The 72,089-nt window shown below is 36.0% G+C and overlaps 1 protein-coding gene across 2 annotated transcripts; it reads left to right on the top strand.

Annotated features, from left to right (window-relative positions):
* The first annotated feature begins 18,102 nt into the window (after positions 1–18,102).
* On the top strand, positions 18,103–67,572 carry LOC148943532 (26S proteasome non-ATPase regulatory subunit 5-like). 2 transcript variants are annotated; one of them, XM_089101005.1, is made up of 8 exons: positions 18,103–18,329; positions 32,958–33,102; positions 37,986–38,234; positions 45,435–45,687; positions 46,749–46,937; positions 53,768–53,877; positions 57,305–57,494; positions 67,312–67,572. In XM_089101005.1, exons 1-8 carry the CDS (start codon positions 18,160–18,162, stop codon positions 67,518–67,520), a joined length of 1,515 nt encoding a protein of 504 aa, XP_088957131.1. In that variant the 5' UTR covers positions 18,103–18,159; the 3' UTR covers positions 67,521–67,572. The 2 variants fall into 2 exon arrangements, with proteins under 2 accessions (XP_088957131.1, XP_088957132.1); XM_089101006.1 differs by lacking the exons at positions 53,768–53,877; positions 57,305–57,494.
* The last annotated feature ends 4,517 nt before the right edge of the window (positions 67,573–72,089 follow it).

Here is a 72,089-nt window from a genome sequence, read left to right as displayed (position 1 = left end):
TAATCAAAAGCTTTCCGAACATCCAAAAATATAGCTGCCCGGATGAGACCAGAATTTATTGCCGAATGAATGACATTCAAGAGAGCTTTACAAGCATGCCCTGTAGAGTGATTCGCTCGCAATCTGAACTGGAATTCTTAGAAAAATTCTTTTGTCTCCAAAAAACAAAGAAGCCTAGATGGCATAGCCTTCTAAAAAATTTTGCTGAAAATAGATAGGTAAGAAATTGGCCTATAACTAGCAGGATCACTCTGAGAGCCACCTTTATACAACACTGTAACCTTAGCTCGCTTGAGAGATTCAGAAAAAATTACTATCTTGAAAGACAGATTGAGAAGCTTAACCAACGGTGACAGAATTCTGTCTGGTCCTGAAGACGATGATCCTTTAAGAGTATTCCCATTACGAGCTACCTCAAACTCAGAAACAGAGTTCAAGACCATTGATTTTGAACATTAGAGTCCAAGATAGGCTTTAAAATCGTAACGAAAAGCTCCAGAGCCTTAAGAGGAAGCAGTCATCTTCCCTGTATTAGCAAAATAAGAGGTAAGCTCTAGCTGAACATCTTCTTATCCTTGGAAGTTTTACCATCGACTATCAGAGTTGCTGGGACTGAAGGCAGAGGGGTAGTAGGTCTAAGAACTGAATTAATAATATACCATGTCGTCCTAAAATCCTGTCCACACTCAGGAATTTCCTATCATAATACTTAGACTTCTTCTTCTTCTTAAAAAAAAGAACATGGAATACTAAACGGACTCCCTTCGGCTTCTAACTGCACTTTTCTTCTTCTTCGTTAGAAATCACTTGGGCTCCATCATTTGGTGTCTTTCTGGCCTCCAAGTTGGTGGATTCTCCTCCATATCATTAAGTTTATATTCTTCCAAGGGGGGGGGGGAGAAAACTAAATTGGCTTTTTCATAAGGGCCAAACAAGGGAAGCTTAGGGTCCTGCTACGATTCCCCCACAATTTAAGAGTAAACTCGACAGGTACCTCTACGGCTCTTGCGACAGGACCATCCCCTTCTTCTGCTTGTCGACCCCTCTTCATTAAAAGTTACAATACTTCGGAAGATAGTACTCACTCAAAGAACATCTAAATTCATTAACACATCAATTGCCTCTCTGTAAAACTTCTTTTCAATGGAGGCTGGGAAGGGAACATCCACAATCAGGTTAATATCTAGTGGAAGTTTAAAATTTTGGGATAGGGTATGTACTTTATAAATTCTAGGAGTACTTGCAGTGCATTCAAAGGAAAGGTGTTGCAAAGTTTCTTCAGTCAGGTTGCAGAGTCTACAATTTTGGTCTCTATACTGCTTCCATCTGAATTCTTCTCTTCTCAGTATAACTGCTAAGCTTTTTATTTTTAAGCAGGCCCTATTTATTTCAGGCTCTTTGAAAATTGTAACCAAAGCAGGAGGAGGCTTTCTATAAGGATGGCGGTTTCTAATTGCATTTCTAAGTGCGATTGCATAATTTTGAGCAAGCTGTGGGCTAATAGACTTTGAAGTCTCTGCGGCAAGAATGTCCACTTTTTTGTTATAGTGGATGCCTACATGCCTAGGAATATGCTGGAAAGCCACTGCTATGTCAATCTTGTATAGAGAATCAAGCTGTTCTCTTATCTCCTGCAAATCAGTGTCCTTTGCTTTCCAGGTTAAGGTTTGGATTAGTTTAAGAGCAGTCTGAGAATCCGAGAAAATTGCTACTTTGCTGAAATAGAGAGGAATATTTTTGACCGCCTCTAGTGATTCAACTATTGCTGCCAATTCAGCCGTCAAAACTGAGGAGTTCAGTGGGACAGGCTTTTGAATGGACAGAGAGGTTTGTGGAATTACTGCTGCTGCGGCAGATTTATTCCCTACTAGGGATCCATCAGTATAAATGTGCAGATGATCTTTAAACTCTGCAGCCTTTTTCTTAAAAATTCAGCCCTAATTAGCTGGTGTGGGGTATTCTCATTTTTGTCTTGTATAAGCTTTAGGCTGACATTTGGTTGGCAAAACTTCCATGGAGGAGAAAATTTAAAAGAATCAACCTGAATTTTATCCAATGACCAGTTTGGACAGAGTGCTGAAAAAGCTTGCCATGATGCAATCCCGATTTTATTCTGCTGCCTAGCGCACCCAAGACAAAGAATGAAAATGGGGTGCCGCTCCCCGTAGGCTTGGATCCTGGTATAATGTTTAACAGTGGCTTTGGCTATTCTCTCGCTTATAGGGACAACTCCTGCTAGTTTCCTAGTGCGATCACTAGAAGTGTGTGGGTACAAGCCAAGAGCCAGTCGGAGTGCCTTGTTGTGGATAGTTTCCAGTTTCATCATGTTTTTTTATTTGTATGGCCATAAGCAACTATCCCATACTCCATTTTTGGCCTTATATATTGTTTGTAAAAAGTTCCTAATACAGTTGGTGAGTTTCCCCATTTGGTAGAGGCAAGTCTTTTTAGAATTACAATCCTTTTCAGGCAGACCCCTTTCATCACCTCTACTTGTTTATTCCAAGTCCATCGATGGCCTATTTTCAATCCCAGGAATCTGAAGTCTTTGACTAAATCAAGTCTCTCTCCTCCAATAATTATTTTGAGCCATTGGAGTGGAAATGTTTTTGTTATTCAACATCATCGCTTTTGTTTTTTGGGCTGATACACTCATTCCGAATGCTTTAGAGAATTGAACTAATTTGATCAGAGCAGTGTTTAACTTTCCAATTGCTTCATTATTGCTGTACCCTACTTCTCAAATGGTGAGGTCATATGCAAAGCCTGCTAGCTCTAAACTCTCACTTGAAAATTCGAGCTAGGATAGAAAGAGGAGGAAAAAAAGTGGGCTAACTGGCGATCCTTGCGGTAAACCCTGATGGAGTCTACAAATAGAGGATGTAGCTTCATTGATATTCACTTTGAATGTTCGATTTTTAAGGAAATCAGATATGAAATAGATGCATTTGTCTAGGAAGTCCATTGTTTTTAAAATCTGACATAGCTTCTTCTCTAATATTTTGTCAAAAGCAGATTAGAAGTCAACAAATACTGCTACGAGGACCTTCTTTTGACTTTTAGCATTTTTAATAGCCTCCTCCAGCATGAGTATACAATCAATTGTGTTGAAGCCTTTCCTATAACCACACTGCTGTTGCGGAAAAAGGCCATTATATTCACAAAACCATTCAAGCCTTTTCTTTATCATCTTTTCCATAATTTTTCCAAGGACGGGTAAGAGTGATATAGGCCTGTAAGAAGATAGCCTTTCTGGTGGTTTGTTCGGTTTATTCACAGAAGTAATTATTGACTTCTTCCAAATTTTGGGAAAAGTACTTTGCTTCCAGGATTCGTTATATACATCGATTAGAGCTATTCTAAATCTCGGCTCTGAATTGGTTAACATCAAGTAACTTATTTCATCCTCTACAGATGCTGAGTCCACATTCACTTCCTCCAGAGCTTCAAGAAGCTCTCGTTATGTAAATAGTTCCAGAAGTTCCTCCTTGGCCTTTGTTTTTGTTATGGAGTTTGCAGACATGCGGGGTGAGATGAGGAAATTTACTGGGGGCTGGATGTTCGAAATATTTGGAAAAGGCCTCCGCTTTTGTTGGTTACTGGTAAGGAGAATGATGTTATACTGCAATATCGGTATAACACCATCTTTGGGGGTTTTTCCCGCCAATCAATTGATGAAGCTATGGAAATTTGACAGTGGGTTATTCATGTCTAGTATATTTGGGAAAATTTTCCATGTTGATCTCTTTGCATTTAGGACTACTTTTTTCACTTTAGTTTCTGCTCGACGGAGATGTATAAGATTTTCTGGGCTGGGGAACTTATTAAACATTTTTCTAAGTTTGCGTTTTTCATCGACGACCTTTTTACAATCATCATTACACCATACTTTTTTTTGTCTTTTTTGGTTGGCGTAGTGTAGGGTGGTTGGAAGATCTTGGAATGGATTCTAAGTAGCGTGTTTTAGAACACGTGTTAGGAGTTCAGCCTTTTGGTCAACCCCCAGAGCTTGAAAAAACGCTTTATAATTTATATTACTCAAGATGTGTTTGAACCTTTGCCAATCAGCTTTCTTATAATTAAATCTAAAGGTCGGTGGCACAGTTTCACAGCTCGTATCATTTATTGTGGTCAGAATTGCAGAATGGTCTGTCTGTAGGTGTTGTACATTGTGTATTGTTACATGCGGAAGTAGATATGCTGGTCCTATCTGTAGGTCAATTGTTGAGAAGCTTCCGTTTCTTATATTGTAATAGATGTTTAGACCAAACGGTGTAAGGACTAAAGCATCTGGGACCTATAGAATTGCTTTTTCACTGCACTTTCCTGCTGTGTTTGACTGATTTACATCCTCCCACAGGGGACTATGGGCATTAAAATCACCACACAAATTGTTTTTTGCCCGGTTAGCTGTTCACGTAATACATCAAAAATTGGATTTCTTCCATTGGGATTATAAATGAACATATTTTAAGGTGATCACCATTGTTTAAGTGAAGAATGACCCCAACCACATCTACATCGTGATTATATGGTTTAATTGCCACTACAGAGTGAGATATATTATTTTTCACAAGTACAGAAACACCTCCACCCTTGCGGTCGGAAGACCTATCTTTTCTATATATTTTGAAACCAGGAATGCTAATCTTTTTTATCCTATGTAGATTTGTCTCTCGCAGACATACAATGTCGGCATTATTTTTGCTTAGCTAATTTGTTAAATCTAGAAGCTTAGTCGAGTATAAGGAAATCACATTCCATCGGAGGATTTTCAGTGCATTAAGGTCCATCATTTCCATCTAGATGTGCCATATCAATTGTTTCACTGTCGCTTGCAAAGGAGAGGAGATCGTCTTCCCTTTCTCTATCTGCTTGCTGATTTTGACTAGTTTGGGTACGAGGTGCTTTTTTCCCTTTGCTAACTTACTTTAGGCTTATCAAATCTTTTCCATCTGCCTCTTCGTTTTCACTTTTTTGGAACGAAACGGGGATGGCTATTGCACTTTCCAGGAGCTGAAATTAAGCGGTTGCCGATGCCCAAATAGTTGGGCCAAAGATCGTTGTGATAGCTTTCCTAGTCATAATTGCCTTCACTTGCTGCATTTCTCCACTGGATTGAATCAGATGGCTAACTGTTAAATAAGTTGCAACTTTTTCCAACTTACTTGAATCTGAGGCTGCCTGTTGTGAGAATGTGGGAAAGCCATCATAACCTGACAAAATTGTAAAAATAGCAAAGTATGACTCTTGAGTAATTATAAAGGTAACGTAGTATTAATTTTCTATGTGTAAGGAAAACAAGCAACATTACATTTGAATAAGAATACCCTTAATCCATCAAGGGCTATAAAATGCAAATACCACGCCGTTTCAAACTCGAGAGGTCAACAGTAAGAAATATTACGCGATTTGTATCACATGACAAAACAGGGTTTTAAATAGAGAAAGCGGAAACTAACCTTTTTGAACAAAAGACTTATTATTAGGATTACATCAAAACTGGTCTCTGGCCAATGAGAGAAAAGAATAACAAAATAAGACAAAACTTAAAATAGGGATTCGGGGACGAAAACTGGGTAGTCTTTCTTGGATCAAACAAGGAGTAAGGGTTTTTACTTTGCAATTGAGGTAGACTACCACTGTCTGTCTGAATTCTCCGTAGAGATAAAGTTTGAAGAAAAAACTAAAATAACAAGAAAACCTCTAAAGATTTCTGTCACTTGGAGATAACCTTAATACGTATGTAGGAGAAATTAATAACAACTAGTGCTGAAATCTAACATTTAACTATAAGTTGGTGATTTTGGGTTTATAGTTCGGTAGTATTTCCGCTTAGACAAGGTTTGAGCCATTTGAAAAAAACAGCATTTTAAGGTTAGAATAAGCCAAATTAAATTTCTTCCCACAAATTTAAGCTTCGCATAACTAAAGGCTCAAAGAGGAAAGGAACCTTAACCATGAAATCAACATTAAAACGAGCCCTTTTGCTCCCCCTTTTAGGCTAGAGTTCCTTGGGACTTAGCTTGACTTTAAAAAGACCTTGTGTCCGAAAATTGGAATTATCGGACACTAACATTACTTGCCTTCCCCTTTTGTACAATCTTCAAACGTTTATACGGAGAGGAACACCGTTCCCTTTTTAATCATTCTTTCATTTCGTTAAACCCGTACTGCATGTTTATACAAAGGTGACCTTAATGTTTTTACAGGTAGGTTAGGTAAAAAGGGAACAATATTGTCGACTTAAGAATTTCCAAACCTTTATGTCCAGATATTTTCAATTAAGAGTTTCCCGTGCTAAAGTTAAAGCTTAATAAAGGTCCAAGGAATACACCCTTTTTAAGAAATAATAAGAGGATCTCTTGGTTTGGGTCAATGTAAATTGAAATAGAATCAAGTACGGTTATTCTTAGCTTAGCTCAGCAATAGTTTGAACCAAAGGATTTTAATAACCCAGAACTCAAGCCTTGACTAGCTATTCAAGTGTAACTCTTTTAAGTAGACACATTCGATAGCCTAGAATTAACTTAATCTTTTTCTTTTTGGTAAACATTGGTGGATTGAACAAGTAGCCCATTAGATATTAGGCCTAGAAGAGGCTTACAAATATTCAACCTAATCAGAATTATAATATTTTTCTTTTTATTCTCTGTAGTATTAGAAATCAGTTGTCACTAGAGTCTGAGTACCAATTTCTTGCCCAATCCTCAGTTTGTAAAACGCTACCAAATTTATTAGCCCTGATAGTTGGGACTACCTTACAGTGTGGTCTGTGCTGAGAAGATTGTTTGTCTTTTCTTTGTGTTTTTTTTTGTTGATGGTAGAGGTGTAATGCCATATATTTGCTGTTTTTGGTTAGCACCTCTGCTGCTTTCCAAATCTCTATTTTGAGGTTGACTCACCCTCTCTTTCGTGGGGTTTGCTGTGGAGGGACCTGATGTTGCTGTCAGTCTTTGAGCTAATTCTGAATTGGGAATTCTTGCTACTACCACAGAGTACGGGAGTCTCATTTGGTCTGACAACCTTACTATAACAGCTCTTTTCTGATACGAAGGACAAATTTGCTTTTGCAGGGAAGAGTGCCCATATATTTTACAATTCTTGCAGTATGGTTCTTGTGCTTTACAAGCATCTTGATTGTGACCCGTTCCTCCACATTGTGGACAGGCAGGAATCGTTTGCTTGCAGTTATTTTTGGTATGGCCGTGCATCAGACAAATAGTGCACTGGAACGGTTTCGGTTTGTACTGTTTGTACCATACTTTTTGGCCGTACAGATACAATCCAACTTTTATCTCATTTTGGCTGGTTATCAGGACAGATTTACTGTCCACTAGATCACCATCCTTCTTTTGTCAAAGTCTAGTTACAGTTGCTGGTTCTACTAGCCATCTTGATGCATCTAGTAGCTCAAGCTGAATTTCTTCATTAGAAAGATTCAGGTCCAGTCCATATACCACATATTTGTGGAGGGCCTTTTTTATTACAATTTTACATTCGACTGTGGTACCTGCAAAAGATAACGTGTTAGACTTTTGAATCAAAATGTTTGCCAAATTTTTATTTTGAAAAAAATTTCAGCCATACCTGATCTAAGCAGACACACATCAAAATTAGCTTTTGCAGCCGAAAATATTAATTTCCTTAAATCTAGGATCTCTTCTTGTTTAAACGGCTCTCCATTAGTTTTCCTTATCAAAACTGAAATAGGATCTGTTTTGATTATGTTTTCTTCAATATTAGGCTGTGTGTTTGGTGAACATCTTGATCTTTTTCTTGGTGGTTTAGGTTGAGATACTATCTGAAAATTTTCGTTCTTAGTAGCTTGGATTGTTTTTTTCTTTTTGAGCTGTTTGGTTTTTACGGATACTAGCATGCTTCACAGAAGTTGATGACTTGGGAGGGGATCTAAGAAGCATTCCTCGTCTTTTTCACTTTCGGACGGCCCTTGAAATGCTTCACGGTTCCGCCCGAAAATAATTCCTTAAATTGTGGTGCTGGCAATGCTAATATGGTAATCGGCAAATAATTCAATTCCTTAGGGAATAGACTTTAAAAGAATAGTCTTTAAACACAGCAATCAGATTTATAATTTAAGGTAAATCACAATTTAATGAACACTCTAGGTCTTTGCAATATGGGAAAAATCACAGAATATAGAAAAAATGTCTATGTCTCACCAATTGAGGCAATTTCCAATCTGAACTTTTTCACAGTGCACATGGTTTTGTTTTGTGTTTTTGAAGACCAAAACTGCTGGAAGACTTTGTCTTCCGGGACAGAGAATTAAATATACTCCTATAGGCCTTGAACTGTTGATGATGAGCTGTAGATGATAAAGCCTTATAAAGCTTCCACAAATAATTTTTCCTTTTGCACATTTTATGGAGACCTGGAGTCATCCACGGATTTAGCGGTGCTATAATTTTCAAAGTATGAAGCGCTGGATTCTGATGGCAAACTTCTAGGATACCTTCTTTCACTAAATCATAAAATAAATCAAAGGAGTGGTTAAAATCCGATTCAGACATCAAACTATCCCATGGCTGATCAATCAGACGAGAATTATGTTGACTCAGCTCAGTAATACCAAAACAAAAAAATTGGAGATTAGTTGGTGGTGCTATGCCCTACGCTTGATCAGCACTCTCATATCGGGAAATAGCGGGAAAATGATCACAAATGTCAGTAACCAGCACCGAATTATCTAATAGATCTAGTGACGAAAAAATATTATCAATATGAGACGCATGTGTCTCAGTAACTCGGGCTGGTATACAAACTGAAGGTAGAGTTCCCGCAGAGAGTATCGTTGATAAAAAAAGATATGTAGCTGAACCAAAATTTTGATCCAGCAGGTTGAGGTTGAAATCCTCCATACGGATTACTTCACAGGGATACTTTTGGACTAAGTCTTAAACCTCTTCCAGAATTTTCATAAGTGAAGGAACAGACCCGCTAGGTGACCTGTAAACCAAACTCACAGCTAAATCCTTACGCCCTGATTTAATCTCAATAAGAAGGGGTTCAAAGATTCTTTCCTCATTTCTGCTCAAATCACTTCGGACATTTTATGCAAGGCAATCGGCAATATAAAGGGCAAGGCCACCTCTCACCATCAGTTTCCGGTTCCACCTGTCCCTCCTATATCTTGGAATATCTAAAAACATATCCTTATTTGAATCCAGGAAAGTTTCGCATAATCCAATAATATCAGGAGCTTCACCACTGACGATCCATTTCAGCTCATCAAAAGAAGGGAAAAGTCCCTGAATGTTAAGGTGAAGCAAAGAGAAAATACGATCTCGTTTAGAGGAGGCAGAACCATTTAATTGCGAAACATACTTAGTTTCAATAGCCATATTAGGATTGTTATTCTTCTGAATTCTACTTCCAACTGAATTATTAGTTGTACTATAAATATCTAAGTGATTATTTTGTAACTCAATAAAACGCTCCCTCAAAGAGTTGATACCACCGTGATCACCAAAAGAAGTTTTTATTTTACTTACGGTAAATGCTATTTCCACTCCGCGACCAAACTCACCAGACCAAAGGTTGTCAACGTCACAACACAGCTATGGCATCTATACACAGGTAAGGCTGAACTCATTTTTGTGCACACACGAAACTGAGAAACAAAAAAGAATAGCTGAAACAACTACATCTGAAACAAAGAATAGTGAAGAGGAAAAAAGATAGGGGAAAAAAGTAATATAATAGAGACAAAGATAAGTGAGAAAAAATAAGGAAAGATAAGGCAAAAATAAGAAACAAGCAAAAATAAGGAAAAGGAATCATCGATGGATTCATTTGAAGATCAACACACACACACATAATAAATATAACAATCAATATACAAAAGAGACACTCAAACCAAAAGAAGGAAACAAACGAGATAACATAAGGAAATCGAACGACAAAAATCAGTTTTCATTTGGCAAGTGAAGGATGATCGCGTTAGACGCACTAACAGAGATTTTTAACGGATTAAAACAGTTATCCTCTACACGCGTTCAGTTTTTCGCTTGCAAATTTTTCTTAGCTTCAAGCCAAATGTTAATCCTTTTTGAAATAACTGTGACTTCTACCACTTTCACTAACGGAGTAGTAGAAGCGCGTAGACTATATCCGTATACTAAAAGTTCTTAAGGGTGACGCGCTAGGTCTCGAGTTACGATCAGTTACGAAAGTATCGTAACTGATACTTTTGTGAGACCCTTTGAGCTTTCCATATTTCCGCATAATATCATCTTTATCAGTAAAGCTTGTCAATATGACTACAATTGGCTCCAACATATTCCTAGCAGAAGACCTAGTAAAAACCCCTGTGTGTCTATTACTGTTCAAGTGATAACACTTTACAAATGGAATAGCGTCAACAATTTCCAACCTGATATCAGTCAAAAGCTATTTGTAAAGGTACGCTATTTAAAAGATTATTATCGTTCTCGGAGCACATTGAAGAATTTCAATTTGAAAAGTTATTTACAAGAAATTCTAATTTTATTAATCATCTAACAATCTAACTCAGTACACGATGAAGACAGAGTAGAAAAATTTAACTCCCGGCTAGTTTATTTACCTCGAGTTAAAAAAGTAAAGTATCATTTGAACGGAGGGTTACGCTCTCAAATTTTGAGGGTGATATCATTCTACCTGTAGTTAAATAACGTAATTGCTATTCGTTTTAAAAATGAATAATTTTATCTTCGTAACATCCAATTTAATCAAAATCCAACGTCAGCTAGAATTTCCGAAGCATTTTCTTCTTCTTCGGCAAAAAATACTTGGGCTCCCATTATTCGGGGTCCTTGTAGCTACGAAGTTGGTTTATCCTGCTCCATGGCATTGATTTTTATCTTCCAAGAAAGGAAAAAACTCATTTTACTTTTTCATAGGACAAAACAAAGGAAGTGTAAAGTCCTGCTACCAAATCCCCACAATTTAAGAATAAATACTCGGCAGGTACCCCTATAGCTTTTGTGACAGGACCTTTCTCTGCTTGTTGACCCTTCTTTTTATCATTTAAAAAAATCTTTTACAAAATTTTGCGACTTCGTAGGAAGTCAATCATTCTCTTGAAAATCCATCTATCTTTCTGGGATAGGAGGTTTGCTTCTAGCAACAGCTTTATATCTTCCAGAAATCTGAATTTCTTGGTGGTTATTTTAAGCTTGGAGATTAATGTTGACTTTGGGCATTTAAACAGGAAATCCTGAATAGCTTTAGCTGTTGATGTATATTAGCGACAAAGAGGGCTTAAATATTTGTTCCAAAAGTGTTCTTTCCTCCGGAGAATCATGGCTTGGCTCTTAATCTTCAGAAATTCCAAATTATCCCTGCAGTCTTTAAATTTGAGCTTCAACGATCTATAGTGAAGTGAAATTTCTATGCTTCGGTGTATCCCCAAGGGCGGTGTACACAGAGTTTTGGCCGATTCCGGAAGACCTCTGAATTGCCTGGCTTACCAGTTTACCAACCTCCTCGTTAAAACGTATTCCCTGGTGCCTGGGGACATGTTGGAAAGCAATTTTTATCCCCTCTTTGACGAGGACTATTGTCAATTCTCGCAACCGATGGAAATATCTGTCTGCGACTTCAAATTGAATTTTCCTAATGATTTGTAGAGATGATAGGGAGTCTGAGAATACAAATGCCTTTTTCCTGGGAGGAGAATTTGCGTGAACTAACTTTTGAGCCTCGTATATGGCTGCAGCTTTTTCAGCTGTGAGAATAGACGAACCGTTGGGGAGCAGTTTTGAGATGCTGAGTTCTAAGCCTGAAGAGATTATAGGTGCTTGTCTACAGACAGGGTTGCCACCGCCATGGATATATCCATGAAAACATGTATTTTTCAACCCCTGACATGGATTTTGTAATTGCCATGGATTTCCATGGATTTTTCAATAAAAAACATGGATTTTTCAATATAACATGAATTGTTTTTCACATGGTATGGAATTGACGTCACTCAGAAAATCAATCTGTACGGCAAGCCAAAATGGGTTAGCGGACCAGAGGCAACCAAAATGGTTGCCTCACAACTCTTACATCTGCGGCCAGGATATCCATCACATGGCTAATATGGGAGTAAAGTTCATTCGTGATGTAAGTGGATGTTATATTTAGGCTGAGGATGTAATTCTAGGTATATGTTTGCACATTAGAGGGGTGGGGGTATATACTCTGTGAATATAAAGGTTCTAAGAAATTCATGAATTTCTTCGAAAAACTAGAAAAGTGAGGAAAGAAGTGAAGATAAAGATTCTACCCCTGCAAAATGTGTTAACTAGGATTATTCTACATATTATGGAGTACGAATTGTTTTCTTAATATGTTTCCTTTTGTCCAGCTGGGCTCCTAGGCTTAAAATACGGGATACCACCAGATGGCTATTTTGACAGTGTATACAAATCTTTAAATTAGCCAACCAGCCAACCAGTACTTTAAGCCTAGGAGCCCAGCTGAACATAAGGAAACATATTAAGAAAACGATTCTTACTCCATATGTAGAATAATCCTAGTTAACACGTTTTGCAGGGGGAGAACCTTTATCTTCACTTCTTTCCTTGTTTTTCTAAGAAATTCATGAATTCATTAGAACCTATATATTCACAGAGTATACAACCCCTCTAATGTGCAAATGTATACCCAGAATTGCTCCCTCAATCTAAATATAACATCCATTTGCATCACAAATGAACTTTACTCCCAAATTAGCCATGTGGTGGATGTCCGTAAGAATTGTTTTCTTAATATGTTTCTTTGTGAGAGGGATATCTCTGTCGCACATAGCTCTCCTTTACAGCCATTTCCAACTTACTTTGGTGAGGGCAAAAGCAGGGGCAGATTTTATGTTTTGTGGCATGGATAAAATGTTAAAACGGGATACCACCAGATGGCTAATTTGACAATATATATAAATATATATATATATATATATATATATATATATATATATATATATATATATATATATATATATATATATATATATATATATATATATATATATATATATATATATATATATATATATATATTGTCAAATTAGCCATCTGGTGGTATCCCGTTTTAACGTTTTATCCATGCCACAAAACAAAAAATCTGCCCCTGCTTTTGCCCTCACCAAAGTAAGTTGGAAATGGCTGTAAAGGAGAGCTATGTGCGACAGAGATATCCCTTTAGTCAACCTCATTGGTTTTGTGTCTGATAATGCAAGTGTGATGTTCGGTAAACAAGCGGGTCTAGCCTGGCTGCGTTTAAAAAAAAAAGATGTGCCGTGGCTCGCCATTTTTGGGTGCATTTGCCATTCTTTCGCTCCGTGTTCGGCCACCGCTTGCGATGTTCTAGATCCTGAAATAGTACAATTTGCTCATGACGTGCGCAATTTTGTCGCTTATAGCCCCAAAAGGAAAAGTGAATCTGCCGAGTGTCAGAAGTTCGTAAAAGTTGCTGAACACGCAATACTTTACCCGTCGAAGACACGCTGGCAAGCAATGGAGCAAGTTGTGAAGAGGTTGTTTGAGCAGTGGGATGCTCTAAAAATTTATTTTCAGAGTATGGTTGCTGATAATATTCCCATAGCTGTGAGCATTCATGAGCGACTTGGGAATGTTAGGCTTCGTCTTTTTTACCTCTTTCTGGGGTATGTATTGCTTGTCGTGAACGAGTTAAATCTTGAGTTTCAAAATGAAAGTGTCAGGGTTCACCAAAGCCTGAAGAAAGTCCAGGCAACATTGAAGGAAATTATGCTGAACTTCATTAAACAGGAAGCTGTAGACAGAACAGACCCCTTCAAAATAAATGTGTGGTCCCCGAACAATCTCAGACCTTACGAAAACGACTACTTTGGGCCCAAGTTTCTGGCGTTCTGTGATTTTAGTCGCAAGTTGATTTCCGTTAAAAACAAGTGTGTCATGTTTTACCAAAGACTGTGTGAGGAAATCATTAGAAGGGTCGATTCCAGTGACGAGCGTTTAGTTCAGCTGGAGTGCATTGACCCAAAGGTAGCGGTAAGTGACCGTATAAATAGCTTGGTAGGAATTTACTCACGGTTTTCCGCTACCGTGAGTTTTGATATAGACCAACTCGACAGAGACTGGCGGAAGCTGAGAATTATTCGCGATTCTCTGGGTGATTTGGTAAAAAAAGAACCAGGGGCATTTTGGTGTGAGCTTCGCAAGCTCACTGACACTGGTGACAACCCCATGTTCAGTGCGCTGCCAGCGTTCATGCAGATACTTGTGTCTCTGCCACATTCATCACCAGCAGCGGAAAGACAATTTTCCCTGCTTAGGTTGAATAAAACACCTCCAAGAATTAAGTTGGATCCAGAAACGGTGTCGGCTCTCATGAGAGTAAATCAGTATGTCCCGGTTCCACACGAGTGGTATATCCCCTATTCACTCAGTAGGGATTTTGAATAATATAACAAAAACAGGATATTTTCCAAAGAAATGGAAAGAAAGGGTTTATTACTCCCATTCCAAAGAAAGGAGCAGCTAATGATTTCTCTGGTGTCCGGGCGATCACAGTTACGTCAGTTTTTAGCAGAATATACGAAAGCTTTGTTGCCGCATGGCGGAAAAAATGTCTTTTGAAAGTAACTGATCGAAAGCAATTTGGTAACATCCCTAAGTGTTCGACAGTTCATTACCTCGTTAATTTAATTTATTTTATTTTAAAACACCTGGATGAACCTTTGATTTCAGAAAAGCATTTGACCTTGTTGATCACAAAATCCTTTTAGAAAAAATGGCGGAAAAAATATACCCAGCTTTATTATTAAAATCATCAAGAGCTTCTTAACAAATAGAGAGCAAACTGTGAAGTACAAAGACCAATTTTCCACTTCTCTGCTAGTTTTTTGTGGAATTCCACAAGGAACTGTGATCAGGCCGCTGGGCTTCCTCATCATGATAAATGAAAATTCTTCTGAGCTGGAAGGCAGATGGAAATACCTTGACGACTTGTCCTTAAGGTAAATCGTATATAAGGATTGGAACAGCAATGCTGCTGGTTTCATCGACCAAGTTGCCTCAGAGGCGGCGGAAGTAAATATGGTCATGAATAAGGACAAAGCCTCGGTCACGACATTTTCTTTTCTTAAGAATACTCAACCGTCTTTCGAACCTCCTATTGCTTCCGGGCTAATAATCCATAAAATAACTTTACTTGGTGTGGTGATTTCTTCTGACCTCTCATGGCGGGAAAATACAAAGCCAATTGTAAAAACAGCTAACGGCGCAATCCAAATGCTAAAAACACTGAAAAAATTTCGAGTTCCTAAGGACAAGCTAAAACTAATATTTCACACTTTCATCCGCCCCTTAGTTGAATATGCTTGTCCAGTTTGGCACTTTGCCCTTACCCAGGATGAAATTGATAAAATAGAACGAGTTCAGAAGATATCACTGCGAATCAATTATGGCGGTTCTCCTATACCTTACTCCTTTTACCTCAATGGATTTAAACTTGAATTCCTTTCTTCTCGTCAAGGAAAATTATGCCAAAGATTTGGCTCCACCCTCCTTCAACATCCCATCTACCGATCATTCCTTCCCCCACCTTTTGTCCCTATAAGATCTTGTCCCCCCAGGGAAGTGGCTGAGAAAGTTCCAAAACTAAACCCAGTCCACTATAACACCATGCGCTACAGTAAAAGCTTTGTGCCAAGCTTTGTGAAATATTACAATGATCTCTAGTGTTTTTATTGTTTAGTTTATTTTATCCTGACGAAGTTTTATCAGACAATTTTATTCTCAATCTCAAGTGTGTTTATCCTTTAGTGTATTTATCATGACGAAGTTTTATCAGACAACTTTATTTTGCTAATTATGACTAAGAGACATCATATTTGGGCTTTGCCCACGAGAGCTATGTCTTGTTTTTGAATTAAATGAATTTGAATTTGAAATTTGGATGCTTGACGCTGGAAGGGAAAGGGGGAGAGAAGGGAAATACCGTCGCGAACAGAAACAATCCCTCCTTGTGTGTTCGCGAGGAACTTTAAATGTTTTTGTCATTATTTAAAGTTTGTTATCGTTATTTGAAATTATTATTTGAAGTTCACGAATAAACCATACCTGATTGGAATTTGAATACTCGTTATAGAATGTAGAATGCATTTATAACTTTTTTTTGTATTTCCCATATGTTGTGAATCGATTAAGTTCTATTCAAGGCACAAGGTCAGTCAGATTTTCATTCTTGCGCACCACAGTACTTCTATCAGCAGAGAGGGAAATCACAACAGTTTTCGATTCCCGTCACCTAGCGACAGAATGCCATTTTATCTCCATGTTGCAAAACAGTCGATCCGGGGCATGAATCCGAATCCCGCTCTGTCAGAACCAAAAGTAAATGGCCGTAACAGAAGTAGGAAAGTCTAGCGCATCTAATCAGCTTAGAGCCCCCACGTTTTTTCAAGCAAACGTTTTCTTCCGGCTGAATCGCCTATCTTTTCGTACGAAGAAATCGACCAGAAGAAAACGGACGCGAGGGTCTAGCCTAATATGAGACCAGCATTGTGCTTATGGCAGTTTCCTATTTCTTTTACGGTTATTTACTTCTAATCAGAACCTAGCTGTACTCTCGGTTCATACAGATGCGATCTCACGGTTTTTGCATTTACTCACGATTTCTCCCTAATGACGGAATATTCAACGTTTTGCTGGTTTGCGAGATACGTTGAAATATTCCAGCGCATTCGACGAATTATCACATGAAAAAAAAATGCAAACCGTGCACTTCCGTAATGCATCTTTATGAACGAAGATCTATTCAATTTATTTGAATTCAATTTATTTTATTTGAAGACAAATTTCACATCAAATTGAGATTGTTGAACTAACCATGAAACCTGAGGAAAAGTGTGGAAACTATCAGATTGTATTTGAAATGCAAACGCAACAGAATTAAAGTATTAACACCAATATACATAAAATAAAGCATTTTAGCAGTTTCAGTAATAATGATCTTCTTTCATAAGTTAGATGCAAAACAAGATTCAATGGTGAGCTAGCTGTGAGTTTTGTCATTTTTTTTATTTATTTGTCATTTTTGATATTGTTGGCAAATGTGTGTTTGTTGTCAATAAATAATCAAAAATTAAAAAAAAAAAAAAATCAAGATAAAAATTCTAAGCTGAAGTATAGACAGGTAGAAAATATGACTACCTTCAAGTAACATCAAATTGAGATTGTTGAACTAACCGTGAAACCTGAGGAAAAGTGTGGAAACTATCAGATTGTATTTTAGCAGTTTCAGTAATAATGATCTTCTTTCATAAGTTAGAGGCAAAACAAGATTCAAAGCTAGCTGTGAGTTTTGCCATTTTTTATATTTAATTGTAATTTTTGATATTGTTGGCAAATTTGTGTTTGTTGTCAATAAAAAATCACAAATTCAAAAAAAAAAAAATCAAGATCAAAATTCTAAGCTGAAGTATAGACAGGTAGAAAAAATGACTACCTTCAGATAACATTCCTCCCTTTAAGAGTACCGGAAAATAAAACTTAAAATGTAGTTTTTGAACATGTAGTAGCATAAAAATGACCCCATCCCCAAAAAAAAATGGATAGACCCACTTTGAAAGGGAATTCTCAGATTGGCTAAGATGCACGTTACCTACTCCTGCAGTATAGGGTGCAGAGGTACTGCCCAACTGAACCAGGATAGGTAAAAAGTGAGTTGTTTATTTTATATCTTGCCTCTACTAAAGACTATCTCTGCACCCTATACTGCTGGCGTAGCTAATCTGCAACTTTACATTGAGATTTATACACAAGGTCAAAATTCAAAGCAATGCCAAAAAGTAATACTTGACTTCTTTTCTTGAGTAAATATAGAGCTAATAGTCTTTTCTGCTTCCTGCTCAATCCCATATTTGCGTTTCAACCGTTATGCGTGAGCCGTTTTGCGTGAGAAAAAAACCGGATCTGTGTGAACCAAGGGTATGTCATCGAATAGCCGTAGCAAATTTTTCGTATCTTTGGCTACAGTAAAAAACATGGACAAACATGAATTTTTTTCTTACCCTTGCCATGGTTTTTTTCTTGAGACGTGGCTCTGTCAACCCTGTCTACTGAAGAAGAGTAAGTGTTTTTGAAATGCCTTATCACTGACCTCTCTCTGGTTAAATCTTAAAAAATGGAAGATCTTGCTAGACTCTTTGAGTCACTTAGCGTCGGAAAGAACCAAATTGATGTCCTTGAACAATTAAAAGCATTTTTTGTTGCTCTTCCAGCTGGTTACCTCAGACAACATGCTCCTAATATTGACTTCAGAGATGTGTTTGCATGCCTGAAAACTTCAGATAAGTAAGATTTATCTTAGTTTAAAAAGTATTTTGGGGTAAGATTTAGGTAAATTTTTTTGCTGTTCATATTATTGACACAAAAGAAGCAAACATACAACTCTATGCTTTTCCTTATGTTCTTTCCAAATATAGCCTAATAGGCTAATCATTATTGCCACAAATGAATTTTAACCCCATCCCTATATATACAGTTTCAGGGTATATATTTGGGTAAATTTTTAGCAGTTCATACTAATGACTTAGGCTATGAATAAAGTAATCATACTACTTGATGCCTTTTTTGTGCTCTTTCCAAATATAATAGGCTAATCATTTTTGTCAGAAATGGATTTTACCCCCACCCCTATATAGATCAATTCAGGGTAGCCTATATATTTGCACATTAAGGGGGTGGGGGTAAATTTTATTTCTGCTGTAAATGAGAGGTAAGTTTAAGCTTTATCACCAACATCCCCCCCCCCCCTAAGGTGCAAATATATACCCTGAATGGTAATTTTTACCAAATCATATTATTGAGTTACAAATAAAGTGAATATACCACTTGATTCCTTTTTTATGCTCTTTCAAATAGGGCATATAATAAACATTTTTGTCTGAAATGAACTTTACCCCCACCCCTATATGTGCCAATTCAGGGTATAGGGTAAGACACCCAGTAGTTGGACACTTTAATCACTTTGAAAACTTTTTGACATTTAAACTACTCTAATTACTGTATTATACCACCTAGAAACTTAATTTTTGTATCAAAAAATTTTTTGAGAATTTCTGAACAAGTAGGTTACTAATTCAAATAGTTTCACTTGTACAGTGCCTCCTATTTTTGAATTTACTAACAAGTGACAATTCTGCCTAAACTTGGACATACAAACAGCTCATTGTAAATTGGTTATTAAAATAGTATAAAAGATTCTTTCCAAGAATAGGCAGGTGGCCAACTACTGGGTGTCTTACCCTATATATTTGCACATTAGGGGGGGGGGGGGCTTGGAAAATTCTATTTCTGATGTAAATGGGAGTTAAGTTTAAACTTTGACCCCACCTCCCTAATGTACAAATATATACCCTGAATTGGTAAAGGCCTATATAGGGGTGGGGGTAAAATTTGTTTCTAACAAAAATGATTACTATATTTGGCAAGAGCATAAAAAAAGGCATCAAGTGGTATAATCACTTTATTTGTTAGTCAATAATATGATTTGGTAAAAATTTACCCCCTGTATTGGTATATATAGGGGTGGGGGTAAAATTCATTTCCAAAAAAAAGATTATTTTATTTGGAAAGAGCATAAAAAGAGGCATCAAGGGGTATGTTTACTTTAGTTGTATGTCAGTAATATGAACTAAAAAAAAATACCTATATTTGCACATTAGTGGGGTAGGGGTAAAGTTTAAATGTCCTTCTCAATTTCATCAGAAATAAACTTAGGTAAATTTTTACCAGATCATATTCTTGACTTACAAATAAAGTGAATATACCATTCAATGCCTTGTTTTATCCTCTTTCCAAATATAGGCTAATAATCATTTTTGTAGGAAATGAATCTTTCCCCAACCCCTATATACACATTCAGGGTATGTATTTGCACATTAGGGGGGTAGGGGCGAAGTTTAAACTTACCTCCCATTTACATCAGAAATTGAATTTTACCCCCATCCCCTAATGTGCAAATATATACCCTGAACTGGTATGACCTCTAGTTGACCTGAAAAAGAAAATTTGATACCACTTGCATAAAAACCATTTACTTTCTTTGATAGCTTGGATACACTTACGCTATTTTGATTTGAGAGCAGAAGTAGCACCAAAAGTATGAACATAATACTGTCAGTCATTCTTGGGATATTGCTGAGATGCCTTATTGGGAATTATCATTAACACAGTGCATTTTGATTTAATATTAAGGCAACATTTAGTTTTTAAACATTATGGGCAAATGCAAGGGTGGGTGTGTGAGGAGGACTAGTTGATCTCCAATCACTTTCAACTATTAAAAAGGGCATTACCCCTTTCTATTTTCAATCAAATGAGCCCTTTTTGAAATTCCTATGACCACTCCTTCAGTACAAAGTGCCTGGTCTAAACAAAAGGGATAAAAAAGTATTAATACATTGTACCCACATCAATCTTTACTATAAAATGTCAAGCCTTCCAATCAGTTTTGACTATTAAAAAGGGCACTAGCCCTTTCAATTTCCAATCAAATGAGCTCTTTTTTAGTTTCTACGACAAAGCCTTCTATAAACATCTTATATGCCCCCAGGACATTACAACCCTTGCCCTGATGGCAGTGAGGGGGTTTTCATCCTAAAATACCTAGTTTCCAGAACTTTCAACTATATTAAACAAAGCAGCTATCTCAAAATTTTGATTGGATGTGTTTGGGGAAATGGTGAATGTGAGAGGGGGGTTATTTGCCCTCCAATCACTTTCAACCTTTAAAAAGGGCACTAGCCCTTTCAATTTCCAATTGAATAAGAATGCTTTCTATAAAACCTTATATGCCCCAGGGCAGAACTTACAACCTTTGCCCTGAGGGGCGGGGGGGTTATCATCATCGAAGCCATATTTTTGGATTTTTCAACTATGTTGAACAAAATGGTTATTTCAAAATTTTGATTGGATGTGTTTGAGGAAATGGTGGGCATGAGAGGGGGGTCACTTGCCCTTCAATCTGTTTTGACTATTAAAAAGGGCACTAGCCATTTCAATTTTCAATCAAATGATTCCTTTTTGAATTTTCTACAACAACACTCTATAAAAAAAAAAACCTTATATGCATCAGCAGGGACTTTTTAGCTATGTTGAACAAAATGGCTATCTCAAAATTTTGATTGGATGCGTTTGGGGTAATGGTGTGTGTGAAAGGGCTGTTAGGTATCCTCCAATCACTTTTAACTATTAAAAAGTGCACAAGTCCTTCTAATTTCGAATCGAATGAGCCCTTTCTGAAGTTTCTACAACATCACTATCTATGAAAATCTTATATGCCCTCAGGGCATAACTTACAACCCTTGCCCAGATAGCTCTGAGGGGGTTATCATCCTCAAAGACCTAATTTCTGAAACTTTTAACTACATTGAACAAAATGGCTATCTCAAAATTTTGATTGAATGTGTTTGGATAAATGGTGGGCATGAGAGGGGGGTTAGTTGCCCTCAAATCACTTTTGACTATTAAAAAGGGCACTAGCCCTTTGAATTTCTAATTAAATGAGCACTTTCAAGTTTCTATGACAAAGATTTCAATGAAAACCTTATATGTGTCCAGGGCATAAATTATAACCCTTGCCATGAAGAGTGTGGAGGGCTTGTCCTGCTCAAAGGTATAATTTCCAGAACTTTCAACTATGTTGAACAAAATGAATATCTCAAAATTTTGATTGGATGTGTCTTGGGAAATAGTGGGTGTGGAAGGGGTGTTAGTTGCCTTCCAATCACTTTTGACTATTAAAAGGGCACTGTCCATTTCAATTTCCAATCAAATGAGCCCTTTTTGAGGTTGTCATCCTTGAAGGCATAATTTCCAGAACTTTCAACAACATTGAACAAAATGGCTATCTCAAAATTTTGATTGGATATGTTTGGGGAAAAGGTGGGCGTAAGAGGGGGGTTAGTTGCCAATTTTGATTGGATGTGTTTTGGGAAATGGTGGACATGGAAGGGGTGTTAGTTGCCTTCCAATCACTTTTGACTATTAAGAAGTTCACAAGCTACTCCAATTTCCAATTGAATGGGCCCTTTTCAAAGTTTCTGCAACAACTTCTTTGATACAAAGTGCCCTGGTCTAAAGGAAAAAAAAAATAATAAATTATACATTGTGTCAACATTGCTCTTATACGCCCCCAGGGCATAACTTAAAACCCTTTCCCTGAGGATTGTGGAGGAGTGTCGTCCTCAAAAACATAATTTTTATCTGGAAATCAACTATGCTGAACAAAATGGCTGTCTCAAAATTTTGATTGGATGTGTTTGGGGAAATTGTGGGCATGGAAGGGGTGTTAGTTGCCTTCCAATCACTTTTGACTATTTTAAATATATAATAATACATTGTACCAACATTGTTCTTTACTTAGGCAGCGCAATTGCTCTGCCTATGATAGTTCTTAATACCAAACAGCATAAAGACTAAACCATCTGGGACCTCTAGAATCATTTTTTCAAAATTATTTTCTGCTGTCTTTGACTGAGTGACATCTTCCCATAGGTGAAAAAGAGTATTAAAATCACCACAGAGGATTGGTTATTGCCCAGTTGGCTCTTGACACAAAATGTCAAGAATGGGTTTCTTCCATTGGGATTATAAAACAAACATATTTTAAGGTGGCCACTTTTTTCTTTATGTGAACCATGACCCCAACTACATCCACATTGTGGTTGTAAGTTTTAATTGGTACTGCTGAGTGAGATAAATAATTTTTTTTACAAATACAGACTCCCCCCCTCTTTTCAGTTGGAAGACCGCGGGTGCAGCTAGGGTTTTGAGTTTGGAGAGGGGGATTAAAGATTGTGCTAAAAAAATTATCCACTGTGCCAATAAATGTGGAAACGTAAGATACATTTGACTGAAAACATAAGCTAAATTTCAAGGTTTCAGCACTGCGCACCAACACTTGGAACATTGGAGGTGGGGTCCTCCTCCCTGTAGCTGTGTCCCATGGGAAGACTATCTTTTTTGTTTATATTAAAAACAGTAGTGATGATCTTCTTCAGCTCATGTAGATTTGTTTCTTGGAGACATGCAATGTCAGCATTATTTTTGCACAGCCAGTTTGTTAAGTCCAGAATCTTTATTGAGTTTAAAGGAATCACATTCCATTGGAGGATCTTTGAAATTTAAGCTCTATTATTTCCTTCTAAATTTGCCTTTTGTATTGAATCATTGTTTTGCTGAAGAGAGAAAATCCTCTCCCCTTTGTCTTTCTATTTAATGTTTCCAAGTTATTCTGGTGCAAAATGTTTTTTTCCTTTTGCTAAGTTTCTTTGGGTATATCATATCTCTCATCTGTTTCTGCGTTTTCACTTTTTTTTTGGATGTGCCAAGGATGGCTATTGCACTTTTCAGGAGTTGCAGAAGTCCATATGGTGGGATCAAGAAGGGTTGTGATAGCTTTCCTAGTCTTAATTGCCTTCACTTGGGGTGTTTATCCACCAGATTGAATCAAATGGCTAACGTTTAAATTTGTTGCATTTTTTCTAGCTTGCTTGATTCTGATGCTACCTGTGGTCTATGCTGAGAATAATGTAGATCTTTTACTGGTGCTTATTGGATTAGGGCTAGAGGTTTAGTCATGTGTATATCCATTTTGAGGTGGGGTACTCTACTGCTTTTGAAGTTTTTTTTTTAGAGTTAGCTCACATCATCTTTAGAGGAATTATGTATATAGGTACTGGATGGTGTTTTCAGTCTTTGAGTTAATTCTGGCTTGGAAATTCTCTTGTTAACAACATATTACAGAAGTTTCATTTAGTCAGCCTATTTTACTATAATAGCTCTTTTCTGATGCAAAGGACACATTTGTTTTTACAAGGAAGAGTGCCCATACAACTTATAGCCCTTGTAGTATGAGTCTCTATCTGTACTTGGATCTTGATTGAGAACCATTCCTCCACACAGTGGGCACACTGAAGGGATAAAAGAAGAGATTGAAGACAAACATACTGTTTTGTTTGGTTATAAAATAAAAAAAACAAAAACAAAACTGAAATTAAGGAGCAACATTAAAACTTAAAATGAACAGAAATTATTCCATAGCCTGTATGAAAGGGACTGTCCCCTCCTCAACGCCTTGCTTGTTTAGTCATTACACTAAAGTTTTTTACTGTTTTAAATAGTAGAGTTGTGACAAAGAGTCAAATTTTAGCGTAAAGAGCGAGGCGTTGAGGACGGGACAGCTCCTTTCATATACGGAATAATTTCTGTTCGTTTGAAGTTTTAATGTTGCTCCTTACTTTCAGTTAAAAAAAAAACTTGTTTTCCTTTAAGTTTCTGAGCGTTTTTCAACTAATGCAGGTTCAAATTTGGCTCACCATACATGACGAATTAAAACGAAATTTGCATATTAATTTTAGAAGATTTATGCCATATATGGAGGGTTGTCCCCTCCTCAATACCTTGCTCTTTACACTAAAAGCTGTTAGCACTTTTAAAAAGCTTCTATTCTAATTAAACAGCGTCCGTGTTTCTTTGTGTATGGAATAATTTCTGTTCGTTTTGAGTTTTAATGTTGCTCCTTACTTTCAGCTAAAAAACTTGCTTTTTTAAATTTAATTTCTGATCTTTTTCATATAATGCCAGTAAATCTGGCTCACTCTATGAAAATTCCCCCCCCCACGGAAAACTCAGTTGAAATTTAATACAACGTAAAGTGCACACCATCCCCCCTGTCAAATTTCCTCCAGACAGCTCCATCCTCACTGAAAATCCCCCTTCCCGTAAAATTGCTTGCTGACAATCCAGCCTGAAAAATCCTCCTTAGGATTCTTTCAAATGAATCAGACTTTAATCTCTAATCGGTTTCTTGATCACTCCAGAAATACCCACTTTCATGGAAATTATATTCTGGAAATCAAAAGACATTGAAAATATCCCCGGATAATTCCCCCAGAACATCTCCACATGAAAAATTTGGCAAAGAGAATGTAAGACAATTAAAAAGAATTTTGTATACTAATTCTGTCAAATCCCCCCAGTGTAAAATTTTCCTGGAAAATTCAGCCCCTGGAAACTTCCCTCCCCAATGAAGATTCTCCCTATAGAAATCCACCCCAAGCATACCCCCCCCAGAAAACGCTTGTATAGCCTACTTCCGAATAAGAAATACTACATGTAAACAATGGGCAAATTTCATAACTTACATGCCTCTCCCCACGGACTATGGGGGGTCATTTTACCCCTAAGGACATATTTATTTGATCTTTTAACAATACTGAACAAAATGGCTATCCCAAAATTTTGATCATTTAACTTTGGGGAAAAGTGGGTGTGGGAGGGGTCCCAGTTGCCATCCAATCTTTTTGGTCACTCAAAAAGGGCACTAGAACTTTTAATATCCGTTTGAATGCACCCTCTCCCGGTCTTCTAGGACTGTTATTTCAACATGATCACCCCTGGGGAAAAAACAACAAAAAAAAAAACAAATAAACATGCATCCATGATTGGTCTTCTGGCAAAATTGGCAAAATTCCACATTTTTGTACATAGCGGCTTGAAACTTTTGCAGCAGGGCTCTCTGGTACACTGAATATGATTGCGTGATTTCCATTAAGATTCCTTGAATTTTACAGGGTGTTTTCCCCCTATTTCAAAAATTAGGCAAATTGTTTCAGGCTTGTAACTTTTGATGGGTAACATGAAACTTGATAAATCTTATATGTTTGGAATCAGCATAGTAAGCTGATTCTTTTGATGTATCTACTGATATTAGAATTATGTTTTTTAGAGTTTTGGTTACTATTGACCCATGTGGCTCCTTACTTACAGTTCATTACCACAAACTGCTTGATTTTCACACCCATAGTTGCTTGTGGGAGAATTGCAACTCATGAAATAAAGCTTGCTGTTCTATTGAAGACTTAATTTTTGAACAAGAAAGGTTCACAATTATCACACCATATGGGCTCTCAACTCGCTATAATTTCAAAAGCAATAAGTTTTCTGCATTTGACTTACAAAATTGGTGGCCAAACTTGGATTGTGCCATATGTTGGAGTGAACTTGAAGTGAAACGAATTTATTTAACTTGACTTAGGGGAGTTTAGATCAAGGAATGGCTCTTATTTCCCAAGTTGTGAGTGTTTCAACATTAATTGTTCTCTTGTATAATTCTAAAATAGAAAGTTTTTCCCCATAGGTTTTATTCCAAAGCTGTTCTGCCAGCATACTATCTAATACAATGTCAGTGTTCTTATAATCTAATTTAATACTTTGACATGGTGCCCTTTCAAATTTTCAGCAACTTTGACAAGTTGATAGGTGCTGATTAACAAGTTTCCGTTTTTCCCCTCTTTGCTAAAACGTATGAATACTGTATTGGTCTATTCCATTAGCCTGGTATTGCAGTACTATCTGGTTTGAAATACAAGAAATACCTGGAGCAAATTGAATCGTCTTTGTTTTTGGAATTGCAACTCGTGACAGTATTAATAGGCATCCATTCAAGCTATTTGTGTACTACCCAGAGACAACACTAGTATTTCTTTTTTCCCCAATCTAGGATTGTACAGCACTTTCCTCTTCCAACAATTTTTGCAATCCCTTCTCAAATCATAAAGTCATAACGGGTGAGACTGATCTTTTAAGCAAATGTGCTGGAAGCTCCAGGAGAAGATGAATTCTGCTACAAGTGAGTGGCAGAAAGTGGTTATGCTTCTCAAAAGATGCTTCTTCCAGTTTATAATGCATTCTGGGAAAGAGATACGTTCACATGAATATGGAACTAAGCTATAGTTGTGGCAGCTGCTAAACCTTATCCACCCCTAGATAAAATCCAATAGACACGTTTCTATATATATCCATAAATCTGCATAAATCCAATAGACCCAGTCTTGAGAAAAGTTATAGAGAAAAGGGTACAAAGAAGATAAGAATGGTTTGTGGAAGTTAGCAGAATGCTTCCAAAATCTCAATCAAGGATAGATCTCCAGTGGACGACATCATTCTTTTTGAAGGAGCCAGTAGAAAATCCAAAAGTGAAGGTAAACCATTATTTATTGTCTCATTTGATTTTCAGGCTGCTTTCCATCATGTAAATAGATACATCTAATGCAATACTCTGTGATGCATGGACATGCCTGAGAAGGTAGTAAAATTCTTGTTTGATTACCTGTCAAATCACAGCTAAAAAGTCAGAGTAAACAAAGAATATTCTGAAGTTACCCAACTTGATACTTGTCTACCACAGGGTTCTGCATTTAGCCCTTTGCTCTTTATGGTCCTCCTAAGTGAACAAATCTTCAGTAGTGACACTACTGGAAAAGATGAATTTTCAGACGATTCAGTAAAATGGGATGCTGCTAAAGATTTTCTACCAATTGGCAAGTAAAATCAACAAAAGGATGATCAAAGCTGCCGGCATTCTCAAAAGCATATTCTCTGGCAATTTCAGCCAGGAAAACCAAGGTCATAATTTTTCAGGTGAAAAAGTCCCTTTGCCCCTATTTATTGGCTGGACGGCAAGCAGATCATGTATGATCCCTCTGCAAAGCTTTTGGGAGTTGGGTCTCCCAAATCATACGCCAAGTTATTAACTCAGGGTCCCAAATAGGTTTCCTTCATCGATTTCAATCACATTTAAAACTCGCCAATGAAAAAAAATTGTTAAATATTTATCCAGGGTCAAATATTTTTTCACGGACTTAGGGGGAGTGGGGGGTGATGTTCAACCAGTTGGACATTGAGTCTCAGCTTGATGTTTTATTAGGATATATTGTAATATATAAAAGAGAGCAAAACTAGTTATTGGTGAAAAAGAGTAAAACACTGTTTTGTTCCTTTGTCCACATGAAAGCAAAGAAAAAGCTGACACTTGATGTAGTAGGCTTTTGTGTGCATTGGACAACCTAAGTAGTGACAGTGAGCACTATTCTTCAGGGTATCATCAAATTTTGGGAGATGTTTTGCTACTACCGAGGGCTCCAGTTCCAAAGGCAAAGGACAGTGCTTTCTTTTTTTTTTACTCGGCTTCCTCTTCCATTCTCATGTCTTCGTCTGCAATGTCAGACTCAAGAAGGTTGGCTGAAACTGCCCTAGCTTTCTCAATGGCTTGGTACTTCCCGACTTTGAACTGGAAGTAAAGAAGTTGCTTGCAGGAATGACCAAGTTTGACTGAGCCTCTCCTATAGAGCAACCAGACATTGGACAGGGCCAGATTAATGACGTGGTGAAGAACCAACACAGTCGACTTTTTGGTCTGCGTGTCAGTAATAGTAGATGATAGTTTTGTCTGTTGCATGGGAGGTCAGGTAAACCCTGACCTCCATACTTTTTTCTTAGGTAATTTGGCAACACTGTTTGAGGCTAGGAAAATGGCCTTGTTGTTGTTCCATTGGGTCAGTACAATTTTTCTGTCTTCTCAAACAAAACTAAAAGACCTTCCTCTACCAAGTCCTTTCAGCTCTCCATCAGATTTCAGATGAGCTGCTTCTAGACGATTCTTCATCAGCGTGCCTACTCCTTTGATTCTAGAGCGTCAAGGTCTTCAAGAAGTTTCGTCGAAGTAAAAAACCTGTCGAAAAAGAGGCTGGTTCCTTCTATGATGCCTTTACTTAGATGCAATACGGCAGAACTTTCTATTCCCCTCACTTAAAGGTCTTCCAAGAACTTAGTCTTCTCCTGGTAAATGATGAAGTCATACACCAAGCCAGATGAAACAGCTAGCACAAAGTAATTCAAACCCAAAGGATTGAATTATTTTGGGCGTACTGCTTCATTGAACGTCGTCCAGAAAATAGGATCATTTGCTCGTCAAAGCTCTTGAACTCTCCTATTTCAAGAGATGTACACATTCTACGAACTTCTTCCAAAAGTGGTCTGATTTTCCATAGTCGGTCAGTAGTTCTGGCCCCTTGGTCATATTCATCTTCCACAACAAACTTCAAGTTACTCCAGAGATTGAAGTAAATGTCTCAATTTATGTTCTCAGCAATGATTGGGACTTTGAATCTTTTGCTCCAGAACATTCTGATAGTTGGGTATTTCAGAATACCAATCAGAATGGTTACACTGAAAAATGTCTTCAGTTCCGAGTTCGTCACCGCAAGTAGTTTGTCTTACGTTTTCTGGTAGTAATAATTCATCGCAAACGCCATCTGTTCAAAGAAATGGCCTGAGAAGTATGTCAGGAAATATCTGCGAGGCTTCCAGTCGCTTTGGTTTGATGGTCCTTGATCTTTGTCAATTGGTTCAGAATGAAAATTAGCACCAGTAAACTGTTCTAACGACTTCCATTTATACAAAGGGCGACTTGATTTTCCGGGTCTACTTTTTCGATCTGGGCACGAGCATTGATCCTGAACATTGAAAGTGGAATTTCATCCTCTTCGTCATTAAACACGAAAATTAAATTATTCAGATCGACAGTGACAGGTGGACTAGGCTAACCTTTCACTGCTAGGCTAACCCTAAGATAAATTCATAATGTGATGTACAATGGATTGGACATTAGGTTTCAGGAGGCTATGGAATGCCTACAATACAAGACAGAAGAAATATGTTCATTGTTAAATATTTCACAAAGAGCCAAGCAGTTGTCTATATTCATCCAGTTTTTGAGATAACCTTTGCCTCTAGTCCTGTGGAAAAAGAAGGTGCCCCAATTGCACCACAGGTGCTCTTTAAAGATTTGGTTTAGACATGGAAAGATGAGGTCATTTGGTTCTACCAATTTCAGGAGCCCCCAAATGGAAGTTTGAACCAGTTGAAACTTGCTCGGAGCTTATCCCAGACATAAAGTCAAATTATCTTCCTGGTCAAGTGCAAGCTATCTTCAAGCAAAAAATGACAACCTGCTTCATTAATATCCTGCAAATATTAACGGATGGTTCACTGAAAGGAAGCAAGGCAGCTGCAGCTTTGGTTGTTCCTGGATATTCCTTACATATATCCACTAGGCTTCCAAATGGCACATCCATCCTTACAGCAGAGCTAAAGACTATTGTTGAAGCTTCTGATGTTATGAATAAAAAGCCCCCTGACTCTAAGAAGGTAATCTTGCTCACAGACTCCAAGTCTGCCCTACAGCTCATTAGTCAGGTCTATAAGTCAGTCAGAGATTCTGTCATAGAAAATACATAAAGGAACATCCAGCTTTAATTCCGTCACATGCCAAGTCATTAAGGAATTCAGCACAACAAGATGGTCAATTTACTTGCAAATTAAACAGCAGACTTCTACATAGACCCAAAACTAAATTAAAAAACTCTACATGACACAATTTGGAGAAGAAATCCTAACAAGAATCCATTACAGTTGGTACTCATTTTCTCATCATGAGATGAAAACGGCCTATATTTCAGAATTCAAAGTGGTTCATTGATACCAAGGAAAGAAGAATACAGTTGAAAAAAAGAGGGATCCAAATTGTATATTTTGTTCTTCAGTTCATGAGACTTTACAACACCTCATCTATAGCTGAAATACTATTGCAAAGTCAGCAAACAGAGCAAGAAATATTTCCTCAAGGCTAAAAATAAAGCCAGACACGGGTGAGCTATCAAGCTGCCAGGAAATGAAGAAAGAACGTTATTTTAGGATGTTATTCGTTTATTAAGGTGCAATAATATAGTTTAGCATGTTTTCCCTGACTCTGAAACCTGCATCAGTTTGGACAGTAGCAGTAATTGGAAGGTGGAAGAAGAAGATTGGAAGCCAATAGCAAAAAATTTTGTATGAAATCGAAAGGAGACTCCAAGTGTTGTTATTTAGAAGAAAAAGAAGAAAATGGGCATGCGGGAATCATCTACTTGCAGTTATTTTGGTGTGACTGTGTATCAAACAAGTAGTACGCTGAAACAGTTTTGGCTTGTATTGTTTGTACCAAACTTTTTAGCAACGCAAATATAAAGCAACTGTTATCTCGTTATTGCTGATATTGGCAAATTTTTTAACTAAAAGAGTGGGGGGTCCTGATACCTCCAGAGGCATATCCATTTGGCCTTTCGACTCAAAATCTTGATCAGACGATTTTGAGAAAAAAGGGGCGTGGGAGGAGGCCTGGTTGCCCTCCAATTTTTTGGTCGCTTGAACTTTTAATTTCCTAGAACTTTAGTTCTAAGCAGTTTCTTACTTCTGTTACGGTTATGTACAACTTTAGTTTAAAGAACTTTAGTTCTTTTAATTTCCTAGGGCACTAGAACTTTTAAGTTTCGTTTGAATGAGCTCTTTTACGATATTCTAGGACCACTGGGTCGATACGATCACCCCTGGGAAAAATAAACACGTATCCGTGATCTTGCTGTCAACCATTTCCTCATTTTAAAGATCCACGTCAAGTCCAATACAGCAAATAATTGTGGAGGGTCTGTTGTATTACAGAACATCTGTTGTTTGGTTAGATGTTCATTGGTGAACATCTTGATCTTTTCTTGGTATGAGTTGGCTATGATAGTATCTGGATATTTGTATTCATTGCAGGTTTTTTTTTTCTTTTTGGGTGTTTGATTTTTATGGATACTATCTTGCTTCTCAGAATTTGAGGTCTGGGAAGGCGATCTAAGCATCTTTGGTGTTTTTACTTCTAAACTACCTGAGAAATACTTCTCAATTCTGCCAAAAAACTGTGGCCTAAACAGTAATATGGCAATGCTTGTATGATGATTGGCAAATAATTCGGTTCCCTGGGGGGAGTTAGAAAGAAAAATCTCAAAAACGCAGTAATCATTTTAACATACTGAGGTTAATCACAATTTAATGGACACTCTAAATTTCTGCAATATAGATAAAATCACAGAATACAGGAATAATGTCTTAGTCTCACAGATTGAGGCAATGATCCAATCTGAAATTTTTTACAGTGCGCATGCTTTTGCTTTTGTGAACTTCCTGAAGTATATTTGAAGTATCATTCTATATATATATATATATATATATATATATATATATATATATATATATATATATATATATATATATATATATATATATATATATATATATATATATATATATATATATATATATATATGCATTTTGGGAATGATGGAATACTGCTTCCCGATGCCTTCAAAAGTACGTCGTCACAATTTATTTGTCTAGTGGGAAGATATCTTGATGAGTATTTTGCAAAAAGAAGAGAGTAGTTTTATTTTATTTTTATTTTTTCTTTATTATTGTGACGAGTGCTGTAATTTGTTAATCTTGTATGTTAATACATATATATATATATATATATATATATATATATATATATATATATATATATATATATGTATATATATATATATATATATATATATATATATATATATATATATATATATATATATATATATATATATATATATATATATATATATATATATATATATATATATATATATATATATATATATATATATATATTTATATATATATATATATATATATATATATATATATATATATATATATATATATATATATATATATATATATATATATATATATATATATATATATATATATATATATATAATATATATATGAATATATACATAAATATAATATATATATATATATATATATATATATATATATATATATATATATATATATATATATATATATATATATATATGAATATATATATGAATATATACATAAATATATATATGAATATATACATAAATATATATATATATATATATATATATATATATATATATATATATATATATATATATATATATATATATATATATATATATATATATATATTTATGTATATATTCATATATATATTCATATATGACTGAATGTATATAACAAAATATGCTAAAGTAAGATTTGTCTACGTTTGGGGGCATTACAGAATAGCCCCCAAATGACGTTTGTTGCTATGCGTGCATCTTTAAAAAATCATATTAGTCCAAGGCTTTAAACATGACAAAGGCTGTTTCTTCTTGAAGTAATTTTTTTTTCTTTTCTTTTTAGGAAGCAAATTCAGTTAACATGTGAGGTTATCCGAAAAATATGTAAGAATTTGTGTCCTGACCAAGTATATCTTCAATATAAAGATAATTATTTGGAATGTTTGAATCACTCTGAGCCTCTTCCAAGAGAGGTTATACTGGAACAAGTAGGCTATGTTGTATTGTTAAAAACTTATGATTTTTTTTATTTATTATAATTATTATTAATATATATTTTTTTTATTTATATATAATTATTATATAATTATTATTTATTATTTTTTATAAAACTTAAAACGAACAGAAATTATTCCATATATGAAAGGGCTGTCCCCTCATCAACGCCCCGCTCTTTACGCTAAAGTTTGTATTACTTTGGAAAGTAGAGTTGTGACAAAGAGACAATCTTTAGCGTAAAGAGCAAGGCGTTGATGAGGGGACAGCCCCTTTCATATATGGAATAATTTCTCTTTGTTTTAAGTTTTAATGTTGCTTCTTACTTTCAGTTGAAAAACTTTTTATTTAATTTCTGATCGTTTTTGATATAATGTCAGATAATCTGGCTACTCTTCCACAGAAAAATCCCTCCTCCCCAAGGATTTGACAATTCAATCCTGGTAAAAATTTACCCTGGACAATTACCCTTAACATCTCCATGAGCAGGATTGAGTAGGCAATGAGAAAGCAAGACATAAGAAGAACTTCGCATAGGAATTCTGGCAAATTCCCCCAGTGTAAACTTTCCCCTGAAAAATTACCCCTTGGAAACTTCCCTCCTTGTGGAAAATCCCACCAGTTGAAAATTCCCCTGCCCCCCTCCCGAAAAATGTATGCATACTACCCAATAACAAATACTATACCCAAACAATAGGCAAATTTTGTAACTTAAAGACCTTTCTCCAGGGACTGTGGGGCGTCCTGATATCTCCAAAGGCATATTTATTTGGCCTTTCGACTATGCGGAACAAAATGGTTACCTTGAAATTTTGATCGGACGATTTCGAGAAATAAGGGGCGTGGGAGGGGGCCTGGTTGCCCTCCATTCTTTTTGTCCCTTAAAAAGGGCACTAGAACTTTTAATTTCCGCTCGAATGATCTCTTTTACAATATTCTAGGACCAGTGGCTGGTACGATCACCCCTGGCAAAAACAAATAAACTCCACATTTTTCCACATTCAAATAAAATTCCATATTTTTTCAGATAGGCGCTTGAAACCTCTAGAGTAGGTTCTCTGATACACTGAATCTGATGGTGTGATTTTCATAAAGATTTTATGACTTTTAGGGACTTTTGGTTGTTATAACTAGCAAATTACAAGAATTTTAAGATGCAAGGCTCTTAAAGTTTTCCTTAAATCTCTAGTTTTCAGTATGAGAAGGTGCTCTGAATGCGCCTTGTTGAAACATAATTACCTTTAAAGTCACGCCTGTTTATGTTTTTCATTTTTCTGCTCTTCTCCCCAAGAACAATTTTTGACGCCCCCTCCCTTCCCATTCCAAAATGGCGTGCTCATACTCTTTTAATACAGTTTGTAGATTTTCAAAATTCCTAAGCCAAAAGGAAAAGCAAAATGATATAAAAGTAGTACTATAAATATGATTATAAAGGGAACTGAAGTTAAAACCTTGATTACCAATTATGCATTATTGTAGCCTGCATTATATAACTAACAGATAAGCTGAAAGATATAAAGAAGAATGGCATGTGAAAGATCCCGTAGGCTTTGCTAAATGTTGAAGGTCATATACATAAGTAAATTACTTGGACCTAGTGGTCCCAATTGGAAGGGAGGAATATTTTTCCTCCCCCCTGGTTTCTAGATTTTAGCAGTTTGCCACCCAGTCTAAAAATGTCAAATATGGCTAAAAAATGTTTCAATTCTTACAAATTACAGGCCATATACATAAGTAAATTACTTAAAGCTAGTGGTCCAAATTGGAAGGGAGGAATATTTTTCCTCACCCCCGGTTTCTAGATTTTTACCAGTTTTCCACCCAGTCTAAAAATATAAATATGGCTAGAAAATGTTTAAATTCTTACAAATTTAGTTATCATTATTCTAGTTGTAGTCTTGTGGTGAATGCTAAAACACAAGAATATTCATGTAGAAGTCTTTCATCTGTTATCTCCTTAATATGTCAAGTTTAATATCAATATAGGGCTTGAGTAAGAAACACAAGAAGCCAGACCTCTGACTTGGGACACAAAAAATATTTACTGTTCACAAACTTAACTCCATGGTGAATTTAGTCAAATTTGCTCTTATAAGAAAGTTTAACAAGGATTTCCTGCCATTTCATCTGTTAAAATTTTGTTCTGTTAAAAGCTGCTTGGTAAAAGTTATAAAGAGGAATGGCATGTGAAAGATCCCGTAGGCTTTGCTAAATGTTGAAGGTCATATACATAAGTAAATTACTTGGACCTAGTGGTCCCAATTGGAAGGGAGGAATATTTTTCCTCCCCCCTGGTTTCTAGATTTTAGCAGTTTGCCACCCAGTCTAAAAATGTCAAATATGGCTAAAAAATGTTTCAATTCTTACAAATTACAGGCCATATACATAAGTAAATTACTTAAAGCTAGTGGTCCAAATTGGAAGGGAGGAATATTTTTCCTCACCCCCGGTTTCTAGATTTTTACCAGTTTTCCACCCAGTCTAAAAATATAAATATGGCTAGAAAATGTTTAAATTCTTAGAAATTTAGTTACCATTAGTCTAGTTGTAGTCTTGTGGTTAATGCTAAAACACAAGAATATTCATCTAGAAGTCTTTCATCTGTTATCTCCTTAATATGTCAAGTTTAATATCAATATAGGGTATGAGTAAGAAACACAAGAAGCCAGACCTCTGACTTGGGACACAAAAAATATTTAATGATCACAAACTTAACTCTATGGTGAATTTACTCAAATTTTCTTTTATAAGAAAGTTTAACAAGGATTTCCTGCCATTTCATCTGTTAAAATTTTGTTCTGTTAAAAGCTGCTTGTTAAAAGCTGAATGGTAACATTCCCTGGCAAAGCTTTTTGACTCTCACCGTTGTCTAAAAGCTTTGATATATAGGTAATTGTTATGATTTAGGTTATTCATGAAGATTGAGGTTAGGTCAAGAGACTCTTGTTGCCATTGGAAGCCATGTCAACACTTATAATGAATTTGTTTTTTATTTGTTGTAACTTTGTTTTTAGAAGTTAGAGTAACGTGTTTACCCTTCTGCACTAGTGTTCATTTTGTTTTTTTACTCTCACTTGAGTGACTAAATAATTTCTCTCTAGGGTCAGGTTATGATAAGCCTGTATTATTTGTTTGGGGATACAAGATAGAATATGATGAACGTTGCAAGAAAGTGTCATTTATGATTTTGGATATTTCAAACTTGTTTCATATTTCAAACTTGTTGTGGAGTGTGATTAAGAATACTGTTCTGTATGGCCTGTTTTTTGGCTTATAATAAAATTATTATTATTATTATACAATTATATTTATTCTGCTTGGGATGGGGACCCTCTTATAACTCTTGGTGAGAAACACAGATCTAGGTCTAAACGGGTTTAACAGGAGGAGGGCTGAATTAGGAAGATTATTACAGGTTTGTGTCTAATACTTTAGAACAAGTGTTAATGGTACAGAACAAGTGTATGGGGCCCAGAAGAATGTCCAGGATCAGTATGTATAGATTTATATTCACTGACATGCTGATTTAAAATATAATCCTGCAAGTTCTTCCTCCAGACATTCTTTGAGGAAAAGGGAGGAGTATCTAAAGTGCAATTGAGTCTTCTAAATTTCAGAAATACTAATCTTCTTCTATTCTGGCTTAGACGTAAGCCCTGTCGGTACTTATGCTTGGGAATCCCGTGATGGAAGAGCGAAAATCAAATTGATTATCTGCTCATAGCAGGACTTATGGTATTCCTGGCGTTCCTGTGTCAGCAGTCTGGGGACATTTATTGATGTCCGCTCATCAGGAATATATTCATTGTCCCATACATCCGTAACAAGTTCATGGAGCTCATATGCGGCTGGCTCAGCCAGAACTTTCAGCAGCCCAGCAAAATCCCCATCTACTCGAGGACTTTCATGGTTTTAAAGCAGTTTGATTGCCTGGACTGCTTCTACTCTAGTTGGCGGATTCATGTAACATTTTCAAAAGATTTTCTGTTGGGTTAGGTAAGAATATGGAATATTTGTTTCTGATATTAGTAACTCCCGGTTTCAGCAATTCTTGGAAGTGTTTGAACCTTTTGATACGTTCTTCCCTAATGATGAGCAGCTTCCCGTCATTCGCTTTGACTCAAGAGGGTGATAGATTGCCTCTTCTTCCCCTTACATTCTCCAAGAATCTGATAAAGCTTTCTTTTATTGTTTTGTGAGGCGCCCATCTCATTGGCCTTATTTGACCAGTAGGCCTTTCTGTCAGCTCCAGATAGTATATGACATTAATGACGCAGCGCAGTTATAAGTAGTTAATCCATATCGCCAAATTTTGTGTCCTAATGCAGAGAACCAAGGTAGCTTGGGTCCTTAGAAGAAACTTCAGGTTTGGCAATTTGTAAGCGCTTGTTTAGGTCTTTAGTCCAGCCAATTCTAGAGCATAGCTCTAGTGCCATCCAGCCTTCGTACATCAAGGCTCTTGATCCTCTTGAGAGAGTACAACGAAGGATAGTTAAATCCTCACAAAAGCCGTCCCTACCAAAAGTGCCTCCGGCGCCCTATCCATCACTCAACCAAAACCACCCGCAAGGAAACAATTTATAATCAAAGGTGAGTGATTCTATAAAGAAATTGCGCGTTGGATCCTGAAAAATCATGTTATGTACAGAACCATTTGGTTGTCATGTCTCCCGTGATTTCAAGTTTCAGAGATAAATTAGACGCAATATTTTATCTTGAACTGTATAATATCAACTAAGTCCAAAAAGAAGTCTGACTTGAAGAGAAGTCTATGCTATTCTCATATTTGTAATAGAGGCTTATTAGCCATATTTAAGCAATACAATATTATTTATTATTTACTTCAACGCAATTAAAACAAAATGTTTTTATTTAGCTGCAGCTTGTTCTTCGGGCTGGATCACCAAATGTAATGACTGACTTGTGCCAAAATGAAGAATTAATATACAAATGCGGATCACTAATTGGAGACGACGAACTATCTGTAGCAAAAGAAGCCCAGAGGCTCCTGTTTTTGCTAGTTGCAACAGATGGCGGGAGGAATTTGTTTTTTAAACCTAGCTTTTGTCATCACTTGGAAAATGTTAGCACTAGAAGTGAGGCGGTTAGACTTAGGCTCTACGAGGTAAGTCTAGCTTTCTTTCCTTGTTCCCGGTTCTCATTGAAATTAATAGAAAAGGGCGTAACTTCGGAACAAAAGCCATATTTTAGGGTAATTAAATGATAGCTATTACTTTTTGGGTAGAATGTCAAACTTCTCTTGTTTTATGTGCGATTGTGACTTAGTTTTCAGACATGAATACAAAAGCACCAAAGAGTATCTATAATCCACCTATAAAAATATGACATGCATACGAAATGGGGTTTGTTTATTTTTTCGCTTGTAAGAAAAGAAAATGACTTGTTATTTGCTGGATTCATTGCTAAACTTCCTACTACTCAGAAGAAACAGCTGAGGCAAAAGCAAATTAAGTCACAAGAAACAACGCTTTAAGTCTCTACTGAGTTATATTTCTTGTTTTTCTGTCGCTAGAAGTAATATGTTAGTAGTTCGATCATGGTAAATGCAACAGCACTGATTTGGTGAAGACATAAGCGTGTCCCATGTATTACATATTGTTTTTTTTGTCGTTCATAACATAAAAAAGATGGTTGTAGAAACTTTGGGGAGGGCCCCTTTGCTCACAAATTAAAAGCTCTAATGCCCTTTTCAAGGTTATCATTGAAAATATTGAAGATAAACTTTGTTAGTGTTATTGCAGAACATATCATTAGCTTTAAAATATATTGTTCCGTTGTCAGTGTTGACTTTAGATTAAAAATTACAAATACAAGGGCGGTTCAGAAAGTAACTTATGTTTTGAAATGAAAAATGGAATTAGGGAAGGAAAAACTTTTTGTTACATGCATTTGAAAATATCCTCTCAACCTACACACAACTAAGTATAAATCACTTTCTCAGATAGAGATATTCTTTGCAACCATACGGAAGCTCTTTGATACCCTCTCCGTTAAGTTAAACCTTGTAAGGCCTCAATGTTTTTGCTCAGGTGGAGGCGGGAGTCTTTTTTTTTCTCTTTTGTTTAACACTGAGGACGACATGGCAGAGGTCCTTGTCGAAATATTTGGTTGTTCTTCGTGTTCATGTTTTGCCACTGGTTGACAAAATCCTCGTTTTCTCACTTTTTTGATTTTATTTTTCATTTATTATTCTCTTTCCTCTCTTAGTTTCATATGTCATGTATAGCCAGGCTGGTCTTAGAATGTATTTACGTTAAGCTTAGAGGGTATCAGTAAGCTGGTCTGTGATAAGGGGCACAATTTCAAGAGAGACTATGTTGGACTGTAGGTTAGCACAGCAGTTTTCCAATGTATATTATTGAAAATGTTTACTCTTCTTAGTTTCTTTTTTAATCTGAAAAGTAAACTATATTCCAAGCAGCCACTGAGTTTTCCATAAAAAAGATATTTAACATATTTGCGTGGAAATATTGCTCCTAATTGTCTCCTCCTTTTTGATTTTTCTTTTTTCTTTTTGCTTTGTTGGTAATGTTTTATGATTTGTAGGTTTTGGGGTATAGTCCAATATTTTCCATTTGCTTATTTATCTTAGAGATTTTTTTTTGTCTTAAAGAATTTTCTTGCCCTAGATTTCAATAAAAAAGACCGATGTATACATTGGGGCAAAAGGAAAAAACAAAACAAAAAAAAACATCGACTGGCTACATAAGTAACTGAGTTGTCAAATTAACTTACTACATAAAACAGACAATACAGATAATCGACGAAGAAAATATATCACTTGTTTTTATAATACCGTCCCAAATTTTGCATACAAGTCCAGTGGAAATTGTCCGTCACGTGTCAACCCAAAATCAATCCAATCTCATCCCTTATTTCTATGACTATCTTACCTTAGTTCTGCCCTAGGAATGACATATGTATGGATGATAGATAGGCTTATCTATCAGCAAATGAAATAAGATCATTTCTATATAATCCTAAAAAGTGCTTATCCCAGATTTGACTCTCATTCACTCGGACTATCTATCTTGACTTTTTCTACAATTCGCCATGTCTTGATGCCTACTGCAAAATAATTGATTTTCAATTCCTCGGGTGCGTACTTTAGTATGTTATGAATACGGAGAATGTATTTAAGCATTGTTTAATGTGAAGTTTTTAAAATTGTCTGCTAAGAAGTTGTTTAATATTCAAAGGCCAAAAAGTCTTTTGTAGCTTTTGGGATGCAAATCTGTGTTTTTAGGAGATTTATTGATGAATGTCGATCGAGTGGATTAACATTAGCATATTAACACACTCTAAAGTGGGTTTGATCAATTTGGCATGTTAATAGGGGCTCTCATTGAATTATCACAATTTTGTATGTGCTTCATTGATGGTTTATTGAAAAGAGAATGCAACCACTTACTTTCTAATTATTGTATCAACATTGTAATTCAGTAATATTCTTCAGTAACTACAACTGTGTGAATTTTTTGGTATTTTTAATTTTCAAAATTGCATAGAAAGTGGATTCTAGGGAGTACCGAAGATTTTATTTGCAGAGGTCTCCCTAGACAATTTTCCTAGAGTTACTTGAAAAGCAAAAAGTTAAAAGAAGTAATGCTAAAAATCAAACCAAAAGCTGCAATTGTAGATTGTTATTGTGAAGTTCACTCAAACCGTTCCTAGCTATAAACTTGATTCTTTGCTACTCTCTGCTTTTCCATTTGCCTAAATAATAAGCTAGAACCAAGGTAAAGAGACATTGGTAAAGCTAAATACATGAAAAAATAGTAAAAAATCACGTCATTTCACAGATTGTATTTTTAAGGTAAATAGTAAAACGTAACTAAAATCCGTCGTTCTAGCCTCTGCTAGATTGAAAGAAAAAAAAATTAAAACCTTCAATGAGAAATTTTGCAAAAGCTGAAAATTAGCCAATGAAAGAAAAGTGTAAAATGGAAGATAAAACTTCTGTCAGGTTGTGTCTGTGAACTCTGTACTGATTTTTCACAGATTTTAAAATTTTTAAACACTGCCTAGCTGGAACGGCTTGTTTCTTGGGGTGGTAGTAGCACTGGTTACATTTAAAGTTGCAGAAGCTGTTAATTCAAAAGCAAATTTTGTTCTGGCCAACAGATTCAATGAGATCTGGATCTGGCCAACATGAGATCCGGCCAACAGATCTCAAGATCTGGGGATCGCTAAGATGAGCTCTGCGTAGAAGTTTAGTATGTAATAAAATTATTGTAAGATCAAAGTTCGATCAAATCTTGACTTTGATCTAGAACCAACTAAAAAAACTTTCTGACAAAGAATTTTTTGAAAAAAAGTAAAGAGCTATATTAAAACTTGGTACGAGTAGAAACAAACTCCTATAATGATTCAAACTAAAACGACCAGACATTGCTATTAAAGATTAACTGAAGCCCAAAACGAACTGAAATTAAAATAAATAATAGCAATAAACATAAAATTAACACATACTGATAGAGATGAATAAATAAATACTGAAATGAGTAAAAATTGAGATGAATACTCAAGTTAATTATATTTTTTTAAACATAGACGAAAAAGAAATCGCTATGATAGTCAAGATTACTGGAAAGAACCAATGAAAATAAACTGAATGTTTAGAATATAATTATATTAATTCCTGGAATCTCAGCAATTCAAGATTTTATTTAATAGTTTTTTTTTTGTTTCAAAGCTATAATTATAAAAAAAAGTTTTTAAAATACATTACGTTTTCAGTGAAGCCCAAATAAAGCAAGATGCTTTGGAAGGTTTAGGGTTATAGGTGGCAGTAGCCAAACTTTAGTTTGTTTTAAACTTGACTTTACCATTTGTTTAATTTTTACTCCTTTTAGAATTTATGGTACTGGTTAAGAAAGCGGTAAGCGTGCGATAACTGAAGTTTCGTTAATGCTAATGAAATAAAAGCAAACCTTATTGATTATGTTATAGTAAACCGAAAACTTGCAGGATCAATACAAGATATTAGGGTACATAGGAGTGCCGTTATTGATGTTAAAAGTAAAGATCACCATCTAGTAGTGTCAAGGGTTAATTTAAAGCTGAAATATCGGAAGGGTAACTATCTCCCGGGAAGTTATGATGTTGGTAGACTCCAGGATGAGAATTTGAGAGAATTTTTCCAGGAACAGTTGAAATACTAAACAGGAACAGGAACAGTTGAATACTAACCTTAAGAGTTTAAAATTTGATAATGTGGAAGATGGTTGGAATAATTTTAGAAAAATAATTTGTAAAGTTCCGGAAGGTGAATTAGGAAAAAAAGCTAGGACTGCAGCTAAGAATATTAGTGAACAAGCTTTATGTTTAATAGAAAGCAGAAAGAATTGTACAAGAATTATCTGAGTGATAGATCATATGAAAACAAAAGAAATATTGTACTGAAATGTTAACAAATTGAGAGGTAGTAGTCAATCTGGACTTGGCCCAGTTAAAGATAGAAATGGGGCCGCAATTAACGATAAGAAAAAAACTAAAGAGAGGTCGCCGAACATTTTGAGAATTTGCTTAACCAAGGTAGAGTTACAGGAAAAGATATAGAGCAAAATGAAAAAAGCTTGTGATACCTTGGATGTGAAGGAAGATTTGTTTTGTCAGGAGGAATTAGCGACAGTACTAAAAGGATTAAAAAATAATAAGGCTCCGGGTGCTGATAGGGTGTTAAATGAGTTTCTTAAACATGGTGGCTCTGAGGTTAGAAATAAGTTACTGAAGATTATGAATATTATTTTTGAAAAAGGGGAAATACCTAACGATTTTAGGAAAACCTTAATTAAGCCACTTTATAAGAAAGGAGATAAAAGTGAGTGTGGTAATTATCGAGGCATTAGTTTGGTCTCTGTAGGTAGTAAATTACTTAGTAATATGATACTTTTTAGACTGAGAGATGCTGTAGACAAAGTTTTAAGAGAAGAACAGTTCGGTTTTAGAAAAGGTGGATGTGTTGACCAAATTTTCACTCTTAGGCTAATAATTGAGAAGTGCTTGGGATTTCAAACACCTTTGTTCCTCAGTTTTATAGATTATGAGCAAGCGTTTGATTGAGTTGATAGGAGAGTTTTAGTAAAGGCTTTATCCTTGTATGGTATACCAAACAAATACATTAAAGTGATTAGTGCTATGTACGAGAATAATACTGCGTCGGTTAAATTAGGAAATGAGGTTAGCAGCTGGTTTTGCATTAAATCAGGAGTTAAGCAGGGTTGTGTTTTATCCCCCTTTATATGGATTATTTTGATGGACTTGGTCTTAAGGAGCACAGGAAAGGCAATGGGAGACCACGGACTCAAATGGGGAGAAAAAAGTCTCCTGGACTTAGATTATGCTGATGATTTAAGAATCCTAGAGTAAAATGTGAGCAAAATGAATAAAATTTTAGAGTTTTTGGGAGCTCAGGGTGGTAGATTAGGTTTGAAAATTAATGTTAAGAAGACTAAGTCACTAAGGCTAGGAATAAGTGAAGATGAAAAGCTGACGTTGGGTAGTGAAAAGATTGATCAGGTGGACAGCTTCACTTACCTTGTTAGTATTATTAGTAAAGATGGTGGGAGCAGTGAAGATGTTAAAAGTAGAATAGTCAAGGCTCAGGGTGTTTTGTCACAGTTAAAAAAAAGTTTGGAAGAATTGGAAGATAAGTCTGCAAACCAAGATTAGAATATTAGAAGCTGCAGGTGTGGGTTTTACGCCACACCTTGTTGGTGTCGAGGATTTTGATGATGTTGTTCTTCTAATATAACATTTCTTTCTTCTTCAGTCTTTGTTCTTCACTTTTTCATACTAAGTTTGTCATGCTAATGTACTTAGTTCATACTAAGTGTATCGTAGCAAGGTATCCCTACTTTTTTATTGTTAATTTTGCTTAGAAGTGAAAGATGCCTATGGGGCAACCAAGATGACAGTGGTCAAATATGGCTCTGAAGCATGGACGCTCCGAAAAGCGGATGAAGATTTGCTAGATGTTTTCCAGAGAAATTGCTTAAGGATTGTTCTGGGTACCCGGCTGACTGACCGTATTTCAAACAATATGCTATACGAAAAATGTGGTTCAATACCGGTCTCTAGGGATATAATGAAAGAAAGGTTTAGGTGGATAGGCCACGTTGTGCGGATGAAGGATGACAGATTTCCGAAGATTGTTCTTTTCGGCCAACCGTCTAGGGCTAAACGGAAAGCAGGTCTTCATCGTCTGGGGTGGGAGGACGTCATAAACAAAGATTTAATGGAAATGGGAACTTCGTGGGCGGGTGTAAAAAGGGAGGCTTTGAATAGATTGGGGTGGAGGAGGAGTGTGCGTAGCTGTGTTGGCCTCAGGCAGCTTGGTGCTGCGGTGAGTTGTTAGTAGTAGTAGTAGTAGTAGTAATGAAATAAAACAAAATAGGATGAAAATATAATAGTTTATGAACAAAATTGGGCTATATATTTGCACATTACGGGGGGGAGGGAGGTAAAGCATAGCATATATTAAATACGTAACCTAACCCAACCTAGGTACCTTTTATTCCCCCTAAACCCCAAAAACTAAAGTTTAAATATACTACAGACACCTTTATTCAATCACTATACATTGGAGACTACCCGGTTATTATCCTATCTGATCTTCAATACAATTGTCGCGCACTTACCGTTTTCTTAACCAGTACCGAATTTATTTTTAAACATGTCGTTATCTATCTAAGTTTGATGTGAATATTTTATTTTAATATATGTTTGTTTTGGGATTCATTTATTCTTTAATAGTAATTTATTGTCGTTTTAAGTTTGAATTTGTATAGGATTATGCAAATTATAAGATAAGGCCTCAACAGTAACTGGGTTTCACTCGTGCTCCTGAGGAAGGCGGTATTTAAAGAACTCTGACGGAGGACGTCTTAAAAAAAATCCAAAGAAAACATGAATACCAAAAGGAAAAGAAAACCCAATACAAATAGTACTGTATCTACCTCAGTTGTCTTTTTTATTTCCTGAGTTTTGATATATTTGTTACCTTTTCCAGTTTTGAAATTTCTGTCTAAGAAAAGCTGATGCTAATAGGTCCCTGATTTTCGATATTTCGAGAAATAGTGGCCTTGCATCACCTTGGCCTTGCGATAAAATGTTGTACGAAAATCTTTAAGATGTCCAATGTTTATAAGGAAAAAAGGAAACATAAATATGGGACATAAAGTGGCAGTTGCCGTAGTTGGAGAGATAATATCAGTTCCTGGTTTCTTACCTCAAGCTCTAAATTTTAAGGACGTTCTATTGTGATTCTAGTCAAAATTTGTGTATATAATATTTTTTTCAGCTTTTTGTCGAAATTTCCTGTTGCTCAGAAGAGTGTTTGAATTTATGTTTGGGTGCAAATCTGATCCAACCACTGTTGGCTGAGCTCTCTGGACAAGACCTTTTAGTTCAACTGAATATTTTGGAATTATTAAGAAGTTTTTCTTTGCAAAGGCACACTATGCTTTATCTAATCAGTCAAGGAATTATGGACCAAATGAACCAAGCGGTGGCGACAAGGAATGAAAATCCAACGTCTAACTTTTTAATGAGTGGTAAATATTAGAAATAATTTAATTTTCATGATTACTCTCTTATTTGGGAAATTCCTTTAAAAATAGATCCTAATACAAGTATTTTCGCTTTGGACTCGCCTGGTGCAGAATTTTGAGACTGAATCTTCTTCATACTATTTTCTCGTAACACTTTCGTAATACCGCTCTCTAGGGATATAATGAAAGAAAGGTTGAGGTGGCTAGGGCACGTTGCGCGGATGAAGGATGACAGATTGCCGAAGATTGTTCTTTTCGGCCAACCGTCTAGGGCTAAACGGAAAGCAGGTCTTCATCGTCTGGGGTGGGATGGCGTCATAAAGAAAGATTTAATGGAAAGGGATATAATGAAAGAATGGTTAAGATGGCTAGGCCACGTTTTACAGATGAAGGATGAGAGGTTGCCAAAAATTGCGCTTTTCGGCTATCCATGTGGGACCAAACGAAAAGCAGGTTGACGTAGGTCGCTACGGTCTCTCTGTTGCTTCTCTTTTAACCGTAGGTTTTGTTTACGATTCGATGTGATTATTCCCGTCGTTTATTTTCTACCGCATATTTCTTATCCATTATTTTTAATATGTGATTCGTTGTGATGCTTGTTGCCGCATATCTTCTAGCTGTAGCTCTTGTTGTGCTTCATTTTATTTCTTAATTACCTCAGACATTTTTTCCCAGCCCTTTGCTTTAGCTGTTCGCATTCGTTTAAAAGCTTGTGTAATTTTGCATGACGTCGTAGATACCAACAAAAAATCTTCTTTTCCAGCACTCCCCCAGTGGTCTATTTTTGATTTATTTACGTTTATATATAGTTCACTAACAACCAGGTATGACCCCATGGTCCATTAGACATTAGCATAATCATTGTGTTTTACTCTAGTTTTAAGCCATGAGGTATCAAATCAGCAATCTCAATTGAATTAAGAAACTAAGGTGTGAATTCAATTATGCATAAATTGGAAATGAATATGTGTTGCCTGATTTGTGTTGGATGTGATGCTGATCGGTGGTATTCATTTATTGTTCGTTGTTAGTTACAGAATCTATGTGTATTTTTCCTTTTCAAGGTATTACAAAGCTATTTGGAGTTGTTGCTCACCTGGAACCGAAAGCTGTTCTTCAAAAATATCCTGCTTTTACAAGTTTTCTATTTGACACCATTACCAGTCGTGACGCTAATTATCTGTCTATATCAATGGAAACCTTTGGATTCATAGGCGAAACATTAGAGGGAAAAGTTGCCCTCTCTGAACTTGGTGAGTAGCATGACTTTATTATATCTATTAATAGTAAGCGTCACGGTCGGGTAATAGTTCATCACCTTATTCCTAGGCTTCTGCCTAGGAATTAAAAGTCATTCAGCTTTCCACAGTTGGAAAAATGACCATTTGAGACCTGCATTATGCAGAGTTGCCATCCAAATTATTCGTTATTTTGAATAAGTATTTTATTTCCTCCCTAAAAATATGTGTCCATGTATTGTTTTTTTTTCTTTTTGTTATTTTTGCTGCTTAGAAAGAGTTTTTCTTAAATTTTTAGCCTTTAGGCCTATAAATACTTTTGTGTTCAAATGTAAAAGAAGTCACATTTGAAATCAACTCAAACTGATTCAATAATTCAACGGTCTTTTAAAAGATCTTAGCTAGATCTTTAACATAAAGTACGGTTTTCAATTGTGTTTTGTTGTGTTTTATGGGATCCCTGAAGGTAATAATTAAATGTAAATTTTTTTTGTTTGTTCTTGCGTCTAAATCGTGTTTTTTCAATTTTTGCTGTATGTCTGTTTTCTATTGCATTTTTATGTTTATTGAATTACTGCTTTAACGACCTAGCCTCTAACTTTCCAGGTTTTTCTAAAATTAGCTCTTATATATACTGAATTAGAACTTGCCTTATTTTTCCTATTGGATTTGTTTTTTCAGTACGCGACTTAGAAATATTCGAAAAGTTGTCATATCCCCAAAATTCTGGAATTGATGTATATCATGAGCAAATTTTTTCAGAAAACTGATACATTGGTTTGCAAATCAAGCTAAATAATAAAGTCGTTTTGTCTTGTTTTCTAAGTTTATTTTCTTGCAACGGGCCAATTTTCTAGTAACACTACTAAGAAAGGAGCAAAGGGTAAGCTCCAATTTCCATACCTAAGAAAGATCTATTAAAGTTTAGTAGGGTCATGTGTGATGCCGCTCCTCCGCCTGGCTCTCAAAATTTCAAAATTGAGTAAAAAATTCCACCGAAACCACGAGCAAAAATGATCAAAGACATAGATTGCAGAACTTTTGGACACGTATGAAAATGCTCCTATTAGGATCTGTTAATTTTTTTCTGCTTATTAGTTTAAGAAGATACAGTAAGATAAAATATTCCAAGAAGATATAGTAGTATACCGCACTTCGTTCCAAATGTTTATAGTACGCGTTGCCCTTTATGGCCGGAGAAGGTCAAGAAGAAGATGGTTTTGGGACTACTGTTGATGGTGGGGTATGGGGAGCTGAATCATTATTAAAATCTAAAGAGTAAAAATGTGTTATCTCTTTATGTGCCTCCAAATAAGGCAAAGGTATAAATAAGCACGTTTGGCCCTCTCCGGTAGAAAACAGTAAAAAGAGTGGGTGGAGGGGGGTGTTGTACGGGGTAATAATACCTCGGGCTTTGTTTAAAGTGACTATATTGCGCGTTTATGTAATTTTGTTAGTTCGTGTAAACGTTTAAATGTGTTAATATTTTAAGCTTGTTCGATGTTTAAATATGTATTAAACGTTAAAAATATAACAGTGTTTAACCGTGTTTAACCGTGTTAAACCGTATTTTTAACTGGTTTAGTGTATTAAAAAATGAGTAGCAGAACTTATTTAGAAATTGTTTAGAAGTTTTTTTTAACAGCTTTTGTAAGATCCCCTCTAGCTCATTAGTTATGACCTTCCCCTTGCTACGTTTTCTCCTCGCTTACCTTCCCCTAGCTACGTTTTCATCTCGAACCTGGAGGAATTTTTTTATTTTTTTTTTACATCTTACATTTAAACGCGTAACATTGTGCTTTTGTGGTAAGAAATGGGAAAGGTGCGCGAAAGGATCAAGAGGGCTAAGATGGATTTTTTTTGGCGGGGGGGGGGGGTTATTTTGTGGTAGAGGGATCAGGAAGAACAAAAAAATTAGAGTTGAGATACAAAAAATTATTACCATATTCGTCAATCGAGTCTGAAGTCACCTTTTTCCATGATTAATTAAAAAAAAACTTTCCGAAAAAGAAGGCTTAAAGAAAAGTAAAGGCAATATTAAACTTATCAGATGAAATAGAAATCTACAATATCTCAAACTCAAGACGACCAGAAATTACTACTAAAGGATAAATGAAACCCAAAACGAACAGAAATTAAATGAACAATCATGACAAAGAACATACAGCAGGTACTATTATAAATGAGTAAATAAATCTTAAAGCGAGTAAAGCTTCAATTGAATATCTAAATCAAGCTTAAAATGAACAAAAATATTTTGCTATTGAAGTATAAATGAAACCCAAAACGAACAGAAACTTAATAAACAATCATAGCAAACATACATGCAATAAGTACTAATATATAAATGAATAAATAAATCTTAAAACGATTAAAACTTACATTGAATATGAAAATCAAGCTTAAAACGAACATAAAAATCACTACAAATAAGAGTTCCATAACTGTAAATGTCTAAGACCTTCTGCGTCATGATTGTTTATTTGCTATGATTGCTTATTTAATTTTTGTTCGTTTTTGGTTTCATTTATACTTCAATAGCAAACTATTTTTGTTCGTTTGGTGTGGTATGGCAAAAAAAAATATTAAAAAACAAACTTGGACAAAACCGAAGTGTTGCTCCGGTGTCTAAATTAGATTATATAGGGTAATTCAGGACAAACATAATTTATTATGAATATTAAACAAAAAGACAAGTTTTCTCAACTAAAAGTAAGGAGCAACATTAAAACGAACAGAAATTATTACATATGAAGGGGTTCCCCCCTCGTCAATACCTCGCTCGCTCCTTACGCTAGAGTTCGAATTTTGTTGCAATTCTTTAAGGATGACCCCTGAATCACAAAGGCCGTTTAATTAGAATAAAGAGCTCTTTTGACAGTACTAAAAAACTTTAGCGTAATAAGTGAGGTATTGACGAGTGGGCGAACCCCCTCATATGCGAAATAATTTCTGTTCGTTGCTCCTTACTTTCAGTTGAAAAAACTCGTTTTACTATTTAATTTTTGATCATTTTTTAAATAATGCTGGGAAATCCGACTTCCCCTACATGGAAAATTTTCTTCCCCTATGAAAAATTCCTGCCATGGAAAGATCCTCCCACTTAACCCCCTCTCTCCGACCCCCCACCCCACCAGAAAAAATCCCCCTGAAAACGTCTGTATACTTCCCAATAACCAATAATATATGTAAACAATGGGCAAAGTTCATAAATTGCAGCCTTTCCCTTGGGACTCTAGGGATTAAGTCGTCCCCAAAGACATAGTTATTAGTTTTTTTTTACTATGCTGAACAAAATGGCTGTCTCTAAATTTCTATCCGGTGACTTTGAGGGTGGACGGGAGGCTAGTTGCCCTCCAATTTTTTGGTCACTTTATAAGGGCACCAGAACTTTTAAATTTCCGTTCTAATGAGCCCTCTCGTGACATTCTAGGACACTTGGTTGATACGATCATCCGTGGGAAGAAAACAAAAAACAAAAAAAACGTGATGTTTCTTCTGGCAAAAAAATATAAAATTCCACATTTTTGCAGATAGGAGCTTGAAACCTATACGGCAGGATTCTCTGATACGCTGAATCTGATGGTGTGATTTTCATTAAGAATGTGTGAGTTTTAGGGGGTGTTCTCCCCTTTTTTGAAAATAAGGCAAATATTCTCAGGCTCGTAACTTTTGATGGGTATGACCAAACTTGACGAAACTTATATATTTGCAATCAGCATACAAATTGAATTCATTTGGTATATCCATTGGTATCAAAATTCCGTTTATTAGAGTTTCGGTTACTATTGAGCCAGGTCGCTCCTTACTTACAGTTCGTTACCACTAACTGTTTGAAATGGTGGGAACCTAAAACAGGCATTTAGTACAATATAAAAAACCAAATGTCGGTTTCAGTTCCCATTTGATGACGAAATATTTGTTTCTGCGGCAAAATTAAAGAAGACTAAAAGAGAGAAAAAAGATGCAAAGCGGAGCTACAGTAAAGAAATGCAGTCAAAGATAGTGGACGCTAGAGTCCAATTCAGATTTAATGATGATTTAATGTGCGCGATTGGAAAATTTGAGAAAAGTAGAGATGAAAAGAGAAGTGCAAAAAAGGGACAAAATTTGGGGATTCAGCCTGCAGTGGCGAGAAATAAAAAATTGGATGGGCTGTGTATAGCTAACATAAATGGTGGGGGGGGGAAAGAGGTCCAAGACCCATTGGGAATAAAACAAGATGATGACGAAAAAGAGATGAAAGACATAAAACTGGTTGGAAAAAAGCTGGGAGACATTGACTGTCGAGTCGGAATGAAAAAACTTGGGAAGGAATCTGAGATTAGTATTGTCAACTCAAAAGATATGTTGATCCTTTATGAGGGGGAAAAATCTTTTTGGGAAGATCCCGTGCGGGAAGTCACGAAAGATAGCCCTTTTCCTCAATGCACAACTGGCGGACAAATTGTGATCTCTTTACCGAGATTTTGCCTCTCTGATCTGGATTCCTTGGGGGATACTCGCTCCCAGTCACTTCATACTTCACCCAAACCTTTGTCCAGTAACCCTATTCATGGTTGTTATTCTTCATGGGAAACGACAATTATTTCCGGCAAATTGTATTCAGTGGGATATATATCCAAATTTCATCTTCAATTAGCATCAACGCATGTTCTTCATTTGATTATTCCAGGGGAGGGAACCCAGAGTGAACTGAATAGTGATTCGCTCAAACTTTTAGCTGATTTCTCAGTACCCTTGTCGTTTTTACAGACCTGTGTATTTTTGGCCATGGATTACTTCAAAGTATGGCAAGAGCCAATTCACATTCTAATTGAGATGTGGCGTTATTTCCCTGACGGAAACTTAGAGGGTTGATCAACCAATTTTTCATGATGCCTGCTATCGTCAACTGGGCCAGAAACAGATTCTCTGCTCCTCTCAAATGTAAATTCGTGAGAGCGAGAAAATTTGAATTTTTTGATTGTGCTCAGCACGATCATGTCCTGCGAATCTTGGGGACTTCAACTTTCAAAACCTAATGCGGATGCCATATGATAGAGACCATGGTGGTTCTACGGCAGAGACGTGTGGATAACGACATATCCCGAGCCAAACGGTGGAAGTATAAGCACTCGTGGAAGAAAGAAGACAAATGGATGTTTTTAAATTTGAAATTCAGTGTTATGTTTGTAAGGGCGGACCAGCGTGGCGCATGGGTGGTCATTTATCTTACGGGGAGATGTGTTGGGGTTTCACCCCTTGTTTCTTTTCTTTTCAGATAAATGACCTATTTTCTTTTCTGTAATTATATTTACCTACAGGACCATTTTAACAATAAACTGAACTACCGTTGCTAAGCAAGATTCTTCTACAATAAGTAAGCTTTGAAGTTGCATTTTTTCTTGGTCTTCCAGGTCTAGGCCATTGCAAGACAAAATTACGCAACAGTAGAATGGATTTTGGATGGTGATTTAGAGGATTGGCCAGGGCCAAGCGAAGGTCCACCCCTATGCAAAGTTTGTTGTACAGAACCAATATTATTTAGTTAGTCTAGATTGAGACCCCGTTTGGGGGAGTCTGTGTTTTTCAGAGTTGATATATGTGTGTGACTTTTTTTGGAAGATTACAAGTAGGCTATTTTCTACAGCTGTGTAGACATTTTTTTCTAGAAACCAAGACAGGGTAGGAAAAGAGTTGCACTAAATACCGTCATTATTAAATTGACAGGGGGGTTCGTTTACCTTCCAAGGAGACAGCTCAAGATTTTTAGTGGTGACCCGAGGTGGGTTTACCGTGGGCTCTAGAGGTTGGCCATCTGACCGTTCAATCACGTTATCGTGCCCTGGGGCAGGGTATATCGCCAATTCGGTATTAACAAACCCTATTTTTACAGAACCGTTGTGGTAAGCGCGGGCATCCCATTATAATATTTGGTGCCATCATGGGCTATCCCCTCCAGTAAGTGGTGTAGCACCATTTTTGCACCGATAAGTGGTGACACCCGTACCTTACCAAACGAATAATTCCGAGTCCTTCCGTTACCTTTACTGTACTCCTTAGAACAAAGTCCATCGATCGGATCCATATAAATGGGGATAGGCTCTGAATGAACCAGGCAACCTAGATCCTAAAGCAATAATTTTGGCCTGTCCTATGCTGGTCCGGCTTGTTTAAATTTGACAGTGTCGGCAAGAAAATTTAAATAATAACACTAATACTATTATATGTACTGAAATCAAAACTATTTTAAAATCACGAGATTAACCTCCCACAGCGATATATACTTAAGGCATACCACCATGCCACTAAATATTATAAAATTATACAGGTTAACAATATTTATATAGTTGTGGCTTCAACGACGCTTAACATTGCTACATCTATACTAAAACTTTTCCTCGAACCTCCTGTCTTGAAATAAGCAAATTGAATTGCTAGGTGGTTCTGCTCTTGAAGCGGCACACATCAAGTAGCCCTTAGAGGTCAATTATTAGGCTTCTTGACGGGTCCGATTAATTTTTTTGGCTTCAAATTTAGGTTCTCTCTCACTAGTGGGTCGTGGGGGATACCTAGGGACTGAATGAACTCTGATCAATGTCGTCACTTAAAACAGCTGCCTATAATTATCCATTCTATATGAATGTCGGGGATGAAATACAGGAAAGACGCACCACTCAATACTAATTCTACACTAACGCAGGCTTGATTAATGATTTTAAATACCATTAAACATAAACATTGATGAAAATTTTACATAATTGTTTTTTAATATATACTTATTCGTCTGATCATCTTTCGAAAATGTTCAATTTTCCGCTTCCTGATTGCGATTGATCATGCTAATCATTTACGTGCTTTAGGAAACCAAATGGACGAATTATTTTCTGTTTTTGGAAGTATTTTACGGAGCTCACCTAATGAAACAAGAATTAGATGTATCAATTTCCTTACAAAATTATTTGATTTAAAGGTAAGAATAGCTTATGTGAACGTAATTATGACTGAGTCACCTCTGATCAGTGGGTTGCTTTATTAAGGCACATAAAAAAACGGATGCTGAGATCCTTGAAAAAAGGAGGTTGGCCTTATATTTATTCTTCGGGCAAAAAGCTAGATAAGACCTTGGCATTTCCCTTTTCGCTACTTTCAATACAGGTACCAGTTTTCCAGCCGAGTTTTTCCCAAAACGCAAAAAAAAACAACAAAAAACAGGCAAATACAGTATTGGGAACAATATTACCTAAGAACCATCCCAGTCACCGAAAGGCAGGAACGAGAACGATGAAAGACATTAACAGTCAATACAATGCCTTTTGTAGTTGAAAACGTTATTTTGGTTTAGCACATCAGTCGTGGATGAAAACCCGCTAATATTTTCACGACTTTTGCCGAAACTTTTAGCCGAATAAACGAGCAAAAGTTATGTAACCGTCTTTTAAATGTAAAGTTTAGGAATCTAAAATAAATTGTGGAAAAACTGATTTTGACATATTAAAACAGTATCTAGAAATCAGTATTCCTTCATTGTAAATTTTGAAGATTGTTAAAGGAATAAAAATCAAATATTATACTTTTCGGTGTTATGTTTGAGAAGGTGGAAATTTGGCTATTAAAATAATATTTCTTGGTAATTATTGGGTTAACCTAAGGGTATTTGGCACAAGGTTAGCTAAGTCTTGATTTGTTGTTTCATTTATGCTACTGATAAAAATTGTTATACACTGCTAAAAAAAAGTTAATGATGTACCGATTCATGGACTTTCACTATCATTTCATTATGAAGTTACTATTTTTACTTAACAGAGCTCTAAATCGACAGTCGTGCATAGAGGCCTAGGATTTATGACGTTGGGCTCTTAGACATACTAAAATGTAGAAAAATGATTTTCAAGGTGCTATCGCATATATATATATATATATATATATATATATATATATATATATATATATATATATATATATATATATATATATATATATATATATATATATATATATATATATATATGTGTGTATGTATGTATTGAATTCGTGTCCCCAGATCTCAGAAAATCCCTTTTGAAATTCCTTATTTCGAATCCCGATAGCAGCTGAAAAAATGAATAAGCAACACAGACTCACTTTAGCTTTTGAACTGTGTTTATGAAGACTGAATAACTAGTAATTCGGATTTAATTGATTATTCTGCAAGGGTGAGCAGGTAAAACTAGTTGCGTAAATTTGTTTTTGTCTTTTGTAAGTTCAGCTAATTATGTTACTTGTGAAGGGTGCTTTGTGCGAAAGAATCTGCCTGACGGATTATTAATGCTTCGAGAGTTTGAGCTGCAAAAACACAATAACTAATTTTGAATTTTACGAGGGTCAGCAGGTGAAATTGTTTGCGCAATTGACTTTTTCTGAAAATGAAATCGACTATATTATCTGCTAAAGGTGAATTGTATGAAAGAACTCTTCTGACAAATTATTAACGCTTTGCGAATTTTGGACTTGTGAATGATTTACATCATTAGTAGCATTGACCCATTAGGTGCGTTCGTTTATGCCATCCGTTGCTCTTAGTTCTATTAAGATATCCTCGGTTTTGCTCTTATATTGCGTTTTTTCGCTGTTCTAAAAACGTCGTTTTAACTGAAAAAAACACCTTATAAGCCTTAGCCAGGAAGACTTTTGAGCACAGATAGAATTTCAATCAGCCAGATAGTATTTCAGCTGCATCGAAAATGGAAAGGATACTTCTGGATGCATCAAAGACAACCAAATGCAACCAAAGACAAAAATCATACAACCAAAGATAATCCCATGCATGAGATGTACAAAATTTAACAAATGAATGTACTGGCTGGTTTTTGGTTCTTGCATGGTTTTCTTGGCGCTCAAAACTAAAACTAAAGTAGTGAAACGGAGTATGATGTTCAGTTCGTCATTTTAAAGAACAACGAACTAAGGACGACATTTCGAAGAACGGCGTATAAGCGCAAAGTTAAACCGAGGTTTTACAAATGAATAGCTTATTAATAATGCCGGGGATGGGATTTTGATAGAACAGCGAAAACGAACGCAGCAATTGAATGCATCGCAAACATGTGAGTGCAACAAAACCGGTGATTTAGTCTTTTATCTCCAACCTTAAAAAAACGGAACAACTCTAGCAATCTTTATAAAATAGGGGAAAATACCAAATTTTAGGCACATATTAAATAAAATCAAAATCTGGTGACGTATTTCCGAGAAAAAATGCACTGCGGCTGCGCTGCATCCTGGGAGAAGTTTTCAAAAATAAAAACTAGAAAGACATTTGAATCAATGATGCAGCTGCGTGGTATCTTTTGTCGTGATATTTTAGATTTTCTTTTTAGTTTTTAGCTTTAATTTTAACTTTTTAAACTTAATTTAGGTTTCCTTTAATGTGATAGCCCTTCCGCCTTTTTGTAATTTTTCATGAATTCGCGTTTGCTATTTTAAATATTGTAAAGTTTTACTTCGTTTTTCAATTTGTTTCAGAAACACATAACTAGTCTAGAGATTTATGATTAATCAGCCGTTGGAAATAGCTAAGATTAAAATGATTAACTTTGTCGTAAATCTTAATTTTTTTCAATTAATAATTGTTTCCAGAAAATAATAACCACTTGATATTATACTTATTTTCCGTTTCCTGTATTTGATGCAAATATGTTTTTTTTTTCTTTTCCGTAAATTGTTGTTTCGTTTGACTTGTTGGAGGTTTTTTTTGCAATTTTATGCTGCTATATTTTACACTCTTCAATTTTGTTTAAAAAAAAAAGAAATCAGCTACTCCTTGAAAGCTTTGATTAGTGCGAGCAAACCGTAAATTAAGTTGTTATAACCTTTGAACATCAATTTCAGCTTGCTGACGTCTGTTTTAACATTTGCAAACACGGCCAACTTCCAGAGCTATTTAGGCCTCCTATAAAAGATGTTCAGGATGTTTTTCTTCGTAAAGAATTGATGTATTTCGTTTCTAAGCTTAAAAGAATGCATTGGCGCTTTTCGCCTGCCGATCCGTTGAAATTTAGCCTAATACGGCTAGTCATTATGCTTAGATTTAATTGGTTTGACAAACTATTCAAACGGTGATGATTAAGTACGTGTAAACGGTTCATAATAACATGTTTTACACTTAATTATTGTTGACGGGTAATGCAATGCCAAAAATTGGCAATGATGTTCTTGAATATTGAAAAGTTTTCGTAGTTTGCCCTTCGTACCGATGTTTGGACGAGAAATGTCTCTTTACTTTGCTTTATCCTTTTTCTTTACTCTGGGACTAAAACTCAAAAAAAGAGAAAAGATGACAAAAGATCAATGGAGGCTGTAAAATTTAACCTTATAGCTGGGGAGTTTCACAGTTCATTTATTTTTCGGCTATTTACTAGGGTCAAATTGAGTCAAACGATTTTCTTCAATTAATGGAATCCTGGTTCAAGAAACTGGAAAGAAAGCCTTTTGAAACTATTATCAATATTTGTAAGCAGCCCTTTCAAGAGCTTCGTCAACCAGCTTTAAAACTCCTCAGTGTCCTGATAGAGCAGCCTTGGTGTCAACATCTCGCGAACTCGCAGCCTGGTGCGTATCTAATCTTACGACTTCTCTGCTTTCATTCCAATCTTTTTGCGATTTCTTTTTGTCGCAACATTTGAGGTGCTATTAGTCTTAACGATTGTATAATTACCAGCTACATTAATGATTATTACATATTGTAGAATACATTCTCCTTGTATAACGTTACCACGTAATGAAGTGGTAACGTTATACGTAACGTGTAACGTAACCTCATTCTTGTCCTCGGCAAGTGGAATGTCAGTAAATGGAAAAATCAAAAGCATGCACCTCGCGGCCATTACCAGCACTGAAGCTAGATATAGTGAACAATACACATGTCTAGACAGTATGATGAAACTAAAAAACATCTGTTACCAAGGTTCTCGGTGCGTATAAAAGGTCCTCCCATTTCCGTTGGTTAAGTAGTTCATTGTATATTTCTCAGTAGCTCGAGCAACTTTGAAAAAATGGTGCGAACCTGTATTCTTTATGACTTCGAAAGCAAAAATAAAGGGAGCGAGTCGGCGAAGTGGTTCGCTACTGGCCCATCTCACGGGTATTGCTTATGACTTGACTGAGTGGCGGATCCAGGATTTCTGAAAGGGGAGTTTGGATTAAATTTTGGCAAATACGGAAATTTCCAAGTTCATTGTCAGTTTTTGATCAAACTTTGTTTTGTCCGGGGCATGTTTGGAGCCAGAGAGAGAGGAGGGGCGGGGGTATGGCCCATCACTAGATCCACCAATGACCTTGCTTGCATAATTTGCTCTAGCTTAATTATTAAGCTTTAATATGTCAAAGCAAAAGACTTTTGCATATGCCAAAACAAATGATTTTAGTCATGCGCAATCCTAGGATTTTCTAAAAATATCTTTTGAAGAATCCGCGCTTATTAGCAATGACCTGGGCATAAAGCAGGTAGTTCGAGAAGCAATTGAAATCAGACTTAAGATTAATAATAATATTTCCTTAAATAGGGACTTGGGGAAATATTCACTAAATGCTCTATACATAAATTTAATTAGAAACGGTCTTACAAGATATTTAAAAGAAACTAGTAGATGTTAACACAGAACCAGTCACAAAAACACCTTTGAAGTTACCTGCAAAAAAGGTAAGATTAGCAATAAAAACGTGTTTTTAATTATTCTTCTCTCATTTCAATGAATCGCCTTGTTTTACCTCACTTTCTTTATCAGTCCTGGTTGAAGTTCGCTGAAGTAAGGATACTTGGACTGTTTAAAAAAAAATCATTTTAGTTTTATTGGTCGCAAGTTGTTGCAAATCTTTCTTCTTTCATATATTTTTGTTTTGCAGAGGACGGCCCTTGGATATAGGGCCGAAATATTCATCCATTCAAATTAGAATTCCGCTGTTTTACGAAAAGAATTCCCTATTCTTCTTCTTTTTTTGATGTTTGTGACGGAAAGGCAGTGTGATCTTCGTCGCTATTTTCTTTTTTGTAGAACGGGAGGGGTTGAGTTTTTTTATTCTTTACATTCAGTTGTCGTTTTGGCAGTAATGGCATAATTAGCTTCGCTTTCTAAGAAAATTGACCTCGCATAGGCTTTGAGCGGTAGCTAACAGAATTTTATAATGCCCCTTTCTGCTTTTGAATATTTTTCTCTAATCCACGTGTAGAGCTGGCACCGTTATTTGGCATTTCAAGGATTTACAACAGTTCTCAGTTTTAAGGATTTAAATCCTCTTGCTTTACCCACAAGGTGCGTAGAAAGAATAAAGTTTTGTTGCTAACGCTATGAAAGATCCTCATGACCTCCAGAGAAAGTTGTGCAATTGGCCTAATTTTTTTCCTAGTCATTGATAAATATAATATTGCCACTTCTATTTTTTTATAAGAGTAGGGTTTTCTATCATTCCAAAAGTGGGATTTCGTGCGACAATGAATTTTGTTTCAAAGCGAGAAGGAAATTCATGGACAATGACCATCTGGGGTCCTCGTGTTATTTTTTCCTTTAAACCTACCTTCTCTCCTATCAGAGATGTCATACTAAAAATTAATAGTTTTCTTCTTTCTACCAAAGACGCATGAGAGATAAATTTAAAGACAAACACACATTTTAGTGGTAGATCCAAAATTTTACGGGGCTTTAGGCTAAAAAGTCCTGTCCTAGAATATTCATCCAGTTTGTTTACCAGCAAATAAATAAAATGGTATTTCTTGCTGCTGAGTTATAATCTTAGACCTTTTACGGCCCAATTTCTAAAATATTTCTATAATGCACTTCCTAATCAAATGTCATCACGTTATGGTATTGTTTAAATAAAACTTATTTTTACTTTGATTATGCTTATATATTCATTCGTTGTTTTCTTCCCATCCTCAAACCGATGTTATCTTTACCTTTTGCATTATTACAGCCAGACCAATTATCTTCCTTTTTCTTTTTTATCTCTTCAACGTTGCATTCTTCCTTATCCCCTAGACGCTCGATTTGTCTTATTGTTTTTCCTGTCCTCCAGGTTGTGAATATCGATGCCACAAGCGCGCTACCCATGAAAAAATCTAATATCGCTTATTTTTCTCTGGTTTAAATATTCTCCGGAGTAGCTGCATCATGGTCCGGCTTTGTCTACTGGTTGAGATAGGAGACGATCGTACTATCTAAATATGTGTTTTGTGATGTAGTGTCACCAATCCCCAAGTAGCTGAGTTAACTAGAGCCAACCAAAGCAGTATCTTGAAGGCAGTACAACCCTAGTTATCTCTTTGTCCCTAATGACAGTAATGTGAATGCATTTACTGGTATCTTCTTATTCTTTGGGTCCTTCTCAAGTAAGACACACCGTGACACGTTTTTACTAATAAAAACAGGAAAAAGCCTATGGCTTTTTCATAATTGGAATAGTAAGACACGACCTGGCTATAACCTTCGATTATGACGTCATTGGTCAATCTTTAACATGAAAAATGCAGTTTTCGTAAAAAATTGATTATATTTAAAAAAAAACTTGTTTTAATTACAAAAGGTTTTGAACCCATTAATTTTCTTTAAAATTAGCCATTGAACAACTCTTTACGATTTTCCACTGCCAAGCTATCTTTGAAAAAAAAGAAAAAAAAAAGATGCCGTTTAAGCAGAATGCTGTAGTAGCTGCCACTTTTCTTGACTTTAAAGCCAATATATTTCCCTTGCTGTTCAAGCCAAGAGACAGAAATTGTCCTATTTAGGGGTTTCGGACTAGGCAGTTTTAATGGTGTACTTTTTATTTTGATCTTACTCAATTTTTAGGAGTTATGGGCTATTATATTTCTTAACATTGGACGTGATCGTCTCTTACTAGGTTGCCAGCTACTGCTGCAACCCGGATAATATATAAAATTTAAAAAATTGAAACCTCGTTTTTAAAATGAACTAAAAAGTGAAAAATATTTTTTTTCTTGAGAATCGCACTTTAAGTGAAAAAAAGGGACGCAAAATGAACTGGGCCGTACTTAGATTAATCAAATTTATCTGAGATGTAAATACGTAAATGAAAAAAGTCGGTGACTTGAGGAAAACGAGTTAAAAAGATGAAGTTACGTAAAGCCCAATTCTTTTGGCGTCCCCCGTTTTCTCGTATATTCATAGGTTCTCGAAAAAAAATTCTACTTTTTAGCTTATTTTGAAAGCGTATTCTGTTTAATTCTATATTTTCTATTTTTGACTTTATAGTCTTCTGACCTTATTGTCATGAAATTGTGTTTATTCGTATGCAACAATGTATATGTGTCATATTTCTAACTACTATGTCCTCTCGGTTTCCAATTGGAACCAGTTTGATTTTGAGTTCTATTTTGAGTTCCAGGTCAAACCAGCCTGAAAGTAGGACACATCTAGACCCAACACAGACAAACATGAATATATTAACAAACACAAACGTAGACAAACCAATGACGAACAATAGAACCTGAAAGAAGAGAGACTAAACCAAAATAACTATCTATAATCTTTTGTTTCAAGGCCGGTAATTCTGCATTCTTCCCATTTTTTATTTGATCCTCGTTGCAAGGTATCTTTCCTGTAGACTTCCCTGTTTAAGAAAAGACATGTCCTATCTATGATTCGAACCTAAATTACTACGGTCACAGACAACTTTTCTTACCGCTACTGTATCAAATCTTTTATAATAATGTTTGTCTTGTGCTTTTTACTGTGCCCAATCATCGGTTTTCTGTTAGTTTAGTAATAATTCTGAATTAAAGGATAAAAAGTTTGAAGAAATGTTTTGTTCTTGCACTGTCATCAGAAGTGGTCGAAAAATGGCTCACAAATTTGACGTGTAATTGTTACAAACAAACAAAAAAGCTGTTGAGTTGAGAAAAACGAGTTAATAATTATAACTTAATAATAGAAAAAAACAAAGAAAAAGGTAGAGATATGCTGTTGTTTTTTGTTTTTGGTATTTCCTATTTTCCTACAAGTCAATTTTTTCAATAGTTTTACAAATTAATTCTCCAGGAAATCTATTTTGAATTAAAATATCTTCGATGAAAATTAAATTACTCCGTATAATTTTGGCATATTAGTTTCAGAATCCTATAAAATAGTTAATTAATGAGTTGGTAGAACCTGAATTGTCAATAAAAGCCCAGCAATATTGTTAGGGTGTCATATTAGAACTCAACTGTGTAAAAAAACGGAGGGGCTGGGCCCTGGGTCTGCAACCCACACCTGGGACCTCGAGGCCAGCCCCCGGAGAAAATATCATTGGAATTGAAACATCAGTATTGAGCCTTATGCTGGACCCCCTTTTGATGACGACTACTGCGCTGTCAAGGTCAAGGCTTATGAATGCAGAACACCACTTTAAATTTGGTTTTTGGAATATCCGCCCTATGTCTCAAGCCTCAAAGACGGAACAAGTTCTTAAAACAATGCAAGATTTCTCCTTTATGGAGCCAGAAAATGGCGCCTGAACCAGGAACTAGAGAGAAAAATACTCGCTTTCTATGTCTAAGATGAATCCTCAACATCTATGGAGAATCTTACACTACTCAATGAAGTGCCTCATCGACAGCACAAACGATCGCGCTGCAGAGGCAAACCCAGAAACACCATGTGAAAAACATCAGGCCGATCTGGATAACCTGTACACGTAAAATCGAACCTCAGTAGGAGGACATTCTGGCAGCAGCAAACCATTGGCAGGATTGGCGGCTCCTTGATGGCCTGGGTGCCTCTAGTGGCACAGATTGATCTAGGCCTTTTTTTGTCACCCCACTGGAGTTTATTTTGAACTTGCACGAAAGAGCAACTATTGTTTTTCAGTATTATGAGCTTCTGTTTTTTTGTTTTTTTTCGTTTGTGTTGCGTTTTTTCATCTCTTTATGTTGTTTTCTTGTATGTTTTAGCTTTTAGTCTTGTTGCTCTCTTTTTCCATTGAAAAGCCTTCTGGAGGTAAAGCTGGGATATTTGAGCTTTTATTACCATAACCGAAACCTGTTATAACTATATAGGCTTAACACTATAAGATTAACCTTAACATATAGGATTAACACTTAACACTATAAAGGAATTTCAATAGTTTTAGTCATAAATATATAAAGAGTTGTAGGTAATTGGCTGGGATTGCTTGCACGGGGCGTCGGCTCATGTTGATATATTACAATTAGAAGAAAGCCGTCCGTTCTATTTTCTATTGGTTTTTAGCTTGAATCTAGACAAGAGCGAATCACGTAAAGCCATTCTGACTATCCTGCTTATCCGACAAATAATCAGAGCTAGGTGTATTTGGTCTATGGATGTGTTCTTACTACGACTTTTGCTTGTTGTGGTTTGTAGAAAAAAGTTGTTTTTGTAAACCATTTCATTTCTATAGCTTATCCCCATGTTTCGCGATAGTGCTTATTTTGAAGAATAGTGTCAGAATTTATCTTCTTTTAATCTAATAACTCCTTTTAAATCTTCTTTATCTGTCATGTCACCAGTCCTTATTTTTCTCGCTATCGGTTCTTTTTTTTACCTTTCAATTTGGTATCGTCTGTTGTTGACCCTCTTTGATTTTCGGCTCATTTTGGATAGTGTCTTAGCACGTTCTTCGCTGCTATAAACAATGCCTTCTGGAGTAAGCTCTGCCAAGTTTAATAAATCCCCTGGGTCTGCGATGCAAACATTAATTATATCCCTTCCTTTAAATATTTTTCCTCAACTTCAGTGATGTCATCAATCCTTATATTCCCTGCTGTCTGTTCCCTTTCCTGATCCTTTGATTCGGTACCGCCTGTAGTAAATCCTCTTTGTTTATTCGCTTATTCTGGATAGTCTCTCCTGTAGATCTCCTTGGTTTTCAAGATGGCGAACGGTAAACCTCCAGTTTACATATCGATTGGTGTCTTAGAATTTGAATTCTCAAGCATTCTGGCCTCTTTTCTGTGTCGTCATCTATTTCTTTACATAAAAAATTATCTAGATAATTTATTTTCATTTAAATTAGGATTCGCCTAATATTCTACGATAACTTGTTCGATACAATCACCACTGAAAAAAAAAAAAACAACAACAAAAAACAACAAAAAAACAATAACAAACAGACAAATCAGTGCTGCAATGTTACTGTCCTTGCCGTACAAAATGGGGAACTGAAGACCTCCAGTCAGATATCCTCGAAACTGATGATTTCAATTATGTACTCACTATGTCAATCGGAAATCACTTTTGAGGGGTTTCGGCTCTTACAGTATACTTTTGAGGGGTTTCGGCCTTACTTACAGTTCGCTACCACGAACTGTTTGATTCTACAACTATTTCTTCGACTTATAAATGACTGTTCGGTCGAATCCGAAATGAATTATTATTTTCAAAATAGTGTTACATGAGAAATATTTGTCATTAGACAAATATTTAAATAGAAGATTCTTAAATTTCGAGTATTAAGGAGTATAATTTGCTCTTTATTAGGCTGCTGCAATTATGAAAAATAACCAAATAACTGCTTTCGAGTAAAAATAAAAAACCTAGTAGTGGAACAAGCTATAAAAATTCTAAGAGCATGATTACTTTTTAGCTAAGATATTTCGGGTGAAGGCTAAGAATATTGGAGCTAAGATTTTTTCATATTTTGGCTATGGAATAGATTATGAGAAAGATAGGAAAAATAATAACTATGGGTAACATTGAATCTGTTCAAGCAGTTCCTGGTTCGTTTTTAGCGGAACCTAAATATAGATTAATAATTTTTCTTGTCGTGTCTGTTGTATTACTCATACCTTCGTGACATATCACAAGTCGTGACCGATTATCCTTTCTTTCTGTATAAAATGTTTAAAGCTCGTTCTTAAATTTAAAGATGCCGCTTCGGAGTTTTGGAAAGCTGCTGCAATGCCCGTATAATTTGATTTAATTTAGTTCAAATTACTGTCCACCATTACCAAAGAACTTGCCTTGATATCGAATTTACGGCTGGAAGTACTTCTGGAAGGCTTTTTTTGAGAGGGGACTCAGTTGCTCTGTTATGGTCCTATTATTGTCAGGAATAGTGACTCAGTAGTGTCCTTTAAGTACAGTTTTAATCGTTGGAAAGTTGCCCGGTGTTAGATAATGTAAGGTAAATATGTACAGATAGGAGCAGGGTTTCCAGTTCAAAATGTCGAGCAAGTGATTTTCCTTTTGTTCATCGATACACAATCTCAGAATAATTTGAAAATTTTTGGCTGAAACGCCGTACACGAACCCTTAAGAGATGCTACTATCTTTGCTTAGCTCTCGAATGGTTCCGAAAGTGTTAGAACGAAACGTGTTTGCTACCTTTTTTACAGCTTCTTTTGTTTTTGAATTTAGGATGTTCCCAAAAGTTGCCTTCTTCTGTCATTTCCGCTCTTGAATTAATACCATCTGTAAACAGTCATCAAAGTTACAGCATTTCGGCTACACCTTAATTTCAACTTTACGATAGTCTATTTGAAAGTATTTTCGTCACTTGGAAATAACTTGATTTTCACGCTTTGTTTGAAATCTTTGATGCTCAACAGACACGGTGAACAGAGCTTCACCCTTATGTCTCTGGAAGCTGGTAGCCAAGTCAGACCGTGTTCCAAGCTGACTTTGCCTGTCTGATTTGATTAGGCTATTGAAAAATTAGATCAAATGGTTGCAGCGTCAGTAATTAGTGCTTAAAAAAATTCTCTTTTTGATAGCTCGTATATATGATTTTAATGTCGGCTATTACGTTTTATCAAACAGGTCGTGGTAACGAACAAGTGAGGAACGACTCGGCTCAGTAGTGACCGAAACACTAAAAAACAGAATTTTGATAACAATTGATACATCAAAAAAATTGGTTTTTTATGCTGATCCCAAATGTGTAAAGTTCACTAAGTTTAATCTTACCCATAAAAAACTACGAGCCTGCAAAAATTTACCTGATTTATGAAAAAGGGCGGAAACACCCCCAAAAAGTCAAGCTATTTTGAATTTTTGGGAAAATCACACCATCAGATTCAGAATATCAGAGAACTCTACTGTAGAGGTTTCAAGCCCTGTATACAAAAATGTGGAATTTGTATTTTTTACCAGAAGAATGATCACGGATGCATGTTAATTTTTTTTTTCCCAGGGGCGATCGCATTGAACAAGTGATCCAGAAGATAGAAATAGGGCTCATTTGATAGAAAATCAAAAGTTTTAGCGCCCTTTTTAAGTTACCAAAAAAATTGGAGGGCAACTAGCCCCTTTTCCCCCCAAGTCATCCGATCAAAGTTTTGAGATACCCATTTGATTCAACAGGGTTTAAGGTCCAATAAATATGCCTTTGGGCATGACATAACCCCCTATTGTCCCTGGGGAAAGGACTGCCAGTTGTGCAATTTGCCCATTGTTCTCGTGCGGTATTTGTTATTGTGAAATTTATGGATTTTTTGTATTTTTTTTTGGGGGGGGGGGGGTATTTTCTGTGAAGGAGGGAAGGATTTCCCACGGGGAGCAAAGTTTCGTGGTGTATCCGGGGTAAATTTCACACGGGAGGGAGAGAAGGGACTTTCCTGGTCTGATTTGAAAACGGGCAGGATTTTTTTTTCAACTGAAAGTAAGGAGTAACACTAAAACTTAAAATGAACAGAAATTATTCAGTATATGAGGGGGACTGCCCCTTTCTTGACCCTCATTTTTTACGTTAAAGTTTGATTTTTTGTCACAGTTCTATATGAAAGGCTTGAATTTTAATGAATTATATTTTTAAAGAACTTAGACTTTACCTTAAAGAGTGAGGGTTAAGGAAGGAGTAGCCATTCCCCCACCCTCATATACAGAATAACTTTCCGATCAAATAAAATACTTCGCTTAAACAAAACGTAAGAAAAAAAAAACACACAAATCTTATCGAACTTTGCTTCAATGTGAGTTTCCTTTGTTTTTTTTGTTTTTTTCGTTTTTCGTATAGCATGTGTGTGTGTTTTAATGTGTTTTATTTAAACTATTTTGTTTTTTTTCCCCTCGTCGATGGGAAGCCGGGAAGCCGGAATATTAAGGCTTTTATTATTATTTTTGTATAAACAAGTTTTTATTTTATTTTCCCAATCTTGTTAAAAATTGTAGGTTCAATTGTAAATGGAAAAGCACTGATCTATGAAACTGTTTAGTCATCATGCGCCTAAGGCATCTTCCAGCAATACATATTGGAACTCCTTGCATGGTTCTGGCTTCTTTAAGGGGATGTATCTATGAAGCCTCTATTAAATGATCAATTTGCGTAATTTACTTCCCCTGTCCATTGGAAAGGGGCTATATTTCGGTGAAAATCAAACACTTTTATTTTGAACTTGTATATTGTAATTATATTATGAACATACTACAAATCAATTACATATTACGGTGCTATGTCTTATATTTGTCGTTTTGTCTAGGTCTTCCCGAATTTTTGATGGATAAAGCAGTTGAACCCAACCAAGAATGTAGGAATACTAAGTACGATATCGTTGCTAAATTATCACGTTCCCCATCTGCAAAACAGATTTTTGGTGAAGGATTATCAAAGTTATTTCAAGAACATTTTCGAGAGGGACCGTACTTTTTCAGAAGCCAGGCTGAAGTTGCTATGGAAAGTCGTCAGTGATAATTCCTTCTCCTTTCTCTTATTTTTGTAATATATAAAATATTCAATTGGTTCGTTTTTGCATTTTAATGAAACAAGCAGTAGAATAATTTTATTTAAATGCACAAAAACTGGTTACTATATTTAAACCCCGCGCACATAGCCGTTGTTTGATTTCGTGGATTTTAAGAAATAATCGTTTGATAATTTATTTAGTTATCGCCCATTCTACAAAGAGTCTTAGGGGAGAGCTGGAGAACTGATGAAGAGGGTATGAATGGTATCATCGATTCTCCTTTCTCCTTTAAAGTTCACTATATCTCCTTTAAACACTTCACTTCAAGGAGGTGTTCTTACGATTGATGCTCTGGTCATTTGTTTTCTAAGGAGAACAGAAACAAAGAAATAGTACCTTCTTCAAACACTCCAAGATGGATGCTTTGGTCATGTTTTTTCCAAGGAGAACAAAAAGAAGGAAGTAGTTCCTACTTCAAACGCTCCAGTTATGGGAGGTATTCTTACGATCGATGCTTTGGTCATCTGTTTTCTAAGGAGAACACAAACAAAGAAATAGTACCTTCTTCAAACACTCCAAGATGGATGCTTTGTTCATGTTTTTTCCAAGGAGGAAAAAAAGAAGGAAGTAGTTCCTACTTCAAACGCTCCAGTTATGGGAGGTATTCTTACGATCGATGCTTTGGTCATCTGTTTTCTAAGGAGAACACAAACAAAGAAATAGTACCTTCTTCAAACACTCCAAGATGTATGCTTTGGTCATCTTTTTTCCAAGGAGTACAAAAAGAAGGAAGTAGTTCCTACTTCAAGCGCTCCAGTTATGGGAGGTATTCTTACGATCGATGCTTTGGTCATCTGTTTTCTAAGGAGAACAGAAACAAAGAAATAGTACCTTCTTCAAACACTCCAAGATGGATGCTTTGGTCATGTTTTTTCCAAGGAGGAAAAAAAAGGAAGTAGTTCCTACTTCAAACACTCAAGTTATGGGAGGTATTCTTACGATCGATGCTTTGGTCATCTGTTTTCTAAGGAGAACAGAAACAAAGAAATAGTACCTTCTTCAAACACTCCAAGATGTATGCTTTGGTCATCTTTTTTCCAAGGAGAACAAAAAAAAGGAAGTAGTTCCTACTTCAAGCGCTCCAGTTATGGGAGGTATTCTTACGATCGATGCTTTGGTCATCTGTTTTCTAAGGAGAACAGAAACAAAGAAATAGTACCTTCTTCAAACACTCCAAGATGGATGCTTTGGTCATGTTTTTTCCAAGGAGGAAAAAAAAAGGAAGTAGTTCCTACTTCAAGCACTCCAGTTATGGGAGGTATTCTTACGATCGATGCTTAGGTCATTTGTTTTCTAAGGAGAACAGAAACAAAGATATAGTACCTTCTTCAAACACTCCAAGATGGATGCTTTGGTCATGTTTTTTACAAGGAGAACAAAAAGAAGGAAGTAGTTCCTACTTCAAGCGCTCCAGTTATGGGAGGTATTCTTACGATCGATGCTTTGGTCATCTGTTTTCTAAGGAGAACACAAACAAAGAAATAGTACCTTCTTCAAACACTCCAAGATGGATGCTTTGGTCATGTTTTTTCCAAGGAGAACGAAAAGAAGGAAGTAGTACCTCCTTCAAAAAACTCCAGCTATGGAAGGTGTTCTTACGATCGATACTTTGCTCATATGTTTTCTAAGGTGAACAAAAATAAGGAATTAGTACCTACTTCAAACAGTCTAGTTATGGGAGGTATTCTTACGATCGATGCTTTGGTCATCTGTTTTCTAAGGAGAACAGAAACAAAGAAATAGTACCTTCTTCAAACACTCCTAGATGGATGCTTTGGTCATGTTTTTTCCAAGGAGAACGAAAAGAAGGAAGTAGTACCTCCTTCAAAAACTCCAGCTATAGGAGGTGTTCTTACGATCGATACTTTGGTCATCTGTTTTCTAAGGAGAACAGAAACAAAGAAATAGTACCTTCTTCAAACACTCCAAGATGGATGCTTTGGTCATGTTTTTTCCAAGGAGAACGAAAAGAAGGAAGAAGTACCTCCTACAAAAACTCCAGATATAGGAGGTGTTCTTACGATCGATATATTGCCCATATGTTTTAAAAGCTGAACAAAAATAAGGAAATAGTACCTACTTCAAACACTCCAGTTATGGGAGGTATTCTTACGATTGATGCTTTGGTCATCTGTTTTCTAAGGAGAAAAGAAACAAAGAAATAGTACCTTCTTCAAACACTCCATGATGGATGCTTTGGTCATCTTTTTTCCAAGGAGAACAAAAATAAGGAAGTAGTACCTACTTCAAACACTCCAGTTATGGGAGGTATTCTTAGGATCGATGCTTTGGTCATCTGTTTTCTAAGGAGAACAGAAACAAAGAAATAGTACCTTCTTCAAACACTCCAAGATGGATGCTTTGATCATCTTTTTTCCAAGGAGAACAAAAAGAAGGAAGAAGTACCTCCATCAAAAACTCCAGCTATAGGAGGTGTTCTTACGATCGATACTTTGCTCTTATGTTTTCGAAGGTGAACAAAAATAAGGAAATAGTACCTACTTCAAACACTCCAGTTATGGGAGGTATTCTTACGATCGATGCTTTGGTCATCTATTTTCTAAGGAGAACAGAAACAAAGAAATAGTACCTTCTTCAAACACTCCTAGATGCATGCTTTGGTCATCTTTTTCCAAGGAGAACAAAAAGAAGGAAGTAGTACCTCCTTCAAAAACTCCAGCTATAGGAGGTGTTCTTACGATAGATACTTTGCTCATACTTCAAACACTCCAGTTATGGGAGGTATTCTTACGATCGATGCTTTGGTCATCTGTTTTCTAAGGAGAACAGAAACAAAGAAATAGTACCTTCTTCAAACACTCCAAAATGGATGCTTTGGTCATCTTTTTTCCAAGGAGAACAAAAAGATGGAAGTAGTACCTACTTCAAACACTCCAGTTATGGGAGGTATTCTTACGATCGATGCTTTGGTCATCTGTTTTCTAAGGAGAACAGAAACAAAGAAATAGTACCTTCTTCAAACACTCCAAGATGGATGCTTTGGTCATCTTTTCTTCCAAGGAGAACAAAAAGAAGGAAGAAGTACCTCCTTCAAAAACTCCAGCTATAGGAGGTGTTCTTACGATCGATATATTGCCCATATGTTTTCTAAGGTGAACAAAAATAAGGAAATAGTACCTACTTCAAACACTCTAGTTATGGGAGGTATTCTTACGATCGATGCTTTGGTCATCTGTTTTCTAAGGAGAACAAAAACAAAGAAATAGTACCTTCTTAAACACTCCAAGATGGACTCATTGGTCATGTTTTTTCCAAGGAGAACAAAAAGAAGGAAGTAGTACCTCCTTCAAAAACTCCAGCTGTAGGAGGTGTTCTTACGATCGATGCTTTGGTCATCTGTTTTCTAAGGAGAACAGAAACAAAGAAATAGTACCTTCTTCAAACACTCCAAGATGGATGTTTTGGTCATCTCTTTTCGAAGGAGAACAAAAAGAAGGAAGTAGTACCTCCTTCAAAACTCCAGCTATAGGAGGTGTTCTTACGATCGATATATGGCCCATATGTTTTCTAAGGTGAACAAAAATAAGGAAATAGTACCTACTTCAAACAATCCAGTTATGGGAGGTATTCTTACGATCGATGCTTTGGTCATCTGTTTTCTAAGGAGAACAGAAACAAAGAAATAGTACCTTCTTCAAACACTCCAAGATGGAGTCTTTGGTCATCTTTTTTCCAAGGAGAACAAAAAGAAGGAAGTAGTACCTACTTCAAACACTCCAGTTATGGGAGGTATTCTTACGATCGATGCTTTGGTCATCTGTTTTCTAAGGAGAACAGAAACAAAGAAATAGTACCTTCTTCAAACACTCCAAGATGGAGGCTTTGGTCATCTTTTTTCCTAGGAGAACAAAAATAAGGAATTAGTACCTACTTCAAACACTCCAGTTATGGGAGGTATTCTTACGATCGATGCTTTGGTCATCTGTTTTCTAAGGAGAACAGAAACAAAGAAATAGTACCTTCTTCAAACACTCCAAGATGTATGGTGTGGTGATCTTTTTTCCAAGGAGAACAAAAAGAAGGAAGTAGTTCCTACTTCAAACGCTCCAGTTATGGGAGGTATTCTTACGATCGAATCTTTGGTCATCTGTTTTCTAAGGAGAACAGAAACAAAGAAATAGTACCTTCTTCAAACACTCCAAGATGGATGCTTTGGTCATGTTTTTTCCAAGGAGAACGAAAAGAAGGAAGTAGTACCTCCTTCAAAAACTCCAGCTATAGGAGGTGTTCTTACGATCGATACTTTGCTCATATGTTTTCTAAGGTGAACAAAAATAAGGAAATAGTACCTACTTCAAACAATCCAGTTATGGGAGGTATTCTTACGATCGATGCTTTGGTCATCTGTTTTCTAAGGAGAACAGAAACAAAGAAATAGTACCTTCTTCAAACACTCCAAGATGGACGCTTTGGTCATGTTTTTTCCAATGAGAACGAAAAGAAGGAAGTAGTACCTCCTTCAAAAACTCCAGCTATAGGAGGTGTTCTTACGA

The sequence above is a fragment of the Artemia sp. Qi Xiang Cuo genome, chromosome 15 (genome assembly GCF_049724085.1).
Source record: "Artemia sp. Qi Xiang Cuo chromosome 15, ASM4972408v1, whole genome shotgun sequence".
NCBI classification, from domain to species: domain Eukaryota; kingdom Metazoa; phylum Arthropoda; class Branchiopoda; order Anostraca; family Artemiidae; genus Artemia; species Artemia sp. Qi Xiang Cuo.
Note: the sequence above shows the minus strand (reverse complement) of the source record. Positions and strands in the feature narration are given on the sequence as shown.

What these genes read in the sequence shown, in the direction of transcription:
- LOC148943532 (XM_089101005.1), top strand. Translation starts at nt 18,160, where the DNA reads ATGGAAGATCTTGCTAGACTCTTTGAGTCACTTAGCGTCGGAAAGAAC. An exon ending in AGTTGCCCTCTCTGAACTTG is followed by an intron (nt 46,938 to 53,767) that starts GTGAGTAGCATG and finishes TACGTGCTTTAG; the next exon opens with GAAACCAAATGGACGAATTA. An exon ending in TCTCGCGAACTCGCAGCCTG is followed by an intron (nt 57,495 to 67,311) that starts GTGCGTATCTAA and finishes CGTTTTGTCTAG; the next exon opens with GTCTTCCCGAATTTTTGATG.